The 72,089-nt window shown below is 39.1% G+C and overlaps 1 long non-coding RNA gene across 1 annotated transcript; it reads right to left on the bottom strand.

Annotated features, from left to right (window-relative positions):
- Positions 1 to 16,731: 16,731 nt before the first annotated feature.
- LOC138910623 (uncharacterized) lies at positions 16,732 to 41,646 on the bottom strand. Its single transcript, XR_011415754.1, has 2 exons — positions 41,438 to 41,646; positions 16,732 to 16,922 (listed from the first exon to the last, which is right to left on the bottom strand). It is a non-coding gene; the product is annotated as an uncharacterized lncRNA (long non-coding RNA).
- Positions 41,647 to 72,089: the final 30,443 nt, after the last annotated feature.

The following is a 72,089-nucleotide window of genomic DNA, read 5'->3' as shown; positions in this document are numbered from 1 at the left end:
GAAAACGACAAGGACCACACACACAAACCAATAAACATCAAATGAAGATATGGGAGGTCTTGAAGCACAGAAATTAAGGCTATTACTCAAAGCGACCACTCGGGTCATCAGATTCTCCACCTCTAAAAGAAACGTTCGTCCTTGAACGAACATAGAAAAGTATCTGGACTGGTAAAAATTATGGGTATCTACTCCACATATCGGACTCGCTCCCACATAGCCTCCTCAATTGGCTATCCTCTCCATTGCACTTTCACAGTAGGAAAACTCTTATATCTCAACTTACGAACTTGTCGGTCTAGAATAGCCACCGGCTCTTCCTCATAGGCCAAATTTTGATCAAGCTGCATTGTGCTGAAGTCCAAAACATGTGATCTATCCTCTTTGTACTTCCGAAGCATGGAAATGTGAAATATCGAATGCACCCCTACTAGGCTAGGAGGTAATGCAAGTCTATAGGCAACCTCCCCAACTCTCCAAAATCTCGAATGGGCCAATAAACCTCGGGCTCAACTTGCCCTTATTCCTAAACCGCATCATGCCCTTCATAAGTGACACTCGAAGAAAAACCTTCTCATCTACCATGTAAGCTACATCTCGAACCTTCCGGTCTGCATAACTCTTTTAACTGGACTGAACTGTACGAAGTCGCTCCTGAATCACCTTAACCTTCTCCGTAACATCATGGACCAAATTAGTTCCCAACAATCTAGCCTCATCGGGCTCAAACCAACCAATCGATGAACGACATCACCTCCCATATAAGGCCTCGTACGGAGCCATCTGGATGCTCGACTGCTACATGTTGTTGTAAGCGAACTCCGATAGAGGTAAAAATTGGTCCCATTGACCCCCTGAAATCCATAGAGCATGCCCACAACTTGTCCTCCAATATCTAAATGGTACGCTCGAATTGTCCATTCGTCTGAGGATGAAAAATGGTACTCAGCTCGACCCGTGTGCCCAACTCACACTGCATAGTTCTCCAAAAATGCAATGTGAACTCCATGTCTTGGTAAAAAATGATGGAAATGGGCATGTCGTGCAGGAGGATAATATCCCAGATGTAAATTTAAGCCAATTGCTGTAAAGATTAGAAAGTCATCACTCGAATGAAGTGTGCGGACTTAGTCAACCGGTCCACAATAACCTAGACTGCGTCATATTTCCTCAAGATCTGTGGTAAGCCTACCACAAAATCCATAGTGATGAGCTCCCACTTCCACTCCGATCTCTCTAATCTCCGAGTCAATCCACCTAGTTTCTGATGCTCGTACTTCACTTGTTGACAATTCAAACACTGAGAGACATAAGCAACGATATATTTCTTCATCCTCTGCCACTAATAGTGCTATTTCAAGTCACAGTACATCTTTGTGACACCTAGATGAATGGAATATCGCAAACTGTGAGCCTCTTCCAGGATCAAATCTCTCAACCCATCAACATTTTGAACACAAATCCGGCCTTAAAGCCGCATAACACCATCATCTCCAATCACAACCTTCTTGGCACCACCCCACTGCACCGTGTCCCTCAATACCAATAAGTGAGGATCATCAAACTGGAGAGCCTTGATACACTCTAACAATGATGATTGAGCCACAATACAAGAAAGAACCTGGATAGGCTCCGAAAAATCCAACCTCATGAACCGGTTGGCCAAAGCTTAAACATCCATGGTTAGTGGCGTCTCTATTATCGGTAAATATGCCAAACTGCCCATGCTCTCAGCCTTCCTACTCCATGCATCGACCACTACACTAGACTTCCCCGGATGATATAATATGGTGATATCATAGTCTTTCAGCTACTCCAACCATCTCCGCTGCCACAAATTAAGGTCCTTCTACTTGAACAAGCATTGGAGACTCCAATGATCGGTATAGATCTCACATGTATCGCCGTATAGATAGTGCCTCTAAATCTTCAGTGCGTGAACAATGGCTACCAATTCTAAATCATGCACAGGGTAATTCTTCCCATGAACCTTCAACTGATAAGACGCATAGGCAATCACCCTACCATCCTGCATTAGCACCGCGCTACCCCAATACGCGATGCATCATAATACACGATGTAAGATCCCAAACCTATAAGCAACACCAACACCGGGGTTGTAGTCAATGCAGTCTTGATCTTCTGAAAGCTCAACTCACACTCGTCGGACCATCTGAAAAGAGCACCCTTCTGGGTCAACTTGGTAAATGAGGCTGGGATAGATGAAAACCCCTCAACAAACCAGCAAAAATAACCTACCAAACCCAAGGCACTCCGAATCTCTGCGGCTGAAGTAGGTCTAGGCCAGTTCTGAACTACCTCAATCTTCTTAGGATCTATCTTAATGCCCTCGGAATATACAACATGGCTCAAAAGGCAATCGAGTCCAACCAGAACTCACACTTTAAAAACTTGGCATATAACTGACAGTCCCTCAGAGTCTAAAGTACGATCCGCAGATGATGCTCATGCTCCTCTCGATTGCGGGAGTAAACCAAGATATCGTCAATGAAGATAATCACAAAAGAATCCAGATAGGGCTTGAACACCCGGTTCATCAAATTCATAAAGGTTGTTGGGGCATTGGTCAAGCCAAATGACATCACTAAGAACTCATAGTGACCATACCGAGTCTAAAAGGTTGTCTTAGGGACATCTAATGCCCTGATCTTCATCTGATGGTAGCCCGACCTCAAATCAATCTTCGAGAACACCTTGGCATCCTGAAGCTGGTCAAATAAGTTATCAATCCTCGATAACAGATACTTATTCTTGATAGTGACCTTGTTCTGTTGCCTGTAGTCAATACACATCCTCATAGAGCCGTCTTTCTTCTTCATAAATAACACTGGTGCACCCCAAGGCATGACACTAGGTCTAATGAATCCCTTGTCAAGCAAATCCTGATTTGTTCCTTTAATTCCTTCAACTCAACTAGGGCCATACATTATGGTAGAGTAGAAATGGGCTGAGTTCCCAAAACCAAGTCAATACAGTAGTCGATATCTCTGTCGGGTGGCATGCCCGAAAAGTCTATGAAACACCTCTGGAAACTCACACATAACCAAAACTGAATCCATGGAAGAAACTTCCACAATAGAATCACGAATATAGGCCAAATACGCCAGACACCCCTTCTCAACCATGCGCCAACCCTTCACATATGAAATGACCCTGCTAATGGAATGACTAGGAGCCCCTCTCCACTTCAATCGAGGCAACCCCAACATGGCTAATGTCACAGTCTTGGTGTGACAATCTAAGATAGCGTGGTACAGTGACAACTAATCCATGCCCATAATCACGTCAAAATTCACCATACTGAGTAACAAAAAGTCTACCCTGGTCTCATAACCCCCGATAGAGACCACACACGAGCGATAAACATGGTCTACTAATATCAAATCCCTAACAGGCATAGACACACAAATATGAGCACTTAACGAATCACGAGACATATCCAAATATGAAGCAAAATAGGATAACACATACGAATAAGTAGAGCCCATATCAAATAAAACTGCTGCATCTTTATGGCAAACCGGAACAATACTTGTGATGACCACATCAAAATAATCTGCCTCAGATCTAGCTGGGAATGCATAGCAACGGGGCTGAGCCCTACCATTCTGACCTCCACCTCTCGGAAGGCCTCTAACTGGATGGCCTTCACCTCTAATGGCCTGACCACCACCTCAGACTGCCTGACCCACCTCTAGCTGGCTGAGCAGGTGGTGGAGCAACCGGTGCTGGAATCATGGCGCGAGTACCCTGCTATGGCATGTTGCTCCTCAATTTAGGACAGTACTTCCTGATATGACTGTGTCGCCACACTCAATGCAACCCCTTGACTGGCATAACTACTAAGTCTGAAACGATCCCTGATGACTCGAATGACCACCTTAGTAACTCTATAGTGGTGGTGCACTAATAAGAGCTGAAGATACACTGAATGTTGGCTGCTCAGATAGAGACCCATACGCACCGTGGCCACTTGAAGAACCATAAGACACCTGCAGTGCTGACTGAACCGGCCTGGTGAAAAGATCTCTGCGAAATGAACCCCTGCCTCCAGACGAGGCACCACTAAGCCCCCCAAAATGATGAGGCCTCTTCTCAGATGCCGCCTCTCTGCCTTGGCCACGAACCTTCTTAATCCTCCTAGAAATCTCTACCATTCGAGTAAAAGAAATATCATCCTCAGTTTCTCTGGCCATATGCAGCCTAACACCATAAGTAAGGCCATCTATAAATCTCCTCACCCTATCCGTCTCAGTAGGGATCAAGATATCTCCATGGTGTGATATATCCAAAAATCTGGTCTCATACTGGGTAACGGTCATGCTACCCTGTTGTAGGCCCTCAAACTAGGTGCCTAGATACTCTCTCTGAGTGAAGGGAATGAACTTCTCCAAGAATAGCTGTGAAAACTGATCCGAAGTGACTGGAGGTGAACTTGCCAGTCTACCCCGAGCATACTCCTACCATCACCTCTTGGCGGAGCCATGCATCTAAAATACTGCAAAGTCAACTCCATTGGACTCTACTATGCCGATGTTGCGCAGTACCTTATGGAAAAAGTCTAAGAAATCCTGAGGGTCCTCAGAAGGTGTACCACCAAAATGAATAGGAAATAGCTTGGTGAACTTGTCCAACATCTTCAGTCCCTATGATGACATCGCGGGACCCTCCCCGGACTATGTAGTAATAACAGGTTGAACTGCTCCAATTGCTAGAATTGTCGGAGTCTGATCTCCATGAGCCACTTGCTCTAGAGTGTGAGTAATAGGAGTCTGGGCTCCTCCCCCAGCCTGAGGGACGGCTGGTGCTACTGGAAATACACCGGTCTAGGCCACGCTCCCCATAAGAGTGACCAAGCGGACTAGAGCATCCTGAAGTACGGGGGTGGCAATGAACCCCTCTAGGACCTAAGCTGGTCCAACTGGCGCCGTCTGAATAGGGATCTCCTCCTCTTACTCGATCTGAGGCTATGTAATAGGTGTTGCTGCACGAGCTCCAAACTAAGCTCTGCCCCTATCTCTGGCTCGACCTTGGCCCCAGCCCCTACCCCTAGTAGTGGCTGCAACCTGGGGCTCTGGCTCTTGCTCGGCTGTGGATGCTATGCGTGTTCTCACCATCTGTGAGAGAACAATAATATAATTATTCAAACTTCAACGATAGAATAAAGTCACATAATAGAGAAAGAAATAAGTGACATTTCCTAAAGCCTTATAGCCTCTAAACGATAAGTATAGACGTCTCTGTACTGATTTCCCATACTCTAACAAGCTTGCTCATGATTCTTGAGACCTAGGTAACCTAGTGCTCTGATATCAACTTGTCACGATCCAAAATCCCAACCATGGGGCCGTGATAACGTCTAACATCCTGAATTGCTAGGCAAGCCAACATTAGCTAAAGAATTAACCCAATTTAACAATTTAAAAGTTGTATAATAATAATTAACGATTGATAAAATATGAAATACATGAAATAATTACATAAGTAATGCAATCATACAATCCCAGAAATTCTTAGTCACAAGTACATGAGCACCTAGAATACTATAAACGTGGTCTGAAATAAAATACAACTGTCTGAAACTAGCTAATGTAAACCAAGATTGAAGGGGACTTCAAGGACTGCGAACGCTGTACAACTCTACCTCAAGTCTCCTGAATGAGTCAGATCCAAGAAATCTCCTCTATGCGCCGCTACGACCAATACCAGGATCTGCACAACAAGTGCAGAAGTGTAGTATGAGTACAGCCGATGCCATGTACTCTATAAGTGTCAAGCCTAACCTCAATGAAGGAGTAACAAGGCTATGATAAGACACTAACTATAAACCTGTACGAATAATAATAAAAGACAACAAAATATATAGAGAAAGCAAGTAAACTCATAAGAATGGGACCCGAAGGTCAACTAACAGAAGGCCCCAGAATAACACCAGCTCATAATCTCATATCACTGTGCGGAAATGGAACACCACATCTACAAACAGTTACAACACACAATACTCTGTTGCGGCGCGCAACCCGATCCCAATATTATCACAATATCTGTTGTAGCGTACAACCTGATCCCAATATCATATCAATATTTGTTGCGGCATGCAACCCATTTCTAGTATTATCAAATCATTAACATGAACAACTCAACACAACCAAATTCCGTAATCTCAACACAAAGGGTGCTAATGCTATAGAACATCAAAGAACTATCACTACAACTTGAGAGTAACCAATACCTTATATTCACAAACCTCGACAATTCATTAATAAAAGAATAGCTAAATGACTCACACAACTATAGTTAACATAATAAAGTATAACAAGTAATATAAAGACAAGAAAGGCAAGTAAATACATGAGAAAATGAAGATATACAATTAATACAGGTAGGAACATATAGCAGGTAAGCAGATATTGATTGAGAAATGAATAAATCAAAATAGGTAACAATTAAATGATAGATAACAAGTAAGGCATGGATAACAAGTAAGGACATATAGCACTCAAAGCATGCAACGAGATATAACATGAAATAAATGATGACATAAAGGTAAACTGCCCAATCTGCATGCTTTAACTTACGAGAACGCATATACACACGTCACCTCGCATATACGCCGTTCCCACACATAGTTTACGTAACAAATAGAAACATGTCTTAATTCCCTCAAGTCAAAGTTAAACAAGACACTTACCTCATTCCCCAACCAAATCAATAATCAATCATGACCTTGCCTTTCTACCAAGCCTCCAAACCAACTGAATCTAGCCAATTATCAAATATACAATCCAATATAAGCTTTAGAAGCTACCCACGAATGAAAAAGATTCAATCTTTAGCTAAATTGAAAAAGTCAACAAAAGTTAAGCGGGCCCGCTTGGTCAAAACTCGAGATTCTGACCAAATTCTGATTACCCATTTATCCCCGAGTCCGGTTATGTGATTTATTTCAAAATCAGACCTCAATTCGAGGTCTAATTCTTAATTTTATAAAATCCCTAAATTCTTCCCAAAACCCCTATTTCTACCTTAAAATTCATAGATTTGATGTTAGAAATTCATGAAAAGTAGTTGAAATTGGTTGAAAGCTAGTTAAAGTTGCTTACCAATGATTATGGGAAGAAAATACTCTTTAAAAATTGCCTCTAGAGTGTTTAGGGTTAAAAAATGGTGTAAAATAAGATAAGACCCGACTTTTTCATCTTTTATCCAGCTGCAGGTATCGCAATTGCGACCATCACAAATTCGAAACACTGGTCGCAAATACGAACAGTGTTCCGAACCTGCATAAGTCATAAATATGACAAAATCATCGCATTTGCGAGGCCCCATTCTATCGCAAATGCGGTCAAAGATTCATTTTTTGTGAACCTGCCTAATTCTAGTGCCTAGTTGCAAAAGCAACCAAACCATCGCAAAAGTGATTCGGGGATGTCTGCAAATTGCGAACATTTCTTTGCAAATACGAAGATTGCCCTGCCCAGCCTATTATCACAATTGCGAACTCGATTCACAAAAGCAGAGTTCGCATTTGCGAAAAGGTCCTCGCAAATGCCTGCACTTCAACAACCGTAACTGAACCACACAAGCTATTCTTAATCAATCCACAACGCCTATGAAACTCACCTAATCCCCTCAGACTCCAAACCAAACATGTATACAAGTGTAATAACATTATACAAACTTGCTCTCTACCACAAATAATCAAAAATAACATCAAATAATAAGAATCGATCCTCAAAACTCAAGATTTCAACTTAAAAATTTATTTTTCACAATCTTTCACACAATGTGCCGAAATGCGCTTGGGTCACCTCGGACCCCAACCAAATATGCGTACAAGTCCAAAAATATCATACGAACCTACTAGAATTGTTAAAATATTGATTTAAGATCGTTTACTAAAAATATTTACCGCGGTCAACCCAAACCTTATTTTAAGTCAAAAATCACTTTTTCTTCAAAATTTTACTTAAAAGCGTTTTGGAAAATGACACGGATCACACACGCAAACCAATAAATATCAAATGATGCTATGGGAGGTCTCCAAACATAGAAATTAAGGCTAGTACTAAAAATGACCTATCGGGTCGTCACACTTTAGCTGGACAAGCCAAAGAAATAGCTTCATTGAAGAATGTATAGTTTATCAATTTCTTCCCAAGGTTGGCTCAGTTGGTCCGCAACCATATTACACTCTCTATAGCAATGCTTGAAACTAAAATTTCTTATAAGTGAAATCACGTGTTGTATCTTCTTAATGATGTTGCTCACTAGCATCAGTGACGCAACTCTACTATCTCGAATCTTAACAAGATAGACCAAACATCTTTTATCCAATCATATGCCGAATCTTCATAAAAGAGATAATCTTTCCCGTAGGCACACCAAGAAAACCCTTTTGCTCACACTCATGCTCGTCATGAATAGCAAGCATCACTATCTTAGCATGATAATTGAGTATGGCATGACATAAAGCCAACCAATCCATACCCAAGATAACTTCAGAACCGATCAGATCGAGCACTAATAAGTAAGCCAATGATTATCGGCTCTGGACCATAACCATGAAAGCACGCGATCTACCATAATAGAATAACCAAATGGCTTAGACACGAGAAAAGGCCATCACTATGACATTTAAATACAAAAGTAAAACCGAAACAAAATAAGAAAACATTTAGGAATGAGTGGAACCTAGATTAGTAAGAAGATAAGCATCACATTGACACATGGAAGAATACCTGTAATCATGACAGTGGATGCCTTAACATCCTACCTAGCTGGAAAAGCATAGAACTAGGGCTAACTGTCTCCTGTATAAGCATCACCTCTATCTTGACCTCGACCAGGGTAAGAGCAACTCTAACTGGTGGCGTGATGTTGTAATAGCTATAGTCTGAGTAGAAGCCTGAGTAATGGGCTAACTAGTAGCTTGTTGATGTCTGGGGCAGTTCTTCTTAATATCCCCTACTCTCCACAATGGTAACATGCTCCTTGACTAGCTCTATGCTATTGAAATTGATGATGTTTCTCGTGATGGTCGGTATGAAAATTGAATAAAAATTGTGCTATTGTGTATGCTAGCCTATTTTTCCCCCTACTCGGTGCCCACCCTTGCCCCCAGATGAAGCACCCATAAAACTACATATGCCATGAGCCATCATGCCTTTTTGCTCCTCATTCTCTTTCCTAAGATAAGCCTCGAAGATCCCAACAATGTCCACCATCTGAGTATAAGTGGACCTTTACTCTACCTTAAAAGCCATATTATTCTTCGTCCAAAATGGAAGATCATATATAAACTATTTTACCATCTTAGTCTCAATGGTAATTAGGAAGGAGGCATAATTGTGACAACTCTGTAAATCTAGCTTTATACTCGGTCACAATCATATCACCATGTCTTAGTTGCTCAAACTGCTTGTGTAGCTGATCCCTCCTACTTTTCCCTTAGAATCCGCCTCCACATGGCTCAAATCTAACGAAAATTGACTCAATATCATCAAATAATGTTAGGGAATTCAATTGCAATAAATAAAGTTAAGATTTTTATACTTTTTCCAAAAGGTCAACAAAAGTCAACTCGAGGCTCGCCCGGTCAAAACCTGGGTCTAATGGTAGATTCCGTCTATCCGTGACCCCATGAGTTTATATATGTGATTAGTTTCAAAATCCGAGTTAAAATCAACTCTAAAACTCAATTTCTTATTTTTTTTCAAAAACTTGACAAAGATTCATAAATTTCTACTTTGATTCACATGATTTTGATGTTAAAAGCTAAGATATGTTGATGAAATATGATTAGAAAATAGATTAGAATCACTTACCCAAGATTTGTTGATAAAAATCCCCTCTCCAAATTGCCTCCTACCGAGTCTAGGGTTCAAAAATGAGAGAATGAACTCAAAAATCTCGTCCCTCAGCTATTTGATCAGTTGCAGATGTCGCAATTGCGAACCTTCGCAATTACGAATAAAGCCTCACAGTTGCGGCACTAAAGCTTGGGAAAACTCTTCGCAAATGTGAAGATTGGATCACATTTGCGACCACTGTTGCCCTCGTAATTATGACAAAATCATCGCAATTGCGAACCTAGCCCATCCCAGAAACCTTCGCAAATGCGAACACTGGGTTCGCAAATGCGATCCCATGAAACTTGGCCTACCTTTGCAAATGTGAACTCAGACCTCGCAAATGCGAGATCAGAGGCCTGTGCAGAAAACCAGCAACCTTAAATTCCAACAACAGTCCACTAAGTGTCTGAAACTCACCCGAGTCCTCGGGGCTACAAAACAAACATCCACACAAGTCTAAAAATATCATACAAACTCGCTCGCGTAATCAAAATACAAAAATAATATCAAAAATTATGAATTGAACAAAAAAACGCGTGAATTTCAAAGAGATTTTCAAGAACTTCTAAAATTTTAACTAAGCGTCTGAATCCTATTAAATCAACTCTGAACGATGCCAAATTTTGCAAACAAGTTCTAAATGTCATAACGGACCTATTCCAAGTCCCAAAATCAAATTCCGAGCTCAATAGCTAAAAGTCAATCTACGATCAAACTTTTTAACTTAAAAATTGCCAAATTTTGGTGAATCATCACATATCAACCTACGGACTTCCAAAATTAGTTTCGGGCATACGCCCAAGTCTAAAATCACGATATGTAACTATCGGAGTCATAAAAACAAAGTACCAGGATCGTTTTCATAAAAGTCAAGGTCAACATTTTCAAATTAAAGCTTCTAAGTCTAGAATCAAGGGTCCAAATCAACCCGAAAGCTTCCCGGAACGAAACTAATCAGCCCCAAAAGTCATAAAGATATAAACAGACAAGTGTGAAGCAATAAAATGGGTAATGTGGCGTAATTCTCCACCTCTTAAAACAAATTTCCATCCTCATACATGTATAATGACATACATGAAGTGGTGAATAGATGAGGATAACGACACCTCATGCCGTGCTCGGTCTCCCAGGTCGCCTCCTCGACCGGATGACCCCTCCATTGAACCTTCACTGAAGCAATATCCTTTGACCTCAACTTCTGGACCTGCCGGTCCAAGATGGCCACCTGCTCCTCAACATAAGACAAATCCTTGTCCAACTAGACTGAGCTGAAGTCTAACACATGAGACGGATCACCGCGATACTTTCGGAGCACAGAAACATGGAATCTGGATGAACTGCAGCTAGACTAGGCGGTAGTGCAAGCTTGTAGGCCGCCTCTCCAATCCTCTCAAGAATCTCAAAAGGTCCTATATACCTAGGGCTCAACTTTCCCTTCTTCGTAAACCTCATAACATCCTTCATGGGAGAAACCCAGAACAAGACCCGCTCCCCAACCGTGAATGCAACATCATGAACCCTCCCATCCGCATAACTCCTCTATCTAGATTAGGGTGTGTGAGGCCGATCTTGAATCAATTTAACCTTTTCCAACGCATCTTGAACCAAGTTTGTACCCAATAGCCTAGCCTCGTCCGGCTCAAACCAACCCACCGAAGACTGACACGGCCTCCCATACAAGGCCTCATACCGAGCCATCTGAATGTTCGACTGGTAGCTATTATTGTAGGAAAACTCTGCAAGCGGCAAGAACTGATCTCAAGAACCTACAAACTCTATCACACACGCATGAAGCAAATCCTATAATATCTGAATAGTGTGCTCGGACTGTCCGTTCGTCTGAAGGTGAAATATTGTACTCAACTCTACCTGTGTGCCTAACTCATGCTGTACTGCCCTCTAGAACCGCGATGTAAATTGCGTACCCCGATCAAAGATGATGAATACCAGCATGCCATAAAGTCTGACGATCTCGCGAATATAGACATGAGCCAGCTGCTCCGAAGAGTAAGTAGTCACCACTGGGATGAAATGAGCCGACTTAGTCAACCTATCCACATTCACCCATACTGCATCGAACTTCCTTTGAGTCCGCGGGAGCCCAACAATAAAATCCATAGTAACTCGCTCCCATTTCAACTCTGGAATCTTTATCCTCTAATGCAATCCACCTGGCCGTTGATGCTCATACTTCACCTGCTGACAATTTAGGCACTGAGCTACATACTCCACTATGTCTTTCTTCATCCTCCTCCACCAATGGTGCTGCCTCAAGTCCTGATAGATCTTAGCGGTGCCCGGATGAATGGAGTACCGTGAACTGTGAGCTTCCTGAAGAATCAAATCACGCAACCCATCTACAATGGACACACAAAGCCTGCCTTGCATCGGTAACACACTATCATCCCCAATAGTGACCTCATTGGCATCGCCATGCTAAACCGTGTCCTTGAAGACAAGAAAATGAGGGTCGTCATATTGACGCTCTCTGATATGATCATATTGGGAAGACCAAGAAACCACACAAGCCAAAACATGACTCGGCTTCGAAACATCCAATCTAACAAACTAGTTGGCTAGGGCCTGAACCTCCAATGCTAATGGCCTCTCTATTACCAGTAGATATGCTAAGCTGCCCAAGCTCTCTGTCGTTTGACTTAAGGCATCGGCCACCATATTGGTCTTCCCGGGATGATATAGAATGGTGATATCATAGTCCTTAAGTAACTCTAACCACCCCCGCTGCCGCAAGTTAAGATCCTTCCGTTTGAGCCGAAACCACCTGAGCAAGGCTAGTGCAAACTGTCAATATCTGGGCCAAATCCTCCTAAAGGCCTGGTATCACAATGGGCACAGCTGGTGCCTAAGCTGGCCCCACTGGCTCAACTTTATCGGGTACCTGCTCCTGAGCTGTAGCGACTTGTGGGTCTGCAGGTGCTGCCCTAGCTGCTGTACGAGCTGCACCCCTACCCCTACCGCAAACTCTACCGCGACCTCAGCCTCTCGCGGCCCTAGCTGGTGGTACTGGTGGCTGTCCATCCTGCCTAGTAGTACGTGTCATCACCATCTATGAGAGAATAGAATAACAAGAGTTTAGTTACCGAAATCAACAAATTCGCACGACAAGAATACAAGAATGTAAAATTTCCTAAGGGTTCGACACCCTATCGAAGATAAGTACAGACGTCTCCGTACCGATCCGCAAGACTCTACTAAGCCTGCTCATAACTCATGAGACCTATGTAACCTAGGCTCTGATACCAACTTGTCACGACCCTATTTTCCCCTCCATAGATGTCGTGATGGCACCTAGTCTCTAAGACTAGGTAAGCCTAACAATTTGTGGAATCAATGAGTAATAAACTGAACTCCCATCTCAACACATGATATATAAATATAAAAATGTCATTCAATAATTACAACTCCCAAAACCCGGTGGAAACAAGTCACAAGCTTCTAAGAGAAAATACTAAGTGTCTCTATACATCAGAATCTAACAAAAGATAAGGAATACAACATAGTAAGGATATAGGGGGACTACGAGGTAGTTCCTCGGGAGATCCCCCTGTACTGCATATTTACTTTGGGACTACGAGACATTTACTAGAGAGATCCCCATGTACTGCATATTTACTTTGGGACTACGAGGCGGTTCCTCGGGAGATCCCCCTGTACTGCATCTTTACATTTGGGACAATGAGGTGGTACCTCGGGAGTGCCCCTGCTGTGTATCTCTATTTGTTGTGCTGATATTTTCTGAAACTTCTTATTGTTTAAATTCTCAGTCATTTCAAAATATTATTATATCCTCTACCTTACTTTTCTTTTAAACCAGTAGGGCCCTGACCTGACCTTGTCACTACTCTACCGAGGTTAGGCTTGGCACTTACTGGGTACTGTTATGGCGTACTCATACTACATATCTTTTTGTGCAAATACAGGTTTTTCCCACCAGACCAGATAGCAGTGAGCCACACCGTACGTGGAGACTTCTAGGTATATCTGCCAGCGTCTGCAGACCTTGGAGTCCCCCTCTATCCTTACTATGTTGTATTCCTTATCTTTCTTTAGACTCTGATGTATAGAGACACTTAGTATTTTCTATTAGAAGCTTGTGACTTGTTTCTACTGGATTTTGGGAGTTGTAATTATTGAATGACATTTTTATATTTATATATCATGTGTTGATATGGGAGTTCAGTTTATTACTCATTGATTTCGCAAATTGTTAGTCTTACCTAATCTTAGAGACTAGGTGCCATCACGACATCCTACGGAGGGGAAAATGGGGTCGTGACATTCTCTCTGCAACTCTATTTTATTGCGGTGAATATGGTACCGTTAGAGGGTGGCGAATTCCATGAGACTGACAGAATTCATTAAATTCTTTTGAAGTGAATTCACCTCCTCTATCAACTTTTATTTCATAGCCACTTTCTTTCTCCACAAGTACTTTAAAAATTTTAAAAGTAGCAAAAGCTTCAGATTTTTGGTTCAAGAAATAAACCCAAGTTTTTCTACTAAAGTCATCAATGAAGAGAAGAAAGTATTTACTTTTACCAAAGGAAAGTGGATTGATTGGTCCACACACATCAGTGTGAATAAGCTAGAGCGGTTTGGTTGATCTTGACATGGCCTCCTTTGGAAAACTCCTCGTATGTTTTTCAAGAAGACAAGCTTCACACAATTGATTGGGATGGTTAATTGATGATATCCCATGTACCATGTTCTTTTTTTCCATTGATTTGAGCGTTTCAAAATTTAAGTGCCCAAATCGCATGTTCCAACACCATGATTCATCTTGCACATTAGCCTTCAAATACTTTGTATCAATCGTTTTAAGATTAAGAGAAAATAATCTATTCTTTTCCATATGCACTTTAATAATTAGAATTTCTCTTGAATCTCTAAGCCATAGATGCATATTTTTCATGTGGATGTCATATTCTTTTTCAAGAAGTTGGCCCAAACTCAAAATATTACTTTTTAATTTTGGTACATAATAAACATATTGAATTAGCTTGTGACTACCATCTTTACAGGAGATCAGAATCGTACATATCCTTTTGATTTGAATCTTTGAGGTATCTCCAAAGGACACATTACCTCTCACCGTTTTATTGATCTCCATAAACTTCTCTTTGCATCCACACATTATTGCTTGCTCCATTGTCCAAATACCACGAGCTACAATCATTCATGTCTTCTTCCTTGAGTGTCAGCAACAACGTTAACACATCTTCTTCTTTCTTGTCGTCAACAAGGTTAGGTTTTTCTTCAACATTGCTACGACATTCCCAAGAGTAATGGCCAACTTTATGATAATTATAATACTCAATTTTTGATTTGTCATACCTTTTTCCATTATTTTCTTGGTAGTAGCCACGTCATCTTCCTCATCTTTGTCCACGACCATGACCTATGAATGTTTGGTAGATTTTAACTTCATTGTTGAAGTTGTTACCGTTTCCTCTTCCATGATCACCACGTCCTCATCCTTGTCCGTTTCCTCGATAGCTCTTTTTACCTCCATGGTCCTTAAAGGATGCCTGAGTTTTAAGAAGTTGCTCCAGCCATACTTCTTGTCTCCCTTTGATCTTTTCTTCGTGGGCCTGTAAAGAACCCTCCAATTGCTCCATCATCAATAGCACACACCACAAAATTGAATTTAGGTGTTAAGTACGAAGGATCTTTTCTATCACACGGACATCTTCTATGTCCTCCCTGTATCTTCTCAATTGATTTACAACAACCTTCACTTTTGAACAATAATCCGAAATGCATTCGGATTCTTTCATTTATAAAACTTCAAAATCAGCCCTTAGAGTTTGAAGTTTTACCTTCTTCACCTTGTGAACTCCTTGAAGAGAATTTTGTAAAATCTCCCAAGCTTCCTTTGAGGTAGTAGCATCTGCCACCTTCTCAAACATAGCATCATCCAAACATTGGTGGATGAGTGTGAGGGCTTGTTGATCCTTCTTCCTTGTCTTTTCTAAGACCTTTTTCTCATTTTGAGGAAGAGTTTCCTCATTATAGGGTTTTGCATACCCTCTATCTACAATTTTCCACACATACTGGGATCCAAGAATGGCTTTCATACGTAGACACCATTTCTCATAATTATCTTTTGTGAGACGGGGATACTGAAAAGATAGAGGACCGTTATTCGCCATGGCTCTAATAGCACATTGTTGGGGAAAAATAATATCCCGCCCAGGAATAATATCCACGATAAATAATAATGACATAAGAGAGTAACAATGATACCAAATCTTTTAACGGGGTAAAATACAACACCCGAGAGAAGAAATATAATACCACTTAAAATATTACAACTTTGTAATGTCAAAAGACTATTACGACTCAAAAGAAATAAGATTCTTTGTTTTAAATATCTCACCACAATATTACTCCCACTCTATTTTCTCACAGACTATAAAATAGTCTGTGGATTACTCTCATAGCTTTAATACTTCTCTCTTATTTTTGGTGTATTTGAGATGAAACTAAATGACTCTATATATAAGGGAAGGATTCGTCCAATTCAGCCAATCAAATTTGACTTTTGCAATTGCAAAATGCAAATTGCTCACAGGCGCCCATAATTGCTTGACATTGCATTCCTTATCCGCCTACAATGCTTGACCTTTAATTTCAACTTGCAGTCCTTTTGCTTTTCCTTTTCTAAATCATTTTCTGTCACGACCCAAAATCTCACCACAAGCATCGTGATGTCACTTAGTGTCTAAGACTAGGTAAGCCGATTTTAATAACAATTCAAGCCTTTTTTTTTTTATATAGATAGTAGAAACCAACAACGGAAATAATTATAACAACCTCTCAAGACTGGTAATACTGAATCACGAACTCTAACTGAATACATAAAATGATCTCAAGGATCAAATATACAATATTGTTCGAATAATAATTAACAGTACAATAAAATGGGAAGACTCCAAGGGACTGCAACGACCAAGCAGTTCTACCTTGAATCCTTGCGATCAACACACTAACTCTGCTCGAGTCCAATATCTCCAGTACCTGGCTCTGCACAAAAATATGCAGAAGGGTAGTATGAGTACACCACAGTCGGTACCTAGTAAGTATCAAGACTAACCTAAGTGGAGTAGTGACGAGGTACAGTCAAGACACTCACTAGTCTAATAACCTATGCAATATAACATACAAAAATAATAGAAAACAAATAGCAGTGATAGCAACAATAATCAACTAGTGATATAAACAACAAGGCAGCAAGAACACCATAAATATTGCTCAAATGAATAATGAATATAAGTACAACCAATTAATCAAGTCCTTCAAAATATACATCTTTTATCTATAAGTTTTTCAAATAAAAATCTTTAGAATGTAATCCTTTCAACTAAATATATCTCGAATATACTTCCTTCAAATAAATATCTTACGAATATAATTCTTTCAAATAAATATCTTTCGAATATAATTCTTTCAAATAAATATCTTTCGAATATAATTCGTTCAAATAAAATCTTTCGAATATAATTCCTTTCAAGTAAAATCTTTCGAATATAATTCCTTTTAAGTAAAAGTCACCATGTGATACCTCATTTCATAATCATAAAAAATACGGGTCTCAGCCCACTTTCATATTTCTACGGCACCTCGTGCCCATATTTCTATCACAACCGCACGGACAACTTACGTGCCAATAATAAAATCATCATATTTTCCCGGCACCTCGTGCCCGTATTTCTTTCATAACCGCACGGACAACTCACGTGCCAATAATAAAATCATCATATTTTTCCGGCAATTCGTGCTCATATTTCATACCACATCTGCACGGATAGTTCACGTGCCAATAATATAAACCGCCCGGCAATAGCCACAGGCTCACAATTTAAACATGAATCGGACTATTATCAAGTTTACCGAAACAACAAGACAAGTTGCACAAGAGATAAAAATAAACACAAGAAAAATCACAACATCACATAAAAATCGCCAACACAATAATCCCACATCATCACGTACCATCCCTGATAATCGCCACCCTTATCTCTCCTATAGCCACCCGTATCACTCCATAATAATAGCCACCCTTATCCCTCCTCCCTGACAATATTAATAGTCACCCTTATCGCTCATATAGCCACCCTTATCTCTACTATAGCCACCCTTATCTCTACTATAGCCACCCTTATCTCTCCTTATACTAGCCTCCCTTATCTCTCCTCCCAGACAATACCCCAACACATATAACAACAGTGATATGCCACCCTTCTGTCTGCATATTATCAACAGTAAAACTCCACCATTATGTCCTCATAAGAATAACGCAAATCACCCAACAATTTATACGGAATATTATCACAACAACACAACACAATCAATTCTTATCACAAATTGCCCAATGGCTACAACCAATTCCAAAGATACAACAAAATCAATAAATTTCATAGGAAATAGCCCAAGGCTCGACACAACGTATATAAAACCTCAACAACAACAACAGAGATGGAAAAGTAACTCAGTATAGGACAACGCTTTCTTTAATCCAAATATTTGATAAATATATATTAATGCCTCATTTTAAACTTATTTAATTAATTATTTGTAGATAAGGAATCCATAATGAATTTTTTTCCAAGAAATGTCAACCCAACCAACCACGGCATTTCACATAAAAATCAAAGTGGCAATCACACCAAATTATCATATAAAAATAACCTCGGAAAGCAAGGAATGAGGCATGGCAAATAAAGGATTTAATAAGTTCTAATAATTTTTCAATTTAATACATAAGAGTGTCTACAAATTTTAACCGGTATAATTTACACATATAAACCAAGTACGTACTCGTCACCTCGCGTACATGGCTTTCAATCACACAATTTCCACATAAGACTCAATGCCTAAGGGGTAATTCCTCCACTCAAGGTTAGGCAAGATACTTAACTTTTTGAAGCTAGGTCGATATTCCAAAATAGTATTCTTGCTTGAATTGACCTCCGGACAGCTCAAATCTATCCAAATTAATCGTATAACTTTATTAAAATTCACCGAAAATAATTCCGGATAATATAACGTCGACTTAAAATTTCACATTAAAAAATCAACTGAAAGTCAACGCGGGACTCGCCTCTCGAAACCCGATAGAATTTTTACGAAATCTGAACACTCATTCCGATACGAGTTCAACTATACCAATTTTATCAAATACCGATAACAACTCGACCTCTAAATCTTAAATTTTTGTTTTTGGAAAGATTTTGCAAAATTCCCAATTTTTTCCATTTAAATCCGAATTAAATGATGAATATAGCCATGGATTTATGATATATAATCACTTTCGGACATAGGATACTTACCCAAGTTGAAGTCTTCAAGAAATCCTCAAAATCGCCGAAGAACCGTGCTCCAAAAATCCAAAACGAAATGAAGAAAATGACCATTTTTGGTCCTTAAGTTTCTTCCCAATAAAAACACTAATCTGGTCACTAAAAGTCCAATTGCCATCGCTAAAAGTGCCAAATCAGGTCGCAAAAGGTGCGCACTAGAATTGTTTATACCACCAATTTATTTTTCACTAAAAAGGCTCTAACTCCAACATACGAACTTAGAATTCGAGATTCTTGTTCTTATGAGTCACAAATAATAATACAAACCTAGTCGTTCAATCGAAACTCAATTTAGAGCTCATTTTCTCAATGTGATACCAACTTCACTCGTTAAACAATTAACTCATGTTTCGCGCTAAAAACCCAATCGCCACTTGATGAAATTAGACCAAACATTCCAGATAATTCCTATAATTCATTATCAAACTCCCGAAAGTCTCGAAATAGAATTTTGATCTCTAGAACTAAAAATGGACCTTTGAATCATTCCATACTTATGCTCAAATCAATGACAAAACACTAAACGCTTCAAAAAACCCATCCAAAACTCATCTGAGGCCCATGGGAACCCAACCAAGTATACTAACAAGTCCCAAAATACAACACAAACTTAGTCGAGGCTTCAAACCACGTCAAACAACGTTGAAATTACGAATCGCGCCTCGAATCGAATTATGAGTTTTCAAAACTTTCAACTTCTATAATTTGCGTCGAAACGTATCAAATCAATGCGGAATGCCTTCAAATTTTGCACACGAGTCATAAATGACATAATGGACATGTTTCAATTTTTGAAATCGAATTTCGACCCCGATATCAATAAAGTCAACTCCCGGTCAAACTTTCTAAAAATCTTTCATTTTTCAACTTTCGCCAAAATGTGTCGAATTGACCTACGGACTTTTGAATCCAATTCCGAACATACGTCTAAGTCCGAAATCACCATACGTAGCTAGTGGAATCTCCGAAATCACCATACGAAGTTATTGGAATCATCAAAATTCTATTCCGGAATAGTTTGCTTAAAAGTCAAAACTCCAATCAACTCTTTTCATTTAAGATTCAAAAGTAAGAATTGTTCTTTCATTTTAATTCCGAATCTTTCGAAAACCAAACTCGACCGCACGCGTACATTATAATACATATTACGAAACTGCTCGGTGGCTTAATTTGTTGAACGGGACACCAATTCACAAAACGACAAGTCGGGTCGTTACATTTTCTCTTTCTTTTCTTTATTCCTTTTTTATTTAAATAGGTCCCACCTCCTTTACCAATACCTCCACTATTTAAATCTTAATATTAGTAAAACTAACATTGATAAATAATCCAATAAACACAAAGTAATAATCTAATCCACAGCTGAAAATTCGTTCTCAAGTACATCACACGCTGAATAGCTTTAAGCATATGCACAAAGTCAAGAGCATCTAAGAGTTTGACTCTTAATGACCACAAAACTAGATTTATTGGCTCACTGCTGAAATGTCATCAACTGGATTACAAATAGTCGCGTGGTTTGTTGCTACTTGGATATGAATCTATAACCAGTAAGTCTATAGACCATCACCTAATGATTGTCGCAAGACTCATGCTATATAAAAAATAATGCCACATATATATAAAACACACAGCCATATGTAAGATGCAAAAATGTATAATATGTAAACATGCAATAAACTTGAGTCCGCTATGGTCAGTGACTCATGAGGGAGAATCCCTTACACATGCACCCGAGCAGTGAAGTGACATCATGCTCATCCCTGACTCCTGAGACATGGAACACCAAAATGCTCGATAAATAAATTCTGAGTCATATGTCACAACATGCCCACTGGTAGCGCAAGTCATGTATCATAACATGGTCAATAACTGAACTAACATATAAAATGTCTATGAATACTCGAACTACTCATGTATCACAACATACCTATAATTTATAACTTTATACAAATATATACAATATATGTATAATATTGTACTAGCATATACAATATGTGCACATTCACCGTCATATACCACCCAATTTATATCTCACTTCTCACGTATATGCTTGTCATCTCACAAACACAGTGACTCTCATATACGTAACATATACCTAATGCGCTTACCCTTGCAAAAAGAGTTAAAGAGGCCAAAATCATCACTTACCTCGACCTAAGATAATCTCACTGCTCCCAAATAGCTTTCCCGAATCTTATCACCTTCAAATGACCCAGATCCATGCAAAAGTATGTTAAACCAATCCATTAGACTCATTTTCCTAAATTTAAACTTTGGTCAAAATTAAAGTCAACCATTGGTCAACGGAATCAAATCCTCATATCAAATACATTTTCGGGTTATTCGTAATCTAATAAGACCAAATAGATGATTAGATTTTGAATGAGAGTTCAACTAGTAGTTCAATTGTTAAATTTTCTCAATTGTAGGTTTATGGTTTAAAATCATAGTTCATGAGAGAAACAAGAGAAACTTGTAACGACCCGATCGGTCGTTTTGTGTATTTGAGCCCCGTTTTCCCTTTTAAAGCTATCCGTATGTGTATTTGTGATTTTATAATTTGCGGGGATGGCTGATTTTGTTTCGAGGAAGTTTTAGAATGAGTTAGACCCTTTGGTTCTTGGTTTAGAAATTTAAGTTGGAAATATTGACCTAGGTTTGACTTTTGTGAAAACGATTCCGAAATGGTATTTTGATAGCTCCGATAGGTTCGTATTATGGTTTTGGACTTGGGCGTATGCCCGAAATTGAATTCGGAGGTCCCTCAGTTAATTTAACTTATTTTGCCGAAAGTTGGCAATTTGAAGGTTTAGAAATTCCTTAGGATTGACCGTAGGTTGATATCATGGCTATCGGGTTTGGAATTTGATTTTGGGACTTAGAATAGGTCCGTTTTTATATTGTGAACTTGTCTGCAAAATTTGGTGTTATTCCGAGTTGGTTTGAAAGGATTCAAACGCTTGGTTGTGATTCTAGAGATTCTTGAGTTTCCTTTTTAATTTCATGCATTTTGATGTCCGATTCGTGGTTCCGAATATTAGTTTGGAGTTTTGATCATGCGAGCGAGTTTGTATGATCTTTTTAGAGGTGTGTGGATGTTTGGTGTGGAGCCCCGAGTGCTCGGGTGAGTTTCAGATGTGTTTCGGATTGGTTTGAACTCATTTTTAGGTTGCTGGTGTGCTGGTGCTTCAGTTATCGCAATTGCGAGTACCAGCATCACAATTGCAAAGTAAGCAGGGAGGGCTCATCTATCGCATTGGCGATACCTTATTCGCAATTACGAAGAAAGGCTTGGGCTGCATAAGGTGGCATTTGCGAACATTTGGTCGCATTTGCGGAAGGGACAAACTTCGCAAATGTGAAATCAGTGTCGCATTTGCAATATTTCCCTAGGATGTCAGGCGCTGCATTTGCAGTTATTGTTCGTATTTGTGAGGGTTCACAATTGCGAACCCAGGGTCACAGTTGCGACTTCTGCACCTAAACAAAAAGTCTGAAAAAACGTGACTTAGTCTCATTTTCATATTTTTGAACCCTAGTCTCAGTAGGAGGCAATTTTGAGGAGGGATTTTACCATACAACTATTGGGTAAGTGATTTTGATTAATTTTCAATTATATTACATGATTATTTGTATTTAACCTCTAATCCATAAAATTTGAAGAGAAATTTTGGCTATGTTTTGAAAAAGTTAAAATTTGAGATTTGAGAGTCGAATTGGACTCGGATTTGAAAACAAAACACATATATGGACTCGTGAAATTACGGATAGTTGAGATCTACCCTTGGACTCAAGTTTTGATCGAGTGGGCCTGAGGTTGTTTACTTTTGAGAAATTATGTAAAGATCTTAGCTTTGTTAATCGAATTTAGTTTTTCTTGCATTATTTGATGATATTAAGTCATTTTTTGTTAGATTTGAGCCATGTAGAGGAGAATTTTAAGGAAAAAGCCATTTTTGAGTGTTGATGTGGCCTAGTTGAGGTAATTAAGTACCTTATTCGCAATTGCAAAGAAAGGCTGGGGCTGCGTAATATGGCATTTGCGACCATTTGGTCGCATTTGCGGAAGGGACAAACTTCGCAAATGCGAAATTAGTGTCGCATTTGCAACATTTCCCTGGACTGTCAGGTGTTGCATTTGCAGTTATTGTTCGTATTTGCGAGGGTTCACAATTGCGAACCCAGGGTCGCAATTGCGACTCCTGCACCTGAACAAAAGGGCTAGAAAAATAGCACTTAGTCTCATTTTCATATTTTTGAACCATAGGCTCGGTATGAGGCGATTTTGAGGAGGGATTTTACCATACAACTATTGGGTAAGTGATTTTGATCAATTTTCAATTATATTACATGATTATTTGTATTTAACCTCTAATCCATGGAATTGGAAGATAAATTTTGGCTATGTTTTGAAAAAGTTTAAATTTGAGATTTGAGAGTTGAATTGGACTCGGATTTGAAAATAAAACACATATATGGACTCGTGAAATTATTGATAATCGAGATCTACCCTTGGACTCGAGTTTTGACCTAGCGAGCATGAGGTTGACTTTTGTTGACTTTTGAGAAATTGTGTAAAGATCTTAGCTTTATTAATCGAATTTAGTTTCTCTTGCATTGTTTGATGATATTAAGTCATTTTTGTTAGATTTGAGCCACGCAGAGGCGAATTCTACGGAAAAAGCCATTTTTGAGTGTTGATGTGGCCTAGTTGAGGTAATTAAGTATCTTGCCTAACTTTGTGTTGGAGAACTACCCCTTAGGATTTGGGTTTAATTGTACTATTTAAATTATGTGGAAGACGTGTACATGAGTTGATGAGTATGTACACGGGCTTATATGTGAAATTAACCAGTTTAGACTCTTAGGTTACTTATAAGCATTTAATTGAAGTTGTTATTGTTTGTTCTATATTTTGTTGTCAACTTTATTCTTATATGCTTTAATTGCAATTGTTATTACATGTTCTATTTTTTTATTGTCGAGGTTATTCTTACATGCATTTAGTCGTAGTTGTTATTATATTCTATCTCTTTAATTTTTGAGTTATTCTCATGCATTTAGTCGTAGTTGATATTACATGCTATCTGTTTTATTGTTGAGCTTATGTTATGCATTTGGATTGAAGTTGACATTTAATGAAAATATTTTCATTGTTGAGTTTATTGAAGTTGTAGTTATTGAGAGCTATTAACATGTTTTAATTGAAGTTGTTGTTTATGGAATACCTTCCATTGTTGAGTTATTTTTCGTTTATTTTGTTGTTATTGAGATTCTTGTATACATTGTGGTTGAGCCGTGGGCTATGTGTTGTGGTGATATTGATATTCTTATTTGGCAATATTGTGGCATATGAGCACGTGTGGTATGAGTTGATTATTGTGTTGCAATGTGATGCGCATGCGGCGGTATAAGTGTGGTGATATTGATGCGCATGTGGCAAGATGAGGTGGGATTTATACGCGTGTTGCTAGTAAGGAAAATTACTATAAGCCACACAGGCGATATAAGAGGGATAAAGAGCGTGAATCTATTTCAGGAAATTATTTTTAAAAATAAATGCAAGGCTCACGCGGTGGTATAAGGAAGATTGTGATTGTGACCTTTGAAATGTGAACATGAGGTGCGATACCTCAGTGTGATTCTTGTTGTACATCCTATGTTGGAACGACTTGTTAATTTGAATGGTTAATGATTTTTCTTAATTTATTTCACTTGTAATTAGACTGTATTTATGCATTTGTTATTTTTATCATATGTTCACTCTTTGTTGTCGTTCTATTGCTTTTACTTCCGTTGTTAACCTTTTATTGATAATCTGCTTTGTTGCCGTGTATTGCTTTTACTTTCCGTTATTAGATCGTATTAATATTTTGTTCAGGTTTCTATGTCTAGTAGGTGTCTTGACCTGACCTCGTCACTACTCCACCGAGGTTAGACTCGATACTTACTAGGTACTACTGTGGTCTACTCATGCTACGCTTCTGCATATTTTGTGCAGATTCAGGTACTTTTGCCCGTGTCAGACGCTAGTGAGTTGATTTAGACGCTTTAGAGACTTCAAGATATACCTGCTTGACGCTTGCAGGCCTCAGAGTCACCTTCTGCTATTGTCATTACTACTGTTTATCTTCATATCAAAATAATATTGTATTTAGAGATTCCTAGTGTACTTCCTTAGAGCTTATGACTATGTACCACTGGTTTTGGGATTGTATGTTTTTGGTTCTGCTTTGATTTTATTATGGTATTTATCAGTTTAAATTAGTATCTTAGTCGTTATTCCTGCTTAATTCTCATCATGTGTTAGGTGTAACAAGTCTTATAGATTAGGTGTCATCACGATTCCTAAGGTGAGATTTTGGGGTCGAAACAAAACTAGTATTGAGAGAGTGATTGAAGATGAGAATAGAGAACTGATTTTTTACTTTCTTAGTCCATATGCAATGTAGTAGTAACAATGTAGCCAGGGCTCTTGTAGTCAAATATGGAGTAAGCTAATGTATTCTTCATGTAGATACACTATTTCTAGGGGAGCTGTACGCGCTGATAGTTATGAACATGCTGAGAGAAAGATCTAACAACACTTTGAAGCCCAAGTCAGTAACTGTACCTAACCCAAGCAACTTTTCATATATTTTATTACTTTAGGGAAGCTAGCCAGGCGGTTGATTGTCTTGCCAAACCTAGCCTCCGCTCTTGAAGAAGTTTCCTTCTTTCATGCATTTCAGATGCTTCCTATAGATGATAAAGGACATTTTTAACTAGACAAATGGCATATAAGTATATAAAAGGACCATATATAACAAAACTATTTTTTTTTGTAGTTACTTATACATAGTAATAGAATAAAAATAGTATAAGGTAACTATATATATTTATATATTGGGATCTCTCTTATACACGAGACATCTCTAAGTCATACTTTTTATTTTTGTTCAGGTTAAGAATCTTAATAGATTTGGTATCGTATCTAAGAGGTCATGATATTTGGCTAACAATACATATAATATGACAATAATTGACTTTTTAGTGTAATAATAGTAATAATTAGAGTGCATTGTGAAGTTTTGAGCTTAATTGTATTATTTACTTGTATAGCAATGATTGGAAGAAGAGTGGAGAAAATATAAAGCAATGGAGCAATCAGTGCACCGCACTAGCCATAGCACCCAATTTCAGTGCTATACCCAGTGCCGGACATCCACTGTAGCACTCAATTTTATGCTATCCCCAATGGCCAACATCCATTATAGCACCCAAATCTAGTGTTACCGTCCGTGCGGCGCACCCATTATCCCGCGGAAGCTAACTTTTTCTCGATTTGCTTGGACTTGATTAAACTCGTCTAGAAATTTTTCTACATATATAAATAATCCTTAAACTCAGGTTTTTAGAGGGAGTTCGACCTAGGTGAAGGAGAAATGTTGTCAGAACAATTTGGGAGCAAAATATTATTGAGTTTTTCTCCCTTTCTCTTAATATTTGTAGTTTTATACTTTTAAATGTTAATTTGATTATTAGCATAACTATGATGTTCTAGTTCCTTATTTTCTTGTAACGACTCAATCGATCGTTTTGTGTTATTACACCATGTTACCCCTTTTGATGTTTCATACATATGTGTTTATGATTTTATGACTTGCGGGGTTGGTTAGTATTCCGGGAAGCTTTAGGGTAGATTTGGACCCTTTGACTCTTGACTTAGAAGTTTAAATTAGAAATATTGACCAAACTTTGACTTTTGTGAAAATAACCTAGGAGCTGTATTTTGATGGTTTCGATAGCTTCATATAGTGATTTCAGACTTGGGCGTATGCCCAAAATTGATTTTGGAAGTCCGTAGGTTGATTTGTGTTGATTTCCCGAAATTTAGCGATTTGAAGTCGAAAGTTTGACTGTAGGTTGACTTTTAGCTATCGAGCTCGGGATTTAATTTTGGGACTTGCAATAGGTCTTTATGGTATTTAGAACTTGTCTGCAAAATTTGGTGTCGTTTGGAGTTGATTTGATAGGATTCAGACGTTTAGTTGTAATTTTAGAAATTCTTGAACTTTACTTAGAAATTCATGCGTTTTAGTATTCAATTCGTAGTTTTAGATGTTATTTTTGTGCTTTGATCGCGCGAACGTGTTTGTATGATATTTTTAAACTTTTGTGGATATTTGATTTGGAGTCCCGAGGGCTCGGATGAGTTTCGAACATATATCAGAATGGTTTTGAACTGAAAAATGAACTGTTGGTGTGTTTGTGCTCAGTTATCGCAATTGCGAGCACCAGCCTCGCAATTTCGAAGGTGACAGTAGGGGGGCACACGTTGCAATTGCAACTTCCCCTTTGCATTTGCGAAGTCAACAGGATTTTTGCTTGGTTCGCAATTGCGAACAAATGTTCGCTTTTGCGATGATGGCCTGTTCGCAATTGCAAAGCCTTTTCTCGCGATTGCGATGATGCATGAGGTTGTCAGGGTTCGCAAATGCGAGGCCTGATCCGCAATTACGAGGGTTCGCATGTGTCGCAAATGCGACATCTGCAGCTGGTAAAAGGGCTGGGAGATGGGATTTTTGAAAATATTCTCTCATTTTTGAACCCTAGACTCGGTAGAAGGCGATTTGGAGAAGGGATTTTTACCTACAAACTTCGGGTAAGTGATTCTAATCTTATTTCTAATCATATTCCATCAATATATCTTATTTTTTAAAATCAAAATCATGTGAATCAAAGTGAAAATTTGTGAAACTTTGTCAAGTTTTTGAAAAATAAGAAATTGAGTTTCGAGAGTCGATTTGGATTCAAATTTTGAAACTAATCACATATATGAACTCGTGGGGTCATGGGCAGTCGGAATCTACTATTGGACTCAGGTTTTGACCAGGCGAGCCCCAGTTTGACTTTTGTTGACTTTTTGGGAAAAGTGTAATGATCTTAACTTTATCTATTGTAATTGATTTCTCTAGCATTGTTTGATGATATTAAGTCAATTTTACTTAGATTTGAGCCGTGTGGAGGGAAAATTTAGGGGAAAAGCTATTTTTGAGGGTTGAATTGGCTTAGTTAAGGTAAGTATCTTACCTAACTTTGTTTGGGGAACTAACCCTTAGGATTGGTATTGATTGATTCATTTGTGCTATGTGAAAGTGGTGTACGCAAGGTGACGAGTGGGTATACGGGTTGTATGTGGTATTTGACCGGTTTAGGCTATTTAGACTACTTCTATGCTTTAATTGAAATGCCATATCATGTTCTAAATTCTCATAGTCAATCTATTCTTATTTGTATTAGTATATCCTTGAATGCCTTAATCGATTTGTTTAACACTTGTTCTACATCCTACTTGATAACTTGCTCCCATGCTTTAGTTGAACTTGTTGCTTCTTTATTTGATACATGTCATCTCTTCCATTGTTGGTTATCATTACTTGAAGTCATTGTATGTGTTATCTTTTTCATTGTTAATTATCATTATTTGAAGTCATTGTTACTAGTTATCTCTTTCATTGCTATTATTCTCATTTGAAGTCATGTTATTCCTTCCATAGTGAGTTAATTGTATATGGTTCGTAGTTACACGCTATCTTTCTCATTGTTGAGTTATTGGTGTTAAAGTTGTGAAAGCCGTATCATTTTGAAGCAAAGTTGATAATTGTTGAGACATCTTTCTTGTTAAGAATTTCACATTTATTGTTATTGTTGATATTCTTGTACACATTGTAGCGGAGCCATGGGTAATTGTTGTGGAAACATTGATATTGTTGATTGTTGGTAAGTCGTGATATACGGGTACTTGTGCGAGTTATTATTGTGATGTGTTATTGACGCGCATGCGGCGGTATAAGGCTTGTGGTTAATATTCATGCGGTGGTATAAGGTAGGACTTATGTGTATGTTGCTTGTATGGGAACTACGTGAAGACATGCGGCATCATAAGGTGGGCTAAAGTGCATATAGCTATTTCGAGAAAACTGTTTTCAAAACATATTTCAAATGTAAGGCCCACGTGGTGGTATAAGGAAATATTGTGATTAAGATTGTGAATTGTGAGTACGAGACGGTACCTCGGTTGTGATTCTTGATATCAATACACGAGGAGGTACCTCGGTGGTGATTATTATTATACACGAGGTGGTACCTTGTTTTGATTCTTGTTGTTTTATTCTTCCTTGTTTTGTCAGTTATTGTCCGTATATGATCATTGTAGTTCTCTTTAATTGATTTATTTATGTTATTCCCGTGCTTACAAATTGCGGTGTTAGTCCATGCTATTATCTTGTTTTATATCAGTACTCATACTACGCTCTGCATATCTTTTTGTGCAGATCCAGGTATGTCTGCCCGTGCCGGACGCTAGAGTTGATTTGAGTAGCTGCCTTTGGGGACTTCAAGGTATACCTGCTCTACGTCCGCAGGCCTCAGAGTCACCTCTCCTATCTTTACTTCCTGTTGTATTTTCTTTCAGACAGTGATGTAGTAGATATTCTAGTTTTTATTCTATAGAACTTATGACTCAGTTCCACCGGTCTTGGGGAGTGTAATGTTGTTGATCCTGTTTTCGAAAGTTTATATCAGTTATTCAGCCTTCTTTTAGTAGTTTGTTAATTATTCCATCAAGTAATTATTAAATGTTAGGCTTACCTAGTCGTAGAGACTAGGTGCCATCACAATATCCTACAGAAGAAAATTTGGGGTCGTGACAAGTTGGTACGAGTCATAAGCAGGTTTAGTAGAGTCTTGCGGATCGATCCAGAGACGTCTGTACTTATCTTTGAGAGGCTACGAAACTGTTAGGAAAACTTCACTTCCTTGATTCCTTATCGTGTGAATTTGTTGACTTCGAATTTTGAATTTTTGTCTTTCTATTGTCTCACAGATGGTGAGGACACGCACTGCTGGATTCGACGATCATACACCCGCACCCCCTGCTAGAGCCGCGAGAGGTCGGGGCCGGGGCAGAGGCTATGTAGGGGTATGTGGTGCAGCTAGAACACCTGCCTGAGCTGTGATAAAGGAGCAACCAGTAGCTCCAGTTAGGGAGCAGGCACCCGAGGGGCTTGTTCCCACCCCTGCACTTCAGGAGACCCTCACATTGTTCTTGAGCATATTTGGCACTCTAGCTCAGGCAGGGTTGATCCCACTTGCACCAACCACATCTCAGGCTGGGGAAGGAGCTCAGACTCCCGCAGCCCGTACCCCAAAGTAATAGGTCCATGTTGATCAGGTCCCAGAGGTTATACCGGTACAGCCATATGTTCCAGTTCAGCGCGCGGTTAGGGCAACAACATCTGAGGAGGAGCAGCTTAGACTTGAGAGATTCAAGAAGTATCACCCCCTACTTTTAATGGTTTGTCTTCAAAGGATGCACATGGTTTTCTAAAGGGGTGACACTGTATTATCCGCACCATGGGTATTATGGATACGAATGGGGTTGCTTTTAATACATTTCAGTTGTCGGGAGCAGCGTATCAGTGGTGGCGGGTGTACGAGAAGGGTAGCCCAGCCGATGCAACTTCACTCACATAGACTCGGTTCTTAGAGTTGTTCTTGAGAGAGTTTGTTCCTCAGACCCTTAGGGATGCATGGGGCGTGGAGTTTGAGCAGCTGTGCCAGGGTACTATGATAGTGTCGGAGTATGCTGTCTGATTCAGTGATTTGTCCAGGCATGCACCTGCCTTAGTTTCTACAATTAGAAAGCGAGTTCGTCGATTTATCGAAGGGCTCAACTATGGTATTAGATTTAGTATGGCCTGAGATTTGGAGACAGATACCCCATATCAGAAGGTGGTAGAGATTGCACGGAGGTTGGAGGGTATGCGGGGCCGTGAGATAGAGGACAGGGAGGACAAGAGGCCTCGAGATACTAGAGGATTTACTAGTGGCCATGCTACAGCTACACCCTGTCATGGTAGAGTCTATGTGAGTTGTCCAGTTCATTCAGCACTTCTAGCTTCTAGTGGTGCTCCGGTTATTCCGAAATCTTAGGTTGCACTCTTTGCTCAACCATTTTCTAGTGCACCTCCTGCATGGGGTGCCTTCAGCGGTCTGTCCAGCCGACCAGGACCGAGCCAGTCCCAGTAGCCACGCCCACCGAGAGCTTGCTTTGAGTGTGGTGATACCCGTCATATGGTTAGAGACTTCCCCAGACTCAGGAAGGGTGCACCTCCACAGACTACTCAGGCTCCATGGATTCAATCAGGTCCACAGACTTCTCAGGCCATGATTGCTGCCCCAGTTGTCGCTCCACCCGCAAAGTTAGCAAGGGATGGGGGACGGTCGGGTAGAGGTTGCCCTAGAAGGGATGGTCAGGCCAGATTCTATGACTTTCCGAGTAGGACAGAGGTAGTTGCTTCAGACTCAGTCATTACAGATATGGTTCTGGTTTTCCATAGAGATGCATCAGTCTTATTTGATTCGGAATGCACTTATTCGTATGTGTCATCTTACTTTGCTCCGTATTTATATATATATATATTTATATATCGTGATTCTTTGAGTTCTCCTATTTATGTGTCCATACATGTGGGAGATTCTATTGTTGTAAACTATGTGTATCGATTTTGTTTGGTTATTATTGGTGGTTTTGAGACCAGAGTTGATCTATTGTTGCTTAGTATGGTAGACTTTGATGTTATCTTGGGTATGGACTGGTTGTCGCCTTATCATGTTATTCTAGATTGTTACGTCAAGACTGTGACGCTGGCTATGCCAGGTTTACCACGGTTAGAGTGGAGTGGTGTATTGAATTATGTTCCTAGCAGGGTTGTTTCATTTCTAAAGGCTCAGCGGATGGTTGAGAAGGGGTGTGATGCTTATCTAGCCTTTGTGAGAGATGTCAGTATTGATACTCCTACCCTTGAGTCAGTTCCGGTAGTGAGAGACTTCCCAGATGTATTGCCAGCGGATCTTCCGGGCATTCCGCCCGATAGGGATATCAATTTCGGTATTGACTTGTTGCCGGGCACTCAGCCCATTTATATTCCACCATATCGTATGGCCCTAGCGGAGTTGAAGGAGTTAAAGGAGCAGTTTCAAGAGTTGCTTGATAAGGGTTTCCTTCAGCTTAGTGTGTCTCCTTGGGGTGCTTCGGTCTTGTTTGTGAGCAAGAAGGATGGTTCTATATGCATGTGTATTGATTATCGGTAGTTGAACAAGGTTACAATGAAGAATAGGTATCCATTGTCGTGCATTGATGAATTGTTTGATCAGCTACAGGGTGCCAGAGTGTTCTCAAAGATTGATTTGTAGTCAAGTTATCCTCAACTGAAGATTCAGGATCTGGATATTTCAAATATTACCTTTAGGACTCGGTATGATCACTACGAGTTCCTTGTGATGTCATTTGGGCTGCCCAACGCCCTAGCAGCATTTATGCACTTGATGAACACTTTATTCCAGCTTTATCTTGATTCATTCATCGTTATGTTTATTGACGACATCCTGGTGTTCTCCCGCAGCTGGGAAGATCATGAGCAGCACTTGAGGATCTTGCTCAAGACCTTGAGAGAGAAGAAGTTGTATGCAAAATTCTCAAAGTGTGAATTCTGCTTTGAATAGGTGGCGTTTTTGGGTCATGTGGTGTCGAGTGAGAGGATCAAGGTAGATCCGAAGAAGATTGATGCAGTGCAGAGTTGGCCCAGACCTTTTTCAGCTACTGAGATCCGGAGTTCTCTTGGTTTGGTTGGGTATTATCATCGTTTCGTAGAGAGTTTCTCATCTATAGCTGCACTTATAATCAGATTGACCCAGAAGGGTGGTCCTTTCAGATGGTCCGAGCAGTGTGAGGCGAGCTTTCAAAAGCTCAAGACTGCTTTGACTACAGCCTAATTTTTGTGTTGCCTACAAGCTCAGGATCTTATACTGTATATTGTAATGTGTCACGTGTTGGTCTTAGCACGGTGTTGATACAAGACGGTAGGGTGATTGCCTACGCATCTCGACAGTTAAAGACTCATGAGAAGAATTATCCGGTCCATGACTTGGAATTGGCAGCTATTATTCATGCATTGAAGATCTGGCGGCATTATTTGTACGGTGTCTCTTATGAGGTCTTTACCGACTATCGGAGTCTACAACAACTGTTCAATTAGAAGGATCTTAACTTGTGGAAGTGGAGATAGTTAGAGTTTCTCAAGGACTATGATATCACCATTCTATATCATCCCGGAAAGACCAATGTGGTGGCCGATGCCTTGAGTCGAAAGGCGGGAATTTTGGGTAGTTTAGCATATCTACCGGCAGCGGAGAGGCCGTTAGCATTGGATGTTCAGGCCTTAGCCAACAAGTTTATTAGATTGGATGTTTCGGAGCCCAGTCGAGTTCTTGCTTTCGTGGTTTCTCGGTCTTCTCTATATGATCGTATCAGAGAGCGTTAGAATGATAACCCCCATTTGCTTATCCTCAAGGACACAGTTCAGCATGGCAAAGCCAAGGAGGTTACTATTAGAGATGGCAGTGTGTTGCGGATGCAGGGACGGTTATGTGTGCCCAATGTGGACGGGTTGCATAAGTTGATTTTTCAGAAGGCCCATAGTTTTCGGTACCCCATTCATCCGGGTGCTGCTAAGATGTTTTGGGATTTGAGGTAGCACTATTGGTGGAGGAGAAGGAAGAAAGACATAGTGGAGTATGTAGCTTGGTGCCTAAATTGTCTGCAGGTGAAGTATGAGCATCAACGACCAGGTAGTTTACTTCAGCGACTTGAGATTTCCGAGTGGAACTAGGAGCGTGTCATCATGGATTTCATTGTTGGGCTCCCACAGACTCAGAAGAAATTTGACACGGTATGGGTGATTGTGGACAGGTTGACCAAGTCAGCTTATTTCATTCCGGTAGTGACTACCTATTATTCAGAGCAACTGGCTCAGATTTATATCTGCGTGATTGTCCGACTTCATGGTGTGCCGGTATCCATCATCTCTGAACGGGGTACACAGTTCACATCGTGTTTCTAGAGAGCTGTACAACGTGAGCTAGGCACACAGGTTGAGTTGAGTACAACATTTCACCCCCAGACCGACGGACAGTCCGAGTGCACCATTCAGATATTAGAGGATATGCTTCGTGCCTGTGTTATGGATTTTGGGGGTTCTTGGGATCAGTTCTTGTTTCTTGCAGAGTTTGCCTACAATAATAACTACCAATCGAGTATTCAGATGGATCCTTACGAGGCCCTATATGGGAGATGATGTCGTTCTCCAGTTAGGTGGTTTGAGCCGAGAGAGGCTAAGTTATTAGGCACAGATCTGGTTTGAGATGCCTTGGAGAAGGTCAAGATGATCTAGGATCGGCTTCGTACAGCCCAATCTAGACAGAAGAGTTATGCGAATTGGAAGGTTCACGATGTTGCACTCATGGTTAGAGAGCGAATCTTGCTTCGGATTTCACCCATGAAGGGTGTGATGAGGTTCGGGAAGAAGCGCAAGTTGAGCCCTAGGTATATCGAACCTTTTGAGATCCTTGAAAGGATTGGTGATGTGGCTTACAAGCTTGCATTGCCACCTAGTTTATCTGCGGGTTATCGGGTGTTCCATGTATCTATGCTAAAGAAGTATTATGGTGATCTGTCTCATGTTCTAGACTTCAGCACAGTCTAATTGGACGAGGATTTCACTTATATTGAGGAGCCGGTGGCTATCTTGGACCGACAAGACTAACAGTTAAGATCAAAGAGCATTGCTTCAGTAAAGGTTCAATGGAGAGGTCATCTGGTCGAGAAGGCGACCTGGGAGACCGAGCACGATATGCGAAGTCATTATCCTCATCTATTCACCACTTCAGGTATGTCCTTATGCACGTTCGAGGACGAACGTTTGTTTTAAGAGAGGGAGAATATAACACCCGATCGGTCATTTTGTGTAATTGCACCATGTTATCCCTTTTTATTCTTCACATATGTGTATTTATATTTTTTGACTTATGGGGTTAGTTAGTTTCATTCCGGAAAGCTTTCGGATTAATTTGGACCCTTTAATTCTTGACTTAAAAGTTTAAATTAGAAATATTGACCAACTTTGATTTTTGTCAAAACAACCCCGGAACTGTGTGTTGATGGCTCCGATAGCTTCAAATAGTGATTTCGGGCTTGGGCATATGCCCGGAATTGATTTGAAAAGTCCGTAGGTTGATTTGTATTGATTTACCGAAATTTAGAGATTTGAAGTTGATAAGTTTGACTGTAGGTTGACTTTTAGCTATAGAGCTCGAAATTTAATTTTGGGAATTGGAATAGGTCCATTATGAAATTTAGAACTTGTGTGCAAAATTTGGTGTTGTTTGGAGTTGATTTGATAGGATTCGGACGTTTAGTTGTAATTTTAGAAACTCTTGAACTTTACTTTGAAATTCATGCGTTTTAATGTTCAATTCGTAGTTTTAGATGTTATTTTTGTGTTTTGATCGCACGAGCGAGTTCGTATGATGTTTTTAGACTTGTGTGGATGTTTGGTTTTGAATCCTGAGGGCTCAGATGAGTTTAGTACATCTATCGAAATGGTTTTGAACTGAAAAATGAACTACTGGTGTGTTGGTGCTCAGTAATCACAATTGCGAGCACCGGCCTCGCAACTTTGAAGGTGACGGTAGGGGGGAAAATGTCGCAATTGCGACTTCCCCTTCGCATTTGCGAAGTCAGCAGGATTTTTGCTTGGTTCGCAAATGCGAACAAATGTTCGCTTTTGTGATGATGGCCAGTTCGCAATTGCGAAGCCTTTTCTCGCAATTGCGATGATGCATGAGGCTGTCAGGGTTCGCAAATGTGAGCCCAAAGTGTTTGCAAATGCGAACCCTGTGTCGCAAATGCGACAGCTGCAGCTGGTAAAATTGTTGGGAGACAGGATTTTTGAAAACATTCTCTCATATTTCAAATCATTTTCCAGCAACATATCTTAGATTTTAATATTAAAATCATGTGAATAAATGTGAAAATTTGTGAAATTTTGTGAAGTTTTTGAAAAATAAGAAATTGAGTCTTGAGAGTCGATTTGGACTCGGATTTTGAAACTAATCACATATATTAACTCGTGGGGTCATGGGTAGTCGGAATATACCATTGGACCCGGGTTTTGACCGGGCAAGCCTCGGGTTGATTTTTATTGACTTTTTGGGAAAAGTATAAAGATCTTAACTATATCTATTGTAATTGATTTTCCTATCATTGTTTGATGATATTAAGTAAATTTTAGTTTGACTTGAGCCGTGTGAAGGTAAATTTTAGAGGAAAAACTATTTTCGAGGGTTGCATTGGCCTAGTTGAGGTAAGTATCTTGCCTAACTTTGCGTGGGAGAACTACCCCTTAGGATTGGTATTGTTTGATTCATTTGTGCTATGTGAAAGCCGTGTACGCAAGGTGACTAGTGGATACACGGGTTATATGTGGTATTTGACCGGTTTAGGCTACTTAGACTACTTTCATGCTTTAATTGAAATTCCATATCATGTTCTAAATTCCCATAGTCAATCTATTCTTATTTGTATTAGTCTATCCTTACATGCCTTAATCGATTTGTTTAACACTTATTCTATATCGTACTTGATAAATTGTTCCCATGCTTTAGTTGAACTTGTCGATTCTTTATTTGATATATGCAATCTCTTCTATTGTTGATTATCATTACTTGAAGTTATTGTATGTGTTATCTCTTTCATTATTAATTATCATTATTTGAAGTCATTGTTACTAGTTACCTCTTTCATTACAATTATTCTCATTTGCAGTCATGTTATTCTTTCCATTGTGAGTTAATTGTATGTAGTTCGTAGTTACATGTTATCTTTCTCATTGTTGAGTTATTGGTGTTGAAGTTGTGAAAGTCGTATCATTTTGAAGCAATGTTGATAATTGTTGAGACTTCTTTCTTGTTAAGAATTTTACATTCATTGTTATTGTTGATATTCTTGTACACGTTGTGGCGGAGCCATGGGCTATTGTTGTGAAAACATTGATATTGTTGATTGTTGGCAAGTTGTGATATATGGGCACTTGTGGTACGAATTGTTATTGTGATGTGTTATTGTCGCACATGCGGCGGTATAAGGTGGGACTTATGTGCGTGTTGCTTGTAGGGGAACTATGTGAATCCATGCGGCGTCATAAGGTGGGCTAAAGTGCGTGTATCTATTTCGAAAAAACTGTTTTCAAAGCCTATGCTTTTTGCGTGAGTTTGGCTCTGTAACTGAGCTATCACTACTTGTTGGGCTTGTAGCATTTCGAAGATCATACGTAGGCTGGCCCCGATTTCCCCCACGTTTTGGGTGTCTGGGGCTACGGATCGAGTACCACCTTGAATGCTTCTTTCCAGTTCGGAACGTTGATTCACCTCCAAAGCTATTTGTGAATTGACATCCAATGGTATTTCGACTCGAGTTTCGGGTATTTCGATTCGAGCCTCGGTGCTATCGTTAATTGGCCTTCCGGCTCCGGGTGCCAAGTTGTTGGTTTCACCTTGAAGGCTTGCTTCGTGGTCGATAGGTGAAGCCATTGCTGATTTGAAGTTACAAACTGGCGTGCACTTTAAATTTATATCAAACGATCACTGTTACCTTTAGCCCCACGGTGGTCGCTAAAATGTTTACCAGAAAAATCGGGTAACGTTAGATTTTGTATGGTTCTAAGGATATGCAATACAATTCGATATAAATCGTGTAGAGAAATAGAAATATGTATATTCTTGACTATGAAAATGCAAATAGTGGGTAATAAGAATGAATGAAATAAAGTAAAGCAAACATAAAGTGATATCTTTCAATCTGAGAAGTGATTTTTTGTCTCTACCATTAGCTTACAAGGATTTTCTCTTTTATAGAATAGGGTCATTACAAAAAATAATAAAATAAAACATATAGTGGAAGGCCCATGATGACTTGTCTCTTCCTTGATTCCCGCCAAGATTCTCTCTCTTGGTGCGGTTGCAACGGCTCTTGTCTGTGAGCTCGATACTAGCTCGAACTCGTTACTGGGTCGGGCCCTTCGGTCTTGGCTCGAGTTCAACCTTCGAGATGGGCGTCGCGCATTTCCATCCTCGAAGTAGTACCTTGCGGATCGATTCGATCACGGGCTCGATAGGGTTATCGAGCCGACTCCTCGAGCGACCTTCGGGCTCGAGGCTCATTAGTACCGACTTCGGAGCTCGCTCCCAAAATCTCATTCCGACTTTTTAACACTCTAACTCGATCGAACGTAGGAAGGCCGAAATCTATTTCGACCGTATACAAAGGATACCGTAGAAAAATACTTCCTGCATTCCTCAAACAGATGCATTTTGTGAGCAAGTTGATATCTAAGTTGCTTGGACTCGGGTGCGGGTATATGATACGGGTGCGGATCTAGAGGTTAGATCCTTCATGATCAAAATTATAAGATTCTGGGATACGGATTCAGGCACGAGTGCAGGGATTCGGTTAAAAATAATTCAAATATCTAAAAATAGAGTTATAAAAGTATATCTAAATTATGAGACATTATGTGAAAAACTTATAATGTATTCCGAGAAGGATAAAATATTAATCTAAGAGGGAAAGGAGATAAAAGGAAAATGAGTGACATAAAAGTTTCTGTATACAAGGTATTCTATTTTCTTTAATTTCATCCTAACTTTTGTTTTGATTTCAGAAGTCATTATATCCGTCGAAATTTCTCTGTCGATTTTTCTAAAAGTACCCAAAATCAGTTGACCATATCTAGTACGAATTCCATACCTACACCATACACATATCATGTCGATACGAGTATGCCATCGAAAGTGAAGAGTCCGAGCAACTTAGATTGATATTATTGAAACATCTTATCTTACCCCCTTTAGCCCAAACGTACGTTGTATTGATCAAGTAACTCCAATAATTTTGCAGGTTGTGGATTGTAGGTTGCCGCTGGATAGCTTGAATAAGTTAGACTTGTCTCATATAATTAGAGGTGGTTTTTAGAATTGAATTTTATGGTTTCTGGATTCTAAGATAAAAGATCTCAAGTGCTAGTTATATTTAGTGAATTTTTAACACATATGCAGGATTTGGCCAAAGTTACTAGATTCTATTGAACCCGTCTATTTAAGGGGTCTTTACACAAATAGCCATTAGATTCATTTTTTGATTTTTCTAATCAGTATACATAAATAATACATGATTATACACATATTGTACATACATCATACATCCAAAGTTTATTTTTTGATATAGATAAAGCACATATATTATTTGTGTAATATATCTCTTATAGCCAAAAGAGAAAGGCTCCAATAATTTTCAATAACATAAAAGAATTCCTAATCAAATGTCTTTGTTTAGGTAACCCATCTATGCATGGATTATTGGTCGTAAAAATTTGATGGACAATATTTCGATACTATCTTTTCGGGAAGAAGCTGGCTATCGCAGCCCCTTGCTTTTCAAATTTATATTTTATCGACTCTTCAAAATTTCCGCTAAATACAATTCAATTGATCTCTTTTCTCTAGTTACAAACTGCTGTCCAACTAAACCTATTTCCGCTACGAAATGGACATCAATATGTGCCATGTTGGCCAGGTGACCATGGATTTTGAAAATGCTTTTTCAGAAAATTGGTTTTCCTCTATAAAGATTTCTTGAGAAAAAAAAATGCAAATATATGTGTAATACTTAACTTATAATGAGAGGTCAAATTTTAGCAAAAATAAAACACTAAGTGTTTACACACATTTTAACAAATATATGTACTATCTCCGTTTCAGTTTATGTGAATCTATTTTCTTTTTGGTCCGTTCCAAAAAGAATGACCCCTTTCTAAATTTGAAAATAATTTTGCTTAAGCTTACAATTCTACCCTTAATGAGAAGCTTTTATAACCACATAAATACTCTGGGCCCTTTTTGAATTGTTTAAGACCACAAATTCCAAAAGTCTTATTTTTTCTTAAACTTCATGCCCAGTCAAACAGGTTCACATAAATTAGAACGGAGGGAGTAATAACTAAGAGAAATTGTAAATTATCGTTTATTTATTTCTGAAACGTCCCACTTAATAAATTCACCCACTAATTGGAGCAATAAGAGTAGTTTTGTAAAAGAGTGACTTCAATTTTTTTTATGTATTGCATATATTACAACATTTTCAATTTATCAAAAAACGACAAATAATATAGACAGAAGATACTAACAAATTCCTACCTCTAACCTCTATAAACCAGTGTAGCAAAGTATATTTAATAATTCTGAGGAAATTCTAAAGAAAAAGAAAAAGATGGATGGGAATATAAACTGTTCTCTTGTGATTAGGTTGTCTCACAGCTTTCATTAAGTTTCCGTACCCTTGGAAATGTAACAAAAACGATTGAATATGATATGTTTCGCATAAACTGGAAAGAGGGGAATAAAACGGCGTTCAAAATTGTACACACACACACATACACACATATATATATATATATATATATACTCCGTTTTAATTTAGATGATGTAGTTTGACTTGGAACAAAGTTTAAGGGGAAAAAAAGAAGAATAGTTTCGAAATATGTGGTCCTAAAAGCTTAAGGGGCAAAAGCTTTGTATGGTCATGACATTTGTGTGACTATAAAAGTTTCACATTAAGGATAAAGTAGGTAAAATAAAAAGTTTAAAATAAAATTATTTCCAAATATAGAAATCTATAATCTATTTGCAATGGACTAAAAAGGAAAGTGTATCATTTAAAATATATGAATAACAAGACCTCAAAATCTTCCCCAAAATTTGTAGGATTCATGAGCGTGGAAATGCCAATTTAACATACAATATAGCTACAAGATCCTCTGTTAGAAATGAGAAATCCTTTGAACTAAGGATCAATTCGTTCCGAGAGACTCTTGGAAAAGTAACAGATTTTACTTAATTCGTTGTTCTTTTATTCCTTTCCAAGCAGAGACACTTAGCAGAGTAAAGATGGTCAGATCCAAAATAACGTAGTATAGTTCTTTTATCGGTAGTAATATTCAACAACAAACGAAAACGAAAAACTAACAGCAAGAGCCACTACTACAAGCAACAAATATACTCATAAAAATGATGAAATCGAAGATGGATGTGTTTCTAAGTAGCATGTTAAAGACCACAAAATCACACAAGCGTTTCGACATGTCTCGGACCGAATCATGCAAGAAGAAACCCTATTCGACACCATTTCTTAAAGGAGAACTCAAACAAGATAACAATGGAGGATTAAATTATAATGCATACCAAGAATCAGAAGAGTAGTCAAAGAGCTTCCCTTTGTGAGAGAAAATAATCAAAGCCACCTCTGCATCACAAAGCACTGAGATTTCATGAGCTTTCTTCACTAAACCACCTTTCCTCTTTGAAAATGTCACTTGCCTATTTACCTTATTCTCTATACGCCTCAGTTCCACTTTTCCTATTCCCATCTTTCCTTTTCCCCAATTCTCAACAGATGACCTCAAAATGAAAACCCTAGATTTATTGAACAAAAGGGGAAAGAGAAAAAAAGGCAAAAACCCTAGGTAGGAGTTTTTTTCACAAAAATGAACAAATACTTATTTTTGTAAAAGAAAATAAAAAAGAAACTGTAGTATGGAGTACTACTTTTTTGTTGTTTCAAAATGGGGATGATTATTAGGTTAAGAAAGGAGAGGTTGTCTGAAAAGGCAAGTACAAGAAAAGATAAGACAGGATATAGGGGTAAGACCATAGGTATTAAAGAACCAGGTGGTGTTTTAAGGATTTGTTGTCGAGTAGTGAATGGCTAACACAACTATAGTCCGTTAGTGTCTGGTGGATATATCAACCCCTCACAGTCATTATACAAGTTCCCGTACAATGGGAATTGTAGCCGTATGTCCTCTAAGCAGTGATCTTTACTTCTTTTGTCCTTTTCAGAGTAAGGCTATGTTAAAGCCTCCAGTATTTTCTCTTTTGTCAAGTCTATTTTTACCTTCACTTTCTTTAGCTTCTTTCTCATTAAGCTTTGACTAGTGAACTCCTCCATATGTTTTATTTTGTTGAGATATAATATAGCTAAATTAATTGAATATGTGCTTTCTAACAACTTAACCTTTTACGTACTATTATTACACACTTAAACATATATTAGTGTAATAATTGGACCCCTTATTTTGCTTGGTTCTATATTGTATTTTATATTTGTGTGTTGTTAAAACTGTTTATGACTTGTTACTAAGGTTTGTGTTGAGTCTTAAGGGAGTTCGGGCATGTTCAGCTCAGATATGAAAGTCAAAACAGTGGTTTGTGCACAATTTCTAGTTTACTAGTGGATCACCCAGATCGCGAAAGAGGTGTCGCGATAGCGAGAGTATGTGGCTGGTGCAACTCCGTTGTCACGAAAGGTGTGTCACGATTGTAGAAACTGTTGACAAAGTCAACTTTTGCTTTGCAAAGGATTGTGCCATGATCACGATAGCCTTGCCCTGGCCCAGGATCACAATAGGGAAGAGTTTGATGCGATTGTGAGAGTATGTCGCTAGTACAATTCCGTTATCACGCAAGGCTAGTATGGAATAAGTGAACTTCCGCTTTCCCATAGTATTGTGCTGCGATCATGAATGCCTGGCCAGGCATCGAAGGATTGACTGTAATCGCGAAGGAGTCTGGTATATAAACGTTTTGAAAATTCATTTTGGGTCGAGAGCCCTCGGGATTGGGGATTTTGAAACAAGGAATCGACACTCTAGGTCAAGGTAACTAGTATAAAATCCTATTTGAGCTTTATTTACGTGATGCTAAATGGATTAGGGGGATTTGCAGTCGTACCCTATATTTGTACCACCTTTTAACCTGTACCCTATTTTTAAAAATTATTGATTTGGTAATCATTTGACAAAAAATCCGTAATAATATGACAATTACACCACTGATAGTATTAGCATTAGCATGCTACTTTGGAGATGACCTCATTCGCATTAGCATACTGTAAAACAAGCCCTGATAAACGTAGCAGCATACTAACGTTTGGAGATGACGTTGTTTTACAGTACCAGGGGTTATTCATTAGTATGCGAGATGGTGTAAAACTTCAGCCAATTACAGTAGCAGCTGAAATTGTTTTACATTGAAGCTAAAACTTCACGCTAATGCATGCTAAAGTTATTTATCCTGTAGTCAACAATTTTGTCATGAGTTTTATCCAAAACTTCAGTCTAAACATGCTGAACTTATTTAGTTTATTTGCTAAAATTTCAGACTAAACATGCTGAAGTTATTTAGTTCATTTGCTAAAACTTCAGTTTAAACATGCTAAAGTTATTTAGTTCATTTTTGAAAACTTCAGACTAAACATGCTTAAGTTTTTGTCTTGCAATATGTAATTTTACAATGAGTATTTGCTAATGCATGCTGAAGTTATTTAATTCATTTGCTAAAACTTCAAACTAAACATGCTGAAGTTATTTAGTTCATTTGCGAAAACTTCAGACTAAACATGCTTAAGTTTTTGTCTTCCAATATATAATTTTCTAATGAGTTTTTGCTAATGCATGCTGAAGTTATTTAGTTCATTTGCTAAAACTTTAGACTAAACATGCTTAAGTTATTTAGTCATTTTCTAAAACTTCAGACTAAATATACTTAAGTTATTTAGTTCATTTGTTAAAACTTCAGACTAAACATGATTAAGTTATTTAGTTCATTTGCTAAAACTTCAGACCAAACATGCTGTAGTTATTTAGTTCATTTGCGAAAATTTCAGACTGTTGTCCTGCAATCTACAATTTTGTCAATAGTCCTGAGGGGCAAAATCGTCTTTTCACAATGCTTTTAACAAAAAAATAGGTACGGATGCAAACGAAAAAATAAAACGAATATAAGTTAAACGGGAGGGGGGGACCAAATAGGGCGCCCCATGCAATTTGTACATGGATTTGTATGTTCTTAAAATGAGTTTTGATGGGCAGAACTAAGAAATTTTTTAATTAGCCCACTGAATTTAATGGGCTAAATTAACATGGTGGAAATTGGGGACAGTCATTTCCAAAAAACAACTTAGATATGGATCCTAAGTAGGTGTATTATTTTTTAAGAAGATCATAGAAGAGACAGGCTAGGCCTGACCTGTTGGATCCTCAAGTTCACACAAGTATACGTGATCGTCAAGTAATAAAGCGACTTGAAAGTCAAATGCCGAACCCACAAATACTTAGATAAACTATTAACTGAGCAACTAAAATCGAATATTTGTTCAAGGTAATCAAGAGTAGTAGTTTTTTCTACTAAACTAATATTGCTGAAATTAAATAAGTAATCAACTAAACTAACATGAACGCAAGTAATTGTGATTGGTTTTAATCAGTAGAGATGAATATTCCAGAGTTTTGGTCGGTTTATCAATCCTATTAAGTTCGTATTAATTCAAATTATCTGTGGTTGCTAGTTGACCACATAGTTTATATGAATAGCATATTCCTGCAGTACCATCTATCTATCCACAAAATATTAATCCTATATTCCTATGGTATTGAATCAATCATGAACAAATTAATTACGGCATTCAACTAAGCGAGACTGTTAGGTATATTCCAATCCTAACCGCGAAATCTTTTCCCGAGCTACGGGTTCAAAAAAAGCCCTCTCTAATTTTACTCTAATCTAAGAACTGCTTTCCCAAGCATAACATAGATAGTCAAAGAACTTAAATGCTCGTCAAACAATTAAAAAATTGTACACATAATTAATAAAATAAGAAAAAATAATAATTTGTATTAACTAGGATATAATTAACAAACTTTGATATCTATGTCAACTACAACCCCAGAAAATAAAGAACTAGCCACTCATAGTTATGCTAATGATCATATTAATGTTTAAAAGTATAAAACTACAAGTATTAAGAGAAAGGAAGAAAAACTCTAAAATTTTCGGCTCCCAAATTGCTCCGGGTCGTTTCTCCTTCACCTAGGTCGAACTCCCCTTAAAACCCGAACTTAAGGACTATTTATATATATAGTAAAAGTCCTAGATGAGTGTAACGAAGTCCAAGCAAAACGGAAAAAAAGTTGGCACCCGTGGGATAGTGGGTGCACTGCATCGACGATGGTACTGACTTTGGGTGCTATAGTAGGTGCTGGGCACTAAGGATAGCACCGAAATTGAGTGCTACAATGGGTGCTGGGCATTGGGGATGGCACTAGAATTGGGTATTAGGGCTAGTGTGGTGTATTGGTTGCCCCATTGCTTTATGTTTTCTCCACTCTTATTTCAATCACTCCTACATAAGCAAATAATACAATTAAGCTCAAAACATCACAATGCAATTTCATTATCACTATTATTACTCTAAGATATGAGGCAATTATCGTCATATTATATGTATTTTTAGCCAAATACCACCACCTCATACTTAGGTGTTTTCTTGTCCCCGAATGAACCAAAACTACACCAACAATCCTACCTCAACACATTTACAAGCACACAACTTCGAGGAGCATATATCAATTAAGCACATTATACCTATGACTTCGGTTAATAATAACAATTAAGCTCTAGCATATGTATTTTTCACACACTTCTCACTTTTCATGCCAAACATATTCAAAACATGTAACCCGTATAGATACCATGCTCATGATAATCCTAACCTAAAAAACCGACTCAATTTCATAAAGTATTCATGGCTTGAACACTCACCCCAACCAAGAAGTCTAATAATATTATATATCCATTGCGAAATCATGTGTCCTAACAATGAAAAAGGAGGGTAGATAGTCTGCACATTCAAATCAATTATTCAAGTGTAATCCAAGGACTAACACATATGAAATGATATACTAACTCTCACAAAGAAGTCACATGCATGCAAGAATGTACCATAGGTTTGCCTATTATGTAAATCTCCATTAATGTAGGCCTGCTTAGTCTAAAATTAGTTAGAAATTTTTTGTGGTTGTAATGTGGGCTAAGGGACAGGTAGGTCATATTTAGAAAATAGTGACTTGCTTAGTCTAAAATTAGTTAGAAATTTTTTGTGGTTGTAATGTGGGCTAAGGGACAGGTAGGTCATATTTAGAAAATAGTGACTAACCCTCCTAAGCACTTTAACATATCACACAATTAACTGTACAAATTGTCTCAACCCAACTTCAAACATCATCAAGCAAAATCACCCCCAATGTATCCTCTTTCTTTAAGCACTACTTTGATTTACATTCACTAGCAAGGACAATATATACATATTTATGTTTTTTGTATTTTTATATTTTTTCTCTCTTTTCCCCCTATCATTTTCCTGTTCTCTGGACTCTCTGCTAGTGGTGTTCTCTCTCAGATACAAGTACACCTTTTTTTCTTTATTTGGCTCCACTCAACCACTCCTCTTGTTTCCTCCTTATTTCTTTCTAGTGCTCACTATTTGCAATTCAAGTGCTTTTGGAGGTAAGCGGTTCAAAATGAATCAATTAAGAACAAACAAATATTGGCTTGTAATGTGGGCACCAAAGAAAAGGTCTATAGGCTTCGAAGGTCTCGGTAGGGATAATTTTATCTATGATAAGCAATAAATCTCAAAAAGGGTCAAAAAGGCCTAAAATTATTTTTCAGCCCAATACCTAGGATTTCTATTCAACTCATATGTCAGTCAAGTTCTAGACGCAAATGAAAAACATGGACTATACAAAAAACTCACTTCACACATGGTACATGAGTCACTAAGACGGTCTCATTTTGACTCTCAAATTGAGGCAAGTATCCACGTAACCACTAATTATTAATCATAAAGCAAAAAGTGAACATGAGTCAATAAAACAAGCCATAGGCATCAAAAGACAAATTATCCCATTCAACACGATATAATTTTTTAAAATACAGGGAAGGTAGGCACACATGACAAAGCCCTACGCTGGAATCAAAAAAGTCAAAAGGCCTCTAAAAACTATAGCATTTTTTCTTCTTTTATTCCCTTAATTTACTCTAAAAATAAATAAAAAATTCACTCGATTCTAGTTATATCCATTGAAAAAGAACCGAGGCACAAAGAAAACCAAGAGCGATTATTACTTACTGCAACTACTACTACTACTACTACTACTACTAAAGACTCACTTACTAAAGGCGAAAAGAAAATAATTTTGGATTTTTTCTCGGACTTTAATCCCTCAAGAAAATTATCCAAGAAATTTATCGTCGGAAAAAATTCAAAATTTTCTAATTTTGTTTAACAATCTATGAAAGAGTACTACAACTATGCTAAAATAAACAATAAAATCAAGTGACTAAAATAAAAAAGCAACTGATGTGAAAATTTCACTAAAGATAAAGTAACAGAAGAGTTTTTCTCACACCACACTTAAACATTTTAATGTCTCCAATGCACAAAAAAATCAAAAGCAAAACAAGTAAGGGCAGTTAAGGGACTTCCTGTCACTCTGAGTCGACCCGTAGACCACACATGTTGTGCCTCATGCTGAAGGCAGATAAGGGTTCACGCAACTTTCTGTCAGTCCCCTAACCCTCAGCAATGGCCTCTTTATCCCCAGTATCATCCTCGTGCACTGAAGGCTCTCGAGTGTTCTCATCTTTCTCTGGCGGAACCCTAGGACCTGCTCCAAGACCAATCAGCTGCTTGGCGTTCCAATTGAGCGGATGTCGCTCTAGTAACCGCCGTCTCACATCCTCCGTAGCCAGCCTACGACCAATTCAAAGTTAAAGATCTATCATCCCATATAAATGTGCAAACAGATTATCATCCCGAGCATTGCACTCAGGTGCCGTTAAAGTAATCATCCCATCCTCTTATGGCCCATGAATTCTAGTAATATAAAAAGATCTCACTAGATCACAACACAGTATCAAAATTCTGATCCTCCTCAACTCCGTTTGAGCGTAAATATTATGTCAACATATTCCCATAAAAAAATCTGGAAAGCTTTCCGGTCCTAGTCGGTGTTATCTCACGTCGCATCAAGTATTCCACATTGACCGGCCTCCAAGTTATCAAGGAATAAATCAAGCACACTCGTTCCCGCACCACATTAGTATAGTGCTCACCAGGCAGAATTCTCATGCCAGCCAATCTCAACCAAAATGAGCAGGCCTGAGAAACTTTGTCGTAGTGAGGCAATTATATGTCTTCTTTTTGTTAGAAATCCACACTGCATAAGAACCGACACCACATAATGAGTTTAATGGCTGGGTATTCATGTTGCTTTATGAATTTGATTGGCGGTGTAGAGGAACATCAGGAGCACCCAAGAATTTTCATATGGAAATCAATGACAAGTCAAACAATCTCCCTCTGATGGGCACCAAGTTCTCCTCATCATGAACATCCCAACTCACGTAGAACTCTCATATTAGGCTAACATTCTTATTTCCTGCATTGTTGAACACAAATCCTCAATCCATTTTATGCACTGCTTCCCATATGTGGAAGTACTTCCCATTCAAAGCTGGCTCATCAATAGTTATCTCTAAGTGTATATTTGGCAGGCCTAAACTTTTTGAAACAATCCATTCCATAATATGTCACAGACTTGAACCCAACAATCAGCTTATTCTTCTTTTGAGTCTCAGTTGGGGCTCCATCGGCTGCTTTTCGTTTCCCTTTAGCCTGGCTGCTAGACGCATCCTCGGTGCGAGTTCTCTTTTTTGATGGTGGCTCCAAAGTAGAAGTCTTTGCTGAAGCCTTCTATTTACTCTTAGCAGCACCTTGGTTAGGAAGAACATTCCTTCTAAGTACCTACAAACAAGCATAAGGCATCAGTCACATAATAAATTTCATAAAGCAAAAACAGGTCGAAATGATCCTTTAAAGCGCAAGTATATGAATACATAGGCAATTATAAGGTACTCATACTTCCCCTATTTCACTCCATTAAACAATGTTAACTTGATCTATCAAACCATATTAACATATAACCGACCACGCATCATCAAAGAATAATTGCACATTCAAACCTGGGTGACGGTAGTGCTCATCCTAAGTAATTAATATGCAAAGAATCAAGAGCATAGCATGTTGGCAGATAAGTCATAAGAACTACAATAGCATAGGTCATGAGCGACTCAATAGACTTACTGCAAATTTCAATTGAACAACAACTAGTCCGCGCAATTTACAATAGACCATACATGATTCACAAATATTCCCAAGAACTAACATAGTCAGTAGCTTGTTAATTTAGCACCTATTGTAGATGACATTCGTGCGGCATTGGCCCTATTACCTGTCAGCCACAACCCGGCTCTATTGATCCACCCACACCTGATTCTCATGTTTATAATCATCACAATACTCAATCAACTCAATCTAGTAGACTCTAGCTCCAACTGGGACTTAAATTTCCTTTGAGGCAATTCAGTGAACACCTAGTGCACAAAATTGTTTTGACCATTCCTTGCACGCGAGGGACTGCCTCACTCTCTCAAATCGGCTTAGGAGTTGTGTTTCAAATACGTATAGAAACAAGCAATCACAATAAACATGGGGGACGAGGGTTGGGATTCAATGTTTCCACTTCCACCATCATTGACTACTACTATAAAGAGAAAGAAGAAGAAGAAACTAAAAACTAACTAACTAAACTTGGAGGAAAAAGTGACAAAGGGAGAGGATATTACCAGAATTAGAGAGGGAAAGAGAATTACCTGGTAGCGATAAGGAGCATGGCAGAGGCAATGAAGAAGAGTGCAGACAAGAGCAGATGAGTGAAGGATCAGACGAAGTATAAGAGGTAGATGTTCAAGTTCTTTAGTTTGGAATGGGCAAAGGATTTTGAAAAGAAAGGGTTTTAATTGGTAAAAATGGAGCTTGGGTCGAGTCAACCCGCGGGAAAGAAAGAAGAAAAAATAAGAAACTGACCGAGATACCTTGCTTGGTGCGATGTATAGCCTATCGCACCGGGATCGTGCGTGCTCCTTGGTGCGGCACACGAAGTTCATCGCCTAGGTAGAGTGTGCTACCTCCTCAATCTCTTCATCTATTTGAATGATATCAAACAAAATCAGTACCTTTTCTAGAGAATCATATATATATATATATATATATATATATATATATATATATACACACCCGAATCTGCATTTGGCTCAGCTACTCAACCACAAATATCAAGCAAGATCCTCAAAATGATAAGGTAACTGAATAGCATAGATATTAAAGACTGGTTCTTCGTTATCTACTCTTATGATCATCTTTCCTTCTCTTACCTTAATAATTGAATCCTTAGTATCTAGAAGTGGAAGTCCCAAAATAAAAGAGACTTCTTATCCACCTCATAAACTAAGATGATAAAATCTACTGGGAAGATAAACGTTTCGATTTGCAGCAACATGACCTCAATTATCCCGTCGGGGTATACATAAGATCTATCAGCTAACTGTAGAATGTCCGTTGTAGGCCGTAGAGATCCTAATCCTAATTGATTGAACACTAATAATGGTATCAAATTTATAGTAGCAGCCAAGTCACATAGAACTCTACCCATATCAACTTTACCAATTTGCACGAGGATTGTAAAGCTGTTCAAATAAGCTTTTGTGCAAGCTTTTGTTGGATTCTATATGTGCACTCCTCGGTGAGCGCAACAGTTTCAAACACAGTTAAAATTCTTTTTTGTGCCATAATATTTTTGATGTACTTAGCATATTTTGGAACATCACGAAGCATGTCCACTAATGGAATATTCAAGTGTACATATTTCAACATGTCAAGGAACTTGGAAAACTTGAACTATTTATTTTTATTTTTCGGCCTCTGCGAGAATGGTGGTGGAACCCTCTCAACTACAACTTGTTTAGGTTTGGCCTGACTTTTTTCATTCTTCTATATGGATTTTGGAGTTATCTCCCTCTCAATACTTGACTGTTCCTTCTTCTTTTTTTGGTGCTTCTACAAGTTCTCTCCTTATTCTTCAATTTTACAACATTCACCTGAGCCTTAGGATTTGCCTCGGTGTCACTAGGGACTGCCCCTACTGGTCGGGTGTTTTGGGAGCTCTCAAGTTGCCCAATTTATATCTTCAGATTATGGATAACAACAACTTGATTGTAACGATCTGGCCGGTCATTTTATGTATTTGAGTCTCATTCCCCTATTTGATGCTTCTCATATATTTGATAGTTATTTTTTTTTTACTTATGGGGATGGTTGGTTCGGTTTCGTGTAGGTTTGAGACACTTAGTCTTATTTTGGAAACTTAGGTGGTAAAAGGTGGCCAAGGTTTGACTTTTGTGTAAATGATCTCGAATTGGTGATTTGAGGGTTCCAACAGGTTCGTATGGTAATTTGAATTTGGAATATGACCGGATTTGTATTTCAAGGTTCCTAGGATATTTTAGTGCTATTTTACAGAAGTTGACAATTTGAAGGTTTGAAAAGTTCCTAAGTTTAACCGGGCTGACTTTGATGATATCCTATTCAGATTGTTTTTTGGAGGTTGGAATCAGTTTGTTTTGTCATTTGGGAGTTGGGTGAAATGTTTGAATTTAATTTGAATTGGTTAGGCTTGAATAGGATGCGTGGTTTGAAGTTTGGAATTTGATGAACTAAAGAGACGCTTACTTGTATTTTGATTGTCGGTTCTTGGTTTTGATGTTAGTAGTTTTGTTTTGATCATTCAGACAAGTTTGGATAAGGTATTGTGACTTGTTGGTGTGATTGGATGGGGTCTCGAGGTCTCGAGTGTGTTTTCAGGTGGTTTCAGATTATTTCTTCTTGGTTTTGGATTGTTGGTTTTCTGATGTGTATTAATGTTTCACGATCGCGAATCTTGTCTCGCAATTTCTTAGAAAGGGGATATAGTAGGAGGATTTTCCTCTCCACGTTCACGCATGTGGTGTCATATTCGAGGAGAGAAGGGAGCAGAAGCATCGCGTTCGCATGCAAAGGGCCGTATTCGTGAAGGACTGGTGCCATACAGGTGGATGTCCTTTGCGTTCATGAAACTTGGCTCGCAATCACGTAGGCTTATCGGGACAGTGAACCGCATTCGTGATTGGGTCTTCGTATTCGCAAAGTGGAGTGGCGACTGGGAAGGATTTTGGCCTAGCAATGGAATAGGAGGTCCTGCGATCGCGATGTGTATAAGTGGGCAGTGTATTAAATGTTAAAATTTTAGGATTTCACTTATTCTCTCATATTTTGAACCATAGACTTCGAGATGTGGAGATTATAGAGAGAAAATTCACTACTACATTATAGGAGGTAAGCAATTTTTACTTAAATTTGACCTTATATCTTAATACCCCAAGGAATTTTACACCTAAAATATGGATTTTAAAGGAAAATTTATGGTTTTGGTGTACAACTTAAGAGGGTGTAATTTTGGGATTTGAAGGTCAATTTTGACTTGAATTTGGAATCTAATCACATATTGGGAGTTGTGGGGTTATGGGTAGTCGGGATCTACCCCTTGACTCAAGTTTTGAGGGTTCGGGTTAATATTTTTTTACTTTTGAGAATTTGTGTAAAGATCAAAACTTTATTGTTTGGGGTTGTTTTTATGGCTTTATTTGATATTATTGAATTATTATTTACTAGATTTGGGTCATTTATAGTTGAATTTGGATGGTTACACGTTTTTTGCTTGATTTGAGGTTGTCGGGTGGAGGTAAGTCTCTTGCCTGTCCTTGTAAGAGGAAATTCTCCCCATAGGTGATATAATTGCTACTTGATTCATGTGTTAGGAGTTACGTATATGCGAGGTGAAGAGCGTATATGTGTGGCTAGATTTTGACCATATACAATATTACTGACTTGAATTGTGCTTTTATTGAATTATGTGAAGTTGTTATTCATGTTCAAATTAATTCTATGACTACGTGATAATTTATATTCATGATTTAGGAGTATGCATCGAGTTATGACTTATTGATTTGACATGAGAATTACTTTGCCATGTCGGGCTTTACAATACATTTGTAGTCATATACTTGCCTTATTTTCTCTATAATTTTGATGGTTTCTATGGCCTAATTAACTCATGATAATAATATGATTAAGCTAGAACAAGTTAAATAACTTATTGAGTATGATAAATTGAGTAACATGATTTGTCATAGTCATAACTTAGCCATTTGAGCTTTTATCCACATTCTTATTATCATGTCTTGTGCCCTTTAATTATATCGTTTCTTACATATATGCATGAGTGGCAAAAATGGTTATTGAGGAAAGTTTCGGATTTTGGCACTACGAGCACTTGAGCAGATATTGGTAGTAATTGGTTGATTGATGATGTTATGAATGGGTTGGGTTGCACACCGCAATGATTGTTTGATGATCATTAAATATAAAATGATCAATGCTTGGATTGTGGATCCGTCCCTCCGAAATCAGGTGAATATGTTACAACCCACGTATAAACAAAGTGTGGTAAGTGTGGATTCTAGCATGGCCAATCAGCTGAAGACACGTTCGAAGCCAGAAGGTGGTCACACGATTCCGTAGGTCAGCACCAAGTGTCACACTGGGCGCAGCAACTGGGGCGGGGCGACCCATTTTGCATTTGAAAGTGACAGAAATTCCAATACTTGGTAACAATATAAAATGATAGTAAGGCTCTTTCTCTTTCATTCTTATAAGTATCAGCAGAATAAGTCCTTTCAAATACTCCCAACGCCCTTTTCGAATTTCATAGAAAATAAAGGCGAAGTCGAAGGTGAATCTAGATTTAGCAAGATTTAGCTTGAAGAAACTTGGAATCGTTGCTGTAATACCCGTCATCTTGTGACATTAATTCTGAAGATTCATTAAAGGCAAACTTAAGAACCATAGAAGTAAAGTTAGCTCTTCAATAAGGTATGTTGGGCAATCTTCTTTCTTGGCATAAGTTAGTGTAAGCCTCTCCTTCTTTCTAAATGACTTCTATACGGTAAGTATTGGTAGTTCTAAGTCCCATGAGTGATGTTATCTTGTTCTTGGGCGTTCTTCCTAGTAGTATGTCTTTCAAGTCTACATTGTTTCCAGTTGGGATCCTGTGGTCGGAGAGTATGATTCATTCTGAAGTTTAAAGTTGTTATCTCTTAAAACTGCTACTGTATTGCACTTACATATATTTATGTATCTGTTTTACTCTACCGGACCACACTATTATCGGTCGGGTATGGCACCTATTGTGCAACCACTGATCAGTTAGGTATGATGAGGCATGATATGAGACATTACAGATCCCTTGTGTGGCCGGGTATGATGATGCGTGATATGAGGCTACCGAGTCCTCTTGAGGCCGGCTACGCCTAGTTCTGTTGAGACCGGTTACAGCAGAGATCTCCTGAGGCCGGGTACGACCGAGTCCTCTAAGAGGCCTGGTACAGAGTGATGAAAATTTTTCACAAAGAGTGGTTGAAGTTATGTGTGTGTGTGTATGTGTGTGTTATCAAATAATGCATGGCCCCAATGAGAGGCTAGGTTTTACAAAATGTTTGAATGCATTTATGTTCCATGGTCCATAGTTTCCACAGTTTGATTTACGCCCCTGGTAGTTTGTCTTCGGTATTCAGGTTGGAATCACATACTCACATTTCTTATTCCATGACTCTGATTTACTAGTGTTTCTTAGTCTTATATACTCAGTACATTATTTTTACTGACGCTCCATCCTTTTTGGGTGCTGTGTTCATACCCATAGGTATAGATAGACACGGTGATGCCCTTTACCAGTAGGTGCACGATTCAGTTGTTGGTTATTGCTATCGACTCCTTCGGAGTAGCTATTCAGAGGACAATAGGTATGGGGGCAGATGTTATAAATGTTTTGAGTATGGTGGGGCCCTGTCCCGACCTAGCTATATTTTTCATTCAATTTGTTCGCGTGTTTCATTGATCAAAGAGTTGATAGCAAGGATCGGTCTCGGTGTGGATACGCACAGAGTCTTCACACTATCAAAAAACTTTTGAAATGAGACTCTCTTTACCAGGTACGTCTTAGATCCGATTTTTGATATGTAAATAAATTTTAAACACGAAAAGATCTTCCTAAGATTGGTATTGTCTTCCGCTGCGCGTTACGAATATCTATATGCAATCATTCAGTATTATGTCAAGGTCAAGTAGCTTTCCATGCAATAAACAATAACACCAGTCATCTATTTCTCTAGCTAGTATTCGTCAAACTTAATAGGTCAATGTCGATGACTCTGGTTTCACACACTCTTTCGATACAAGAATACTGGACGAAGAAAGTTAATCCCTCTATTCTACTTTATGTAAACCTATTACTATTTGGGGAGTCAAACAAAGGTTTTCTTTAATCATAATTTTTGTAAATAATTATTAAATATTTTAAATTGTTAACTATATTCTTCATGTAGTTTCTAAGTATATAAATTTATTTATAAAAATTTGAAATTTTATGTCAATATTCACATAAAACATTAGTCAATTTGACCCTTGTACTCTGAAAAGCTTCACATAAACTGGAAGAGGGGAATAAAACCGCGTTCAAAATTGGACACACACACACACACACACACACACACACACACACATATATATATATATATATATATACACTCCCTCCGTTTTAATTTAGATGATGTAGTTTGACTTGGAACAAAGTTTAAGGAAAAAAAAAGACATTCGAAGTATGTGGTCCTAAAAGCTTTGTGGGGCCATGACATTTGTGTGGCTATACAAGCTTCTCATTATGAATAAAGTGGGTAAAATAAAAAGTTTAAAGTAAAATTATTTCCAAATATAGAAATCTATCATTTTTTTTTGGAATGGACTAAAGAGGAAAGTGTATCATTTAAAATATATGAATAACAAGACCTCAAAATCTTCCCCAAAATTTGTAGGATTCATGAGCGTGAAAATGCCAATTTAACATACAATATAGCTACAAGATTGTTTACCCTAAAAACGGATAACAATTAAATTTATATGTGATTTTAAGGACACGTAATTTTACTTGGCACAAACTGAGAAAATATGAAAATTGATATTGAAATTGACTGTAAAAAAAAATAAAAGCAAACCAAATGAGATGTGCATCTTTGACCCTCGAGTTAAGTTAAATAACGAATGAAATATAAGCAGAGTAACAGAGTATTGAGAGCCTAAAGAAAAGAATAGTATATTGCTTTTTATTGCGTAAATCCCCTCTTTACAAATGATCAGACTCCCTTTATATTGTAGGAAATTTCTACTATTGATAAAATTCTAAATACAGTAAGGACTCTCATGATAGGCTAATTAATCGGCCTCTTCTTGATACGTACCATGATTTCCGTCGATATTATCCCCCTAATTGCGGCTATAACGGCTTTTTATTTCTTGGCTCGATCTTGATCATGGCCGATCTCGATCTTGGTCGGTCTCTGGGTCTTCGAGCTCAATCTTGGCTGACCTCGATCTTGATCGGTCTCTAGTCTCGAGCTCGACAACACATACATCGCACCATGGCTCGATATTACAATGATGTACCTTGGACCATCATGTTCCAATCTCGATTAATCATATAAAGGGCAAAACTTGGTTTTGACCGTATATAGATAGTCCCTCGTTTCTCGGAAAGAAGATGATGAGAAACGATATGAATTTCCGAACTCCGACTTGGTGGATGATGTTGTCAGCGATGAGCCCGATTATGATGTATGTAACAAACGTCCCGTCGGTCTAGTTACCAAGCCATTAAATACATGTCAGTCGTTGGTCGGCCACTACCGGTTCTGAACTGTCATCACGCAACGATAAATATTCACACTTTCATCCTCATCCAAACTTTTCACTCAAAAGCTTTTTCTCTACTCTTGCATCTTCTTCAAAAAATCCCTTTGCCTCATACATTTTACATTGCATACAACCCTAGTTCTCATTCCCCTTGTTCATCAATGGCGAAAACCTCCAAAATGGTGCCGCAAAAAGAGGCCGCTTCTTTATCACGACCCGCCAGCGGCGAGGATGCGGCGGAGCCTCGTCTTGAGGAATTCATTCTGGCAGGGTGCTCAACTGTCATCGATTTTAAGGTTGAAAAACCTTCTTCGGTACCGGGCCGATGTGAGCCAATCTCGAGTTACCAGTGTTCAATCACCGAGAAAATTCTCGATGAAGTAAAACAGGAATGCAACTTGGGCGAGAAGCATGTGGTAGTCTTATCGCCTGAAGAATCAATTACTACCCACGTGGAATGGTTCTTAAGTGTTTATACTTATCCTTTCACGTTGAGTTCATTAGACCTTGTTATCGTCGCCTTTTGCAAGAGATACGACGTGACCCTTAGCCAAATCCACCCTTCTTTTTAGAGAATAGTAATTCTTCTTCGATTCTTCTCAAGCAAAATCGAGGGGTATCTTTTCACCCTCGATCACCTTATGCGCCTTTATAGTCCCCGAATCTATCGAGGATAGTTAAACAAGCTTTCTCGCCGAGCCACCAAAGCACCGTTCTCGAGTATAGACAAAACTCGTGATCGAGGTTGGATGGGCCGATTTGTTCAAGTCAAATCCTCGGACCTGATCCCCGCCGATGACATGTCGTTTCCTAAGAAATGGAATATGAACTGTGAGTACTTATTTCCCTTCGAGCATTTTAATTTGTGACTGCCTTTCATTTTTTTGATCCACTTTTCTTTCTTGTTACAGCTGTGGCTCGGATGCCAGAAACAATTTCGGGTCTTAAACAATGGGGTGAAGGTCTGGTGCTGCAGAGATCGTACTCCGAGCGCTTAGGTGGAACTGTCAAAGGGTTGATGGGAGGCCCACAGTCATGGTAAGTCTCTTTCTTAGTTTGTTTGTCATTTGTTCTTCTTCACTTGCTTACCCACCTTTTTCCCTTTATGGGACTAGGGAAGGATGTTTCCATGAGGCCCTCGTATGGTGATGAAGAGGTCCCTGCCCTGAAGCAGGCTAAAGAGAAGAAGCGAAAAGATGCACCGAGTTAACTGGTCTCGAAAAAGAAAAAACCCGCGAAGAAATATCTCAAGCCCAAGAGGGGCTCCGGTATCATGCCTCTAGACTCGATTCACCAATTAAGGGATGAGCCCAAATAAAGAGAAGAGGAATTAGCCTGTGTACGGGCTAATGTTTTGATACAACAGTCCTCCGAATCGGCGGAGGTAGATAAGGGAACCCTGGCCATAATTCCTGAACAAGGAAAATCCAAGACTATCCCGTCTCGAGCTGAGATGGTTGAAGGGGAGACCGAGGGCAAGGCTTCTCGGGTAGTAGAAGATATCTCGAGGGAGGAGCTCGGGGTAATTGACATTAGCGGATCCCCTCATATTTTGGATGCTATGATCCGTGAGGCCAACATGTTGGAAGATCGATCTTACGAGGGTATTCACGAGTCGATTGATATCCACGGCTTTCTGGATGGGCTTGAGTCAGCTGCCTCGGAGGAGCTTATTGGGTTTGGTGGATTACTGGTACCAAAGAAAGCATCATGGTCGGGCTCTACCAGGTCTTCATCGGTTCCAAAACTGGTGGACCGATTCCCGGCCCCGAGTGTTAATCCTGATCGTAAGCGGAGGATATTGCTCTCCGTCCTGTAGGATGCCCGAATTTTCTCTCCCCCTGTGGGGATTGCTAGCTACCTTTGGTCTTTGGTGACCGAAGAGGATCAAACCGTGATGAATGCGGTAGGACCTGCTTGCCTTTTCAACGAGGCTCAACATGCTCTGAATCGAGTAACTTCGATGGTATCTCTGTCGTTTCTTTTACACTTAGAGTTGTAGATAATTCTAACATATTTTTCCATATTTGTATGCTTTGGTGTTGCATCACGAGGCTTTTATCCGAATCCGGGAGGATCATGAGGCCGAAGTTCGGAACCTCACTGAGAAGAGTGGCTCCTACAAACTTCTTAGTGAGAAGCTTCGGGCAGATTTGGCAACGGCTCGAGATGAGCACGAGGAAATAGATGAGAAGGTATTCCGAATTCTTCACGATAGTGAAGATGAATTGGATATAACCACTAACGACTCGATTCTGCAGGTTTGGCAGAGGCTCAAACAGATTGGACGGTTCAATTCGTAGGTAGATGAGCTACTGGCCAAGGCGGAAAAATTCAAAGCGAATATGGACGTCCTTGCCTCGAAAAAGGAGGCCGTCCAAGTGCAATTAGAGTTGGCTGAGACCCAGCTTTGGGATGCAGAAGAAAATGCCTCGGTGTAGATCGAGAAGATTAAGGAGCTTCAACATCAATTAGATTTGCCCACTTCTGATAAGGCAGGCTTGGCCAATGAACTCGAAGTGGCCAGATCCGAGGTGGCCGAGGCTAATAAAAGAGCTGATGCTAAAGTGGCCCAGTTTAGGATCGATGTTGAGGTCAACCAGGCCAAGGCCAAGAGCATGGTCGAACATGCTAAATGGCAGGCTCGGAGGGAAGCTCTCGAGGAGGTCAGCGCTCAGGGCTTCGATGTTGCATCCGAAATTGAAAATGCCAAAGCAGAGGAAACTAAAACCCGAAGGTTGGCCTTCCCTGAGGAAGACTCTGAGAGCTCGATCGAATCTGAGGACGGAGAAAATCCCGAGGACGCAGCCTCCGATGAAGACCAAGCCACTTAGGATATTAGGTTTCTTGTTTTTCTTTTGTATCTTTTCTGGGACCGATTCGGCCTTTTGTAAAAAACCTTTGAATATATATATATATATATATATATATATATATATATATATAAGGCTTTTCTTTCTCTTTTGATTCATGTGTTTCCCTTTGTTTTTCTGTATTTTACAAAGGTCGAAAATGCCTTAGAATAAAATTGTGTCCGAGGTTTAGACAATTTGATTGGAACCGAACTAGTATAGCCCTTAGGTTTTTCGGTCGAGAGAGTGCTTGCTCGAACTCGAAGTAATGTTTCCCTTAGGCTTTCGTAAGAAAGATTGTTTATGGCTTTCTCCCCTTTTCGACTTGAAAAAGATTTTTATCATTTGTATTTGCAAAAAACTCGTAATGCCTTAGCTCGAAATAAGGAATCGTTCAAGAGTTCGAACAATTTTGTACTCATTAGAGTTTTCGAGGTTTGATATTATCGAAGTCTTTTATGATTTTTTCGGGGGTAGCCTTTTTAACCAGTTTATGAAAGAATTCGAAGGCCTGTTTTGTTACAGAATTCGGACGTCTCTGACCCGTGTTAATTCGGCCGTTGCCTCTTTAGTTCGGGATTTTCCCTTTGGGCTGATTTTCCCGTTTTAATTCGAGCTTGATCGAAGAGTCAGTCCCCGAGTGGGTTGGCCGTGGCCTATAAATATCGAGGGTTGCCTAAAAGGTCTTATGATCTGGGAGTTTTAATAGTTCGATCTCGTTTATTTTTCAGATGGCAGTCCCCGAGCGTTGGGGTAATTATCCAAACTCTGGTTCTAGTCGGCCCTTAAGCCTATTTACATAATAGATCGAAAGTATGGAATTGTAAAAAAAAAATACTTCTCTTTATAAATGATTATAAATGCGTACATGTTTTGTGCCAGGGCTCGAGCAAACTACGCGGGCACGGTTTGTTTGACCGTTTGGCCCTTACAAATTTTTCCTATCAAGACCCTGCTGCCATGAAGTAACTTTCTCGCATCAAAGTTGACATTCGAGGGCAATGCCCCCCAGTGTTCGAGATTGATTGTAAAAAAAACCTCAGATACTGTTGAATTATTCTAAGTTAACATGATCGATGGTTGCCTCATTAAAAACCTCGTCGGAAAACCCATTTGGGAAAAAACCGGTCTAAGGAAAAAAGAGTGCAACACGTGCTTTCAGACCTAAAGGCTTCGTGTCGAAGAATCCATCGCTATTTCTGGTCGAACACCTACAAGGGTTAGTTTAAAATATAAATGAAAATAGAAAGGGCCGTACCTTAGCAGTACTATCATTTTAGGTGCGATACGTTCCAATTGCTCGACAGTTGTTCGCTATTTATCGTGCCGAGGTTGTAGAATCCTTTTCTGATGATTTCGAGAACCTGGTACGGTCCTTCCCATTTCGGACCCAATTTCCCTTTATTCAGATTTCAGGTGTTGAGGGTGACTTTTCTTGGCACAAAGTCCCCGATGTTAAAATGTCAAAGATTGGCTCTTCGATTGTAGTACCTTTCGATCCGCTGTTTTTGGGCGGCCAATAGGACGAGAGTGGCTTCGCGTCTTTTGTCCAACAATTCTAGGCTCTTATTCTTGGTCTCGTTATTCGACTCCTCTGTTACATATCGAAACCTGATGCTAGATTCTCTGACCTCGACCTGGATCAGAGCTTCGGTGCCGTTAACAAATGAGATCGGTGTTGCTTCGGTACTGGATTTCGATGTTGTGCGGTATGCCCATAGAACCTCGGGTAGTATTTCTCTACATTTTCCTTATGTGTCGGTCAATCTCTTCTTAAGATTTTGGATGATGGTTTTGTTGGTCGATTCGGCTTGTCCGTTCCCGCTGGGATGATAAGGTGTTGATAAGATCCTTTTGATCTTATGTTCCTTGAGAAATTTAGTTACTTTGCTGTCGATGAATTGTTTTCTATTATCACATACAATCTCGTAGGGCATCCCGAATTGACATATGATGTAGTCCCAAATGAAGTCTATGACTTCCTTTTCTCTGACTTTCTCAAAAGCCTGTGCTTCTACCTATTTAGAGAAATAATCAGTCATAAACAAAATAAACTGAACTTTACCTGGGGCCGACGGGAGAGGGACAACGATGTCCGTTCCCCATTTCATGAAGGGCCATGGGAACAGGACCCAGTGTAGTAGTTCCCCATGTTGATGAATCATGGGCGCATGCCTTTGGCATTTGTCGTATTTTCGAACGAACTCCCTTGCATCCTTCCCCATATCGGTCCAATAGTGCCCTACTCTGATTACTTTGTGGACTAGCGATTCGGCACCAGAATGATTTCCACAAGTGCCCTCATGAATTTCACGTAGGATATAGTCGGTATCTTCCGGTCCCAAACATATTGCCAATGGTCCATCGAACGTCCTTCTAAACAACGTTCCGTATTCGGACAAAGTGAATCGTGCTGCCTTTGTGCGCATGGTTCTCGACTCTTTTGGATCCGATGGAAGCTTCCCGTTCTTTAAGTACTCTATGTACTTGTTTCTCCAATCCCAGGTTAAACTTGTGGAGTTTATCTCGACGTGACCTTCTTGGATTACCGATCTCATGAGTTATACGACAGTCCCCGAGTTGAGTTCATTATTCTCGACCGACGAACCTAAGTCTGGAAGAGCGTCGGCCTCGCTGTTTTGTTTCTCGAGGTACATGTTGCAAGGTCCATTCCTTAAATCGATGTAGAGTAACATGTAGTTTATCCAAGTACCTCTGCATTCGGTCTCCTCGGACTTCAAAAGTCCCGTTAACTTGGTTTACCACGAGGAGGGAATCACACTTAGCCTCTATGACCTTTGCTCCCAAGCTTCTAGCTAGTTCGAGACCTGCAATCATGTCCTCATACTTGGTAAATTTTATAGTTCTGATAGACTGTCTAAGTACATTACCTGTGGGTGATTTTAGTATGATGCCTAGTCCGAACCCCTTCACGTTCGAAGCACCGTCCGTAAAGAGGGTGCAGACTCTCGAAGATGTACCCGATTTTATCAGTAGTTCTTTTTCAACCTCGGGTACAAGGGCAGGTATAAAGTCAGCCATGAAGGCAGCCAAGATTTGAGACTTGATGACGGTTCGGGGTCAATAATCAATATCGTACCCACTGATTTCTACGGCCCATTTGGCCATCGACCTGAAAGTTCGGGTTTGTGCAAAATATTTCGAAGAGGATAAGTTGTTATAACACATATTGGATGACATTGGAAATACGATTTTAGTTTCCTAGAGGCACTAATTTCTTTAAGTGTGGATATCTAGTTTCGGCCTCACCTAAGGTCCGACTAACATAATAGACAGGGAATTGCGTACCTTGTTCTTCTCGGAATAGGAAACCACTTACCACTATCTCCGAGACTGCCAAGTACAGGTAAAGATGTTCGTCCACTTTTGGGGTGTGAAGCAGTGGCGGGTTCGATAAATACTGCTTTAGTTCCTCTAAGGCCTGCTGGCATTCCGGAGTCCATGTAAAATTGCTCTTCTTCTTAAGCAGCGAGAAGAATCGGTGGCTCCTATCTGAGGATATCGAAATGAATCATCCTAGGGCGGCTATCCGCCCCATCAGCCTCTGTACGACCTTTACATTATCCACTACCGTGATATCCTCGATAGCTTCGATTTTATCGGGGTTGATCTCGATTCCCAGGTTGGACACCATGAAACCAAGAAACTTGCCCGAGCCAACTCCGAATGCACACTTTTCGGGGTTGAACTTCATATTGTACTTCCTTAGTATACTGAAAGTCTCCTGCAAATGCTTTAAATGGTCCTCTGCTCAGAGGGACTTAATCAATATGTCATCAATATAAACTTCCATTAATTTTCCTATTTGTTCTTCGAACATTTGGTTTACTAGGCGTTGATAAGTTGCACCAGCATTTTTTAGACCGAATGGAATTACATTATAACAGTAGGTGCCATACTTAGTGATAAATGAGGTATTTTCCTGATCCTCCGGGTTCATCTGTGTCTGGTTATACCCGGAGTAGGCATCGAGAAAACTGAGAGTCTCGTGGCCGGCCGTGGCATCATTCATACGATCGATATTAGGCAAAAGAAAAGAATCCTTGGGGCATGCTTTATTCAGGTCTTTATAATATATACACATTCTAAGTTTGTATCCCTTCTTAGGGACTACCACTACGTTTGCTAACCATTCGAGGTACTTTACTTCCCGAATGGATCCTATTTGGAGAAGTTTGGTTACCTCGTCCTTGAAGGTATGTTTGACCTCGGACTAGGGCCTTCATTTTTTCTTTACCGGGCAGAATTTAAGATCCAGGCTTAGTTTGTGAGTGGTAATTTCTGGTAGAATCCCTGTCATATTGAGGTGGGAGCAAGCAAAGCAATCTGTATTAGCTTTAAGGAAATGAATAAGGTTTTTCCTGAACTCGGGGGTTAGCTCCGTGCCCAGGTATACCTTTCGTTCGGGCCGATGCTTGGCCAGTGTGACTTGTTCTAGCTCTTCGACCGTTGACTTGGTGGTGTCAGAGTCATCGAGAATTATGAAGGATCGAGGGACCCAGTAGTCATCATCCTCGTTGATCCCTTGTTCATGCAATTGGGTCGAGGCCGGTATCTGGAGTTGCTATTCGGCCTCCTCTTTTCCCTTCGATCCCTTCGTTGATGAGAGTGCCGATACCGGTATCACTTCATCAACTAAAAACATTTCCTTGGTGGCGGGTTTCTCCCCGTACACTGTTTTGACTCCCTCCAACGTCGGGAACTTCAGAACTTGGTGAAGGGTCGAGGGTACTGCCCTCATGTTATGGATCCAATGCCTTCCGAGCAGGGTGTTGTACCTCATGTCACCATCGATCACATGGAACTTTGTTTCTTGGATGGTCCCGGCCACGTTCACTAGCAAAGTAATTTCACCTTTGGTGGTTTTGCTTGCCATGTTGAAGTCGTTAAGTACTCGGGCTGCGGGCACAATTTGTTCTTGTAGGCCGAACTGTTCAATGACCCTCGATCGAATAATGTTGGTCGAGCTACCTGGATCAATCAAAACATATTTAACTTTAATTTTATTCATAAGGACAGATATTACCTATGCCTCATTGTGGGGGTTGTAAGATCCCCTCTGCATCTTCGTCATTGAAAGACAAGGTCCCTTCCGGTACGTAGCCTCGAGTCTGCTTTTCCTCGTGATCGATGCCTTGGTGCGTTTGAATACGTGCCCCTGAGGAATATCGACCCCTCCAACAATCATGTGGATCACGTGCTGCGGCACTTCTAGCTCATTCTATCTGTTTGAATCTCTGTTCTTGAAATGGTTTTTAGCCCGATCGCTTAAGAATTCTCGAAGATGCCCTTCGTTGAACAAACGAGCTACCTCCTCCCTCAGTTGTCTGCAATCTTCTGTTCTATGACCATGGGTGCCATGATATTTGCACATTTGATTAGGATTTCTCTGGGCCAGATCAGTATGTAGAGGTCGGGGCCACATGGTGTCTTTGATGCGTCCAATGGCCGATACAATAGCTGATGCATCAATGTTGAAGTTGTATTCCGATAGTCGTGGTGCTTCTTTGGGTTCGACATTTCTGTTGAATCCACTCTTACTCGTGAGCCCTCGAGAGCTCTGTCCTCGATCATTTCTTCTATCAGTTCGAACGGGGTTGCATCCAGGCCCGTTATTTCTCCGATCTCCACCGTATGGCTGATATCGATCTCTGTTTGACCGTGGTTCCCGGTCAATATCCCTTTTAATTCTGTCAATGATCCTTTTTGGATAAACGGACCCGGAAGGAGTCCCCAACTGGTCATCCTCGACCCTAATCTTTGACTGGTACTGATTATGCACGTCGGCCTAGGTTATAGCTGGATATTTGATCAAGTTCTACTTCAATTGTTGTGAGGCTACCGAACTTCGTAGGTTTAGGCCTTGAGTGAAAGCCTGAACGACCCAACCGTCAGCGATCGGGGGCAGATCCATACGCTCTATTTGGAACTGAGATACGAACTCTCTGAGCATCTCGTTTTCTTTCTGTTTTACTTTAGAGAGGTCCGACTTTCTAGTCTCGACCTTTATCACTCCGGTGTGCGCTTTGATGAAGGAATCTACGAGCATGGCAAAAGAATCAATGGAGTTAGGTGGTAAACTATGGTACCATATCATCGCCCCCTTTGATAAAGTTTCTCCGAATTTCTTCAGCAGTATGGACTCAATCTTATCGTCCTCTAGATCGTTCCCCTTTATTGCGCATGTGCAAGAAGTGACATGCTCGTTGGGGTCGGTAGTTCCATTATACTTGGGAATTTCTGGCATGCAGAATTTTTTCGAAATGGGCTTAAAAGCGGCGCTCGGGGGGAAGGGCTTTTGTACAAACTTCTTTGAATCCAAACCCTTCGAAATTGGTGGTGCTCCCGGAATTTGATCAACTCGGGAGTTATATGTTTCCACTTTTCTGTCATTCACTTCACTCTTCTTCTCCCCCGATTTAATTCGCTTTGTCAGTTCCTCGAACATTTTCAAGATAGCGGGGTCGGTTCCTAACTCATTCACATTTGACCTCCCAAGCACTGGTTCGGCCCTGCAAACAATTTCCTATGATGGCTCGGGTTCGACCCTACTCGGTGCGTGGTTCTGATTTTGAAGTTGTGCTATTGTAGCTTGTTGAGCCTGCAGCATTTCGAATATTATTCGAAGGCTGATCCCGCCTTCTTCGCCGCCCTGTGAGCTCTGACCGGCTGATCGAACGTCTCTGCGGACGCTGTTTTCGGGTCGACGCCCATATTTGCATTAAGGGCAACATGGGAAATGGCGTCGATGGGGTCTGCAACTAGTACTCCCTCAAGGTCAACTGGAAGCACTTTGTTTCCTGGGGCGGCTACGTTGTCGTTTTCGCCATGAAACCCAAGGTCATTGTCGATGTGTGTGGGCACTGCTTGAGAGTTCGACATGCTGATCCTGGAATCAAAAACTCTTACAAGAACACGTGTAAAGCAATGTGTGTTATGAAAATTAGCCTCAGGCAATCACTATTATCCTTAGCCCCACGGTGGGCGCCAAACTGTTTACCCTAAAAACGGATAACAATTGAATTTATATGTGGTTTTAAGGACACGTGATTTTACTTGGCACAAACTGAGAAAATATGCAAATTGATACTGAAATTGACTGTAAAGCAAAATAAAAGCAAACCAAATGAGATGTGCAGCTTTGACTCTCGAGCTAAGTTAAATAGCAAATGAAACATAAGCAGAGTAACAGAGTATTGCGAACCTAAAGAAAAGATTAGTATATTGCTTTTTATTGCGTGAATCCCCTCTTTACAAATGATCAAACTCTCTTTATATAATAAGAAAGTCCTACTATTGATACAACTCTAAATACAATAAGGTATCTCATGATAGGCTAATTAGTCGCCTTCTTCTTGATACGTACCGTGATTTCCGCTGAGATTCTCCCCCTAATTGCGGCTATAACGGCTTTTTTGTTTCTTGGCTCGATCTTGATCCTGGCCGATCTCGATGATCGGTCTCTCGGTCTTCGAGCTTGATCTTGGCCGACCTAGATCTTGATCGGTCTTTGTGTCTCGAGCTCGACAAAATATACTTCGCACCATAGCTCGATATTACAATGATGAACCTTGGACCACCATGTTCCAATCTCGATTAATCATACGAAGAGCAACACTCGGTTTTGACCGTATACACAGATACTCTGTTAGAAATGAGAAATCCTTTGAACTAAGGATCAATACTTTCCGAGAGACTCTTGGAAAAGTAACAGATTTTACTTAATTCGTTGTTCCTTTTTTCCCTTCCAAGCTGAGACAATTAGCAGAGTAAAGATGACCAGATCCAAGATAACGTAGTATAGTTCTTTTATCAGTAGTAATATTCAACAACAAGCGAAAACGAAAAACTAACAGCAAGAGCCACTACTGCAAGCAACAAAAATACTCATAAAAATGATGAAATCGAAGATGGATGTATTTCTAAGACAACCAATTTGTAGCACAAAACAAACAAATACTCATATTTGTGATCTTATTTCCTTTTTAATCTGTTCAAATAAGAATTACCTTTTCCTAAATTTGAAATAATATAATTTAAATTTTCTATAAAACCTTTACTTCCATACTTTTATAGCGACACAATTTTATAAGTAGCATGTTAAAGACCACAAAATCACACAAACGTGTCGACATGTCTCGGACCACAACTTTCAGAAATTCTCTTCTTTCATGGTCACACAAAATGAAACATAGGGAGTATACAAACAAGTAAGAAGCGAATCATGAAAGAAGAAACCCTATTCGACATCATTTCTTAAAGGAGAACTCAAACAAGTAAGATAACACTGGAGGATTAAATTATAATTCGTACCTAGAATCAGAAGAGTAGTCAAAGAGCTTCCCTTTGTGAGAGAAAATAATCAAATCCACCTCTGCATCACAAAGCACTGAGATTTCATGAGCTTTCTTCACTAAACCACCTCTCCTCTTTGAAAATGTCACTTGTCTATTTATCTTATTCTCTATACACCTCAGTTCCACTTAGCCCACTGAATTTAATGGGCTAATTTAACATGGTGGAAATTGGGAACAGTCATTTACAAAAAACAACTTAGATATATGGATCCTGAGTAGGTCTATTATTTTTTTAAGAAGATCATACAAGAGACGGGCTAGGCCTGATATGTTGGATCATCAAGTTAACACAAGTATACGTGGTCGTCAACTAATAAAGCAGCTTGAAAGTCAAATGCCGAACCCACAGAGACTTAGATAAACTATTAACTGAGTAACTAAAATCGAATATTTTTAGTTTTTTCTACCAAACTAATATTGCTGAAATTAAATAAGTAATCAACTAAACTAACAAGAACGCAAGTAATTGTGATTGGTTTTAATCAGTAGAGATGAAGATTCCAGGGTTGTGGTCGATTTATCAATCCTATTGAGTTCGTATTAATCCAAATTATTTGTGGTTGCTAGTTGACCACATCGTTTATATGAATAGCATGTTCTCGCAGTACCATCTATCTATCCATAAAATATCAATCATATATTTCTATAGTATTGAATCAATCATGAACAAATTAATTATGACACTCAACTGAGCGAGATTGTTAGGTATATTCCTATCTTAACCGTGAAATCTTCTCCCGAGCCACGGGTTCAAAAAAAAACGGTCTCTAATTATACTCTAATTTAAGCACTACTTTTCCAAGCATAACGTAGATAGTCAAAGAATTTAATTGCTGGCCAAACAATTAAGCAATTGTACACAAAATAAATAAAATAACCAAAAATGATAATTTGTATTAACTAGGATATAATTAACAAACTTCAATATCTATGTCAACTACAACCCCAGAAAATAAAGAACTAGCCACTCATAGTTATGCGAATGATCATATTAATGTTTAAAAGTATAAAACTACAAGTATTAAGAGAAAGGAAGAAAAACTCTACAATTTCGGTTTCCAAATTGCTCCGGGTCGTTTCTCCTTCACCTAGGTCGAACTCCCCTTAAAACCCGAGCTTAAGGACTATTTATATATGTAGAAAAAATCTTAGATGAGTTTAACGAAGTCCAAGCAAAACGGAAAAAAAGTTGGCACCCACAAGATAGTGGGTGCGTCGCACCGACGGTGGTACTGACTTTGGGTGCTATAGTAGGTGATGGGCATTAAGGATAGCACTGAAATTTAGTGGTACAGTAGGTGATGGGCATTGGGGATGGAACTGAAATTGGGTATTAAGGCTAGTGTGGCGCACTGGTTACCCCATTGCTTTATTTTTTTTTTCCACTCTTCTTTCAATCACTCCTACATAAGAAGATAATACAATTAAGCTCAAAACTTCACAATGCAATTTCATTATCACTATTATTACACTAAGATATGAGGCAATTATCGTCATATTACGTGTATTTTTAGCTAAATACCACCACCTCATACTTAGGTGTTTGCTTGTCCCAGAATGAACCAAAACTACACCAACAATCCTACCTCAACACATTTACAAGCACACAACTTCGAGGAGCATATATCAATTAAGCACATTACACCTATGACTTCGGTTAATAATAACAATTAAGCTTTAGCATATGTATTTTTTACACACTTCTCACTTTTCATGCCAAACATATTCAAAACATGTAACCCATATAGATACCATGCTCATGACAATCCTAACCTCAAAAACCGACTCAATGTCATAAAGTATTCATGATTTGCAAACTCACCCTAACCGAGAAGTCTAACAATATTACATATCCATTGCGAAACATGTGTCCTAACAATAAAAAAAAGAGAGTAGATAGTCTGCACATTCAAATCAATTGTTCAAGTATAATCTAAGTACTAACACATATGAAATTATATACTCACTCTCACAAAGAAATCACATGCATGCAAGAATGTACTATAGGCTAGCCTATTATGTAAATCTCCATTAATTTAGGTATGCTTAATCTAAAATTAGTTAGAAACTTTTTATGGTTGTAATGTGGGGTAATGGACAAGTAGGATATATTTAGAAAATTGTGACTAACCCTCCTAAGCACTTTAACACATCACACAATTAACTGTACAAATTGTCTCAACCCAACTTCAAACATCATCAAGCAAAATCACCCCAAACGTTTCCCCTTTCATTAAGTACTACTTTGATTTACACTCACTAGCAAGGACAATATATACATATTTATTTTTTCCGTATTTTTATATTTTTCTCTCTTTTCCTCCATAATTTTCTTGTTCTCTTGACACTCTACTAGTGGTGTTTTCTCTCAAATACAAGTACACCTTTTTTTCTTTATTTGGCTGCACTCAACCACTCCCCGGGTTTCCTCCTTATTTCTTTCTAGTGCTCATTCTTTTTGCAATTCAAATGCTTTTGGAGGTAAGCGGTTCAAAATGAATCAATTAAGAACAAACAAATATTGGCTTGTAATGCGGGCACCAAAGAAAAGGTCTACAGGCTCCAAAGGTCTCAGTAGGGATAATTTTATCTATGATCAACAATAAATCTCAAAAAGGGTAAAAAAAGGCCTAAAATTATTTTTCAGCCCAATACCTAGGATTTTGATTCAACTCATATGTTTGTCAAGTTCTAGACGCAAATGAAAAATATGGACTATACAAAAAAACTCAATTCACACATGGCACATGAGTCACTAGGACGGTCTCATTTTGACTCTCAAATTAATGCATGTATCCACAGAACCACGAATTATTAATCATAAATTAAAAAGTGAACATGAGTCAAGAAAATAAGCCATAGGCATCAAAACACAAATTATCCCATTTATCATGACATAATATTTTAAAATATAGGGAAGGTAAGTACACATGACAAAGCCTTATGCTGGAATCAAACAAGTTAAAAGGCCTCTAACAACTGTAGCAATTTTTCTTCTTTTATTCCCTTAATTTACTCTAAAACTAAATAAAAAATACTACTACTACTACTACTACTAATACTAAAGACTGACTTACTAAGGGTGAAAAGAAAATAATTTTGGATTTTTTCTCGCACTTTAATCCCTCAAGAAAATTATCCAAGAAATTCATCGTCGAAAAAAATTCAAAACATTTCTAATTTCTTTTAACAATCTATGAAAGAGTACTACAACTATGCTAAAATAAACAATAGAATCTAGTGACTAAAATAAAAAGCAACTGATGTGAAAATTTCACTAAAGATAAAGCGACATAAGAGTTTTTCTCACTCCACACTTAAACCTTTCAATGTCTTCAATGCACAACAAAATCACAAGCAAAACAAGTAAGGGCGGTTAAGGCACTTCCTGTCACTCTTAGTCAACCCTTCGACCACACATCTTGTGCCTCATCCTGAAGGCATATACGATAGGGTTCATGCAACTCTTCGTCAGTCCCCTAGGAATTCTCCAAAGCCCTATCCCATATAAAAGAGAAAAACTATATTAACGCTCTAGCCCAAGAATAGATCATATGAAAAAAAAAAAAACGATCGTCAGCGGAGATCGCAATACGAACTTTTTTAGACATAATTCCCGGCATCAGAGAATTCCAAGGATTTTCTATATTTAAAGTAGGAGATAGCCGGGTATTCCCACAGAGAAGTCTTGCTCTAGCTTTCCCAAAGCGTTAAACATAGAGAATTAAGGTTTTCTTACATACACACTAGTGGAATTTTATTTTCTTTTACTTTTTAAAATAGTAAGAGGGGAATTGAGTAAAGTATCCTTGTCCGTAGTTCCAGCGGATTCTCTTTTGCCTTGCAAACCCTTTACTTTCTAGGCTTCACAATAGCTCCCCATTTTCTTTTCCAATTCCTTCTTTTCGTTCTACTTAGGTGGAGCAATCCGAACTCTCGACAGAATATAAAAGAGGACCATAGGCCTCTGTATAGTCTTATTGGAGGGCAATACAATACTCTAACGTTTCCTGCCTTGGTTGTTGGTA

The sequence above is a fragment of the Nicotiana tomentosiformis genome, chromosome 4 (assembly GCF_000390325.3).
Source record: "Nicotiana tomentosiformis chromosome 4, ASM39032v3, whole genome shotgun sequence".
Classification (NCBI taxonomy): domain Eukaryota; kingdom Viridiplantae; phylum Streptophyta; class Magnoliopsida; order Solanales; family Solanaceae; genus Nicotiana; species Nicotiana tomentosiformis.
The sequence above is the reverse complement of the archived record's forward strand: the minus strand, read 5'-3'. Positions and strand labels throughout refer to the sequence as shown.